The sequence below is a fragment of the Setaria viridis genome, chromosome 5, assembly GCF_005286985.2.
Source record: "Setaria viridis chromosome 5, Setaria_viridis_v4.0, whole genome shotgun sequence".
Classification (NCBI taxonomy): domain Eukaryota; kingdom Viridiplantae; phylum Streptophyta; class Magnoliopsida; order Poales; family Poaceae; genus Setaria; species Setaria viridis.
Window position 1 is genome coordinate 22,723,391 of NC_048267.2, and position 60,660 is coordinate 22,784,050.

At 45.0% G+C, this 60,660-nt stretch overlaps 5 protein-coding genes and 2 pseudogenes across 7 annotated transcripts; 4 read left to right on the plus strand and 3 right to left on the minus strand.

Moving 5' to 3' along the window:
• Nucleotides 1–13,097: 13,097 nt before the first annotated feature.
• LOC140222692 (small polypeptide DEVIL 4-like) lies at nucleotides 13,098–13,773 on the plus strand. The gene has a single exon (XM_072293523.1). The coding sequence runs from the start codon at nucleotides 13,308–13,310 to the stop codon at nucleotides 13,425–13,427; it is 120 nt and encodes a 39-aa protein (XP_072149624.1). The 5' UTR covers nucleotides 13,098–13,307; the 3' UTR covers nucleotides 13,428–13,773.
• A 1,220-nt stretch (nucleotides 13,774–14,993) lies between these two features.
• LOC140222693 (small polypeptide DEVIL 4-like) lies at nucleotides 14,994–15,827 on the plus strand. The gene has a single exon (XM_072293524.1). It carries the CDS (start codon nucleotides 15,558–15,560, stop codon nucleotides 15,669–15,671), a length of 114 nt encoding a protein of 37 aa, XP_072149625.1. The 5' UTR covers nucleotides 14,994–15,557; the 3' UTR covers nucleotides 15,672–15,827.
• Nucleotides 15,828–18,479: 2,652 nt separating this feature from the next.
• LOC140222965 (small polypeptide DEVIL 4-like) lies at nucleotides 18,480–19,445 on the plus strand. The gene is made up of 2 exons (XM_072294185.1): nucleotides 18,480–18,764; nucleotides 18,847–19,445. The coding sequence occupies exon 2, from the start codon at nucleotides 18,953–18,955 to the stop codon at nucleotides 19,073–19,075; it is 123 nt and encodes a 40-aa protein (XP_072150286.1). The 5' UTR covers nucleotides 18,480–18,764; nucleotides 18,847–18,952; the 3' UTR covers nucleotides 19,076–19,445.
• A 6,008-nt stretch (nucleotides 19,446–25,453) lies between these two features.
• Nucleotides 25,454–26,889, minus strand: LOC140222979 (uncharacterized; annotated as a pseudogene).
• Nucleotides 26,890–29,961: 3,072 nt separating this feature from the next.
• LOC117858536 (protein FLUORESCENT IN BLUE LIGHT, chloroplastic) lies at nucleotides 29,962–34,280 on the minus strand. Of its 2 annotated transcripts, XM_034741617.1 has the most exons (5): nucleotides 34,123–34,280; nucleotides 32,650–32,828; nucleotides 31,984–32,143; nucleotides 30,741–31,061; nucleotides 29,962–30,363 (listed from the first exon to the last, which is right to left on the minus strand). In XM_034741617.1, exons 1-5 carry the CDS (start codon nucleotides 34,220–34,222, stop codon nucleotides 30,161–30,163), a joined length of 963 nt encoding a protein of 320 aa, XP_034597508.1. In that variant the 5' UTR covers nucleotides 34,223–34,280; the 3' UTR covers nucleotides 29,962–30,160. The 2 variants fall into 2 exon arrangements, with proteins under 2 accessions (XP_034597508.1, XP_072149627.1); XM_072293526.1 differs by lacking the exon at nucleotides 34,123–34,280 and having other exon boundaries at nucleotides 32,642–32,782.
• A 1,045-nt stretch (nucleotides 34,281–35,325) lies between these two features.
• LOC117858126 (transcription initiation factor TFIID subunit 6) lies at nucleotides 35,326–43,542 on the minus strand. 2 transcript variants are annotated; one of them, XM_034741130.2, is made up of 12 exons: nucleotides 43,298–43,542; nucleotides 42,255–42,341; nucleotides 38,555–38,656; nucleotides 38,347–38,455; nucleotides 38,086–38,192; nucleotides 37,841–37,978; nucleotides 37,664–37,759; nucleotides 37,424–37,548; nucleotides 36,437–36,569; nucleotides 36,240–36,365; nucleotides 36,031–36,142; nucleotides 35,326–35,896 (listed from the first exon to the last, which is right to left on the minus strand). In XM_034741130.2, the coding sequence occupies exons 1-12, from the start codon at nucleotides 43,421–43,423 to the stop codon at nucleotides 35,535–35,537; spliced, it is 1,623 nt and encodes a 540-aa protein (XP_034597021.1). In that variant the 5' UTR covers nucleotides 43,424–43,542; the 3' UTR covers nucleotides 35,326–35,534. The 2 variants fall into 2 exon arrangements, with proteins under 2 accessions (XP_034597021.1, XP_072149628.1); XM_072293527.1 differs by lacking the exon at nucleotides 43,298–43,542 and adding an exon at nucleotides 43,161–43,183.
• A 2,219-nt stretch (nucleotides 43,543–45,761) lies between these two features.
• LOC140222833 (uncharacterized) lies at nucleotides 45,762–48,350 on the plus strand (annotated as a pseudogene).
• Nucleotides 48,351–60,660: the final 12,310 nt, after the last annotated feature.

Below are 60,660 nucleotides of genomic sequence, written 5' to 3' on the forward strand. Positions count from 1 at the left end.
CAGTATCGGTGTCGGGAGCGGTGGGACAATGTGGGCGTGAATAGTCTTTCTGGATGAGTAATCGTTCTTATTTTTGCAAATTCGGCGTGGACAACAAATGAAACCAAATAGCGACTTGTTGGAATCTGCCAGATCGAGAAAACCACACAAGCCATTAATATACTACATGGAGCATTTGTCCGCGATGTACATCTATTGCCGATCTATCTACAAAGTATTATCGAACCAAAGATATTCTGATCATCCATAGAATTATACATGAAACATAACAAATATGATACAAATACCATTAAACTCAAATGTTGCTGAAAGTTTAGATAGAAATACGCAAATTTAAATTTTAGACCCAAACAACATGATCACTACAACAAACTCAAATGTTGCTGAAAGTTTAGATAGAAATACACAAATTTAAATTTCAGACCCAAACAACATGATACACTACGACAAACCATCCACTGAGTACTATCTAGGAGAACTTTAAGCATCCTTGAGCAGTGAAGACGAAGGTTTTGCTGACCCAGCCTCATCCTGTGGTTTATTTATGCATTCTGTGACGGTAGTACTCAGTGGACCTGAAACTCCCGGGACTGGTGGTGGAGCATAACGACCACCAAGAGGAGGTTCCTGACTCGCCGCAACAGCATCTTCATGGTATCTTTGCAAATAACGAAGCATTACTCTCTCCCACGTACTCATTTTCTTCTGCTTATCATGAGAGCCAACTATGGTTTTTCCCTTGCCGCGAGAGGAACAACGATCGCCCCCACCATCACCACTACCTCTAGCAGCAGTAGCCATCTCTATGTACCACAATTTATTTAGCTCATATTTGCAAATGACTAAACTAGGAACAAATTATATTTTTCCCCACAATTTATTTAGCTCAAACATAACATATAAATGAAAATTTTCTCCATTGTAGCTTATTCTAAAAATAAATAATTGCATACCTTTATTTCATCTTATTATCTCTATGTGCCACAATTTATCTCGCTCATATTTGCAAATGACTAAAATATGAACAAATTATATTTTTTCCCATAATTTATTTAGCTCATATTTGTAAAGGACTAAACTATGAAATTATTCCTCTAACCTCATGTCAATTTCTTTGACTAACACGAAACATAGCATCCAAAAAATATTAGTTTATTCTAAAAATCACAAATATGAGCTCTAAATAACACATGCATATAAATGAAAATTTTCTCCATTGTACCTTATTCTAAAAATCACAAATTACTCTAGCTCTAAAGCATAAAACTTAGTATTCTAACCATGTATCAAGGGAGGATGAAGTTTCTAACCTTTAGAACACTTGAATGAGTGAAATCCCCATAAAATGGTCAAAAATCCGGTAGCACCTCCCCTATTTCACCATGAATGGATGAAGCCCGAGTTGGAGGAAATGGGTCGGGCAGGAGGAAGAAGACGTCTGATTTATAGGAGGGAAGTTAGTACCGGTTGGGGGCTCCACCCGGTACTAAAGGCTCTCAGGCACATTAATACCGGGTGGAGCCCCCAACCGGTACTAATGGGTGGCCTTTAGTACCGGTTGGAGCCCCCAACCGGTACTAAAGGGGATCACAGGAGGTTCCTGGGGAACTAGCCGTTAGACCGAGCATACCGGGTCAAAAAACCAACCGGTACTAAGGGTTAGGACCAATGCTCAGTTTTTCAGTAGTGGTATAAAACTAGATCCTGGGATATATCTATATATATATATATATATGTATCTAGACATAGTATATATGTAAATGCATAGCAAAAGCTATGAACTTAGAAATGCTAAAATAATCTATAATTTGGAACAAAAGGAGTAGTTTGGTAACATGCACCTCTAGGGTTCAAAGGCAGACAAACAAGTGTGGCCATAGATTGGCCATTGCTTCCCCGATCTCTAGAGTACCTTTGCTCCGACATGAACGATAATAACGATGTAGCAAATGTTGTACTCTTTGTTTTGCACATCGCCACATCGAACGTATGACACTTTAATTTGTCACACAATTCACACGCACGGGCCGAAAACTTTGTGAGAATTTTCGGGAGGCTGCAGCCGATGTCGCGACATATCTGTGCTGATCTCCCCAAACTTTGCTTTACATTGCAAAAAGATAGCTTTGATGAAAGTGAACACTGGACAGTTGATGACACAAACTGACAAACGTATAGCCTCGTACAAGTAGCTTTTTCTAGGAGGTTGAGCGAGGTCGATGGAGTGAGCAAGTGGCCATGCATGCTTTGTTGTGGCCAGTGCAGCATGCATGCGGTTCAATGAGCGGAACGTACCACGAAACCGCAACGCTGTCAGCAGGTCCAACATACCTACGGGTACTACGTTATGCACACACTAGATTATATTAAAAACTGCACTGGATCGGATGGGGAATATATAAAGCGTGTCGTAAATAATTATCCCATGCAGAACGTGTATGTACGTAAGAAATTTCGCCAGGTCTACGGTCTTGCTGCCATCTCTGATCAACAACTGTCGGCAGCTCAGATCGATCGGTGCTACTCCTAGCTAGAATTATTGTTTTCTTTGGTTCACACACCCCAATATTGACCTATGGAGTGCATGAGGAGAGGGGGCAAATTAAACTTGAATGATCAGGCCGTAGAGGCCCTATATATTATTGCTTGCTGTTGATGATAGGCCGGCCTGTTATTTTCCCCCCTTTGAATGGTTTTGCATTCATAGGTTTTATCACCAGACACTTGTCCTATGATTCGAATAATGTCGTAGTACACGGGTAAATCGTGTAGTAGCCGTTCCACTTTGTTATGCACTTATATATACCATATGCCTTAGAAACAACCTATAATTTGGTATATAATATAAGTCTTTTTTTCATATTTTTTGAAAAGCTTTTTGTACATATTTAGGATCACTCATTTTACATGGGCGACTATTACCCATATATAAATAGAAAAGCTAGCTGTAATTAGTTCTACTTAAGAGTGTACATAGACTTTTATTTTACAAATAAAAAATCGTGTTTTAATAAAAGAATTCTTTTTGAGTTTTGACCTAAGGAAATAATAAGACTTCACTTGCCATTGTATATACACATATATGCTTATCCTAAAAGTCCGTAATGAACGAAATTAATTACTTAAGAGTATATAATGGCTAATGACTGCTTCTCGTGGTGGCTCCGCTGCCCATGTGACTCTACCATCTTCAATTCCTCTGGAATCTAGATGACTTCTTTTAGGCTCTCTCCCGATGTTGCTTGCTTAATACTGTCACCCTTAGCTTGACGCGAAAAAGGGCCGGTCACAAGTGTGTGCTGTTTGGCTAGCCCTAAATTTTGTTCTAGCTAGCTAGGTCCTCTGACAGAACATTATCGGTCTCCAAATTAATGGTCCAGATTAAATTTAGCCCCTAACTAGAACCAAATACGGCGATGCAAAATGAGAAAATATACGGATCCTCACCAAATTCAAATTGATTTTGTCCAAGACGATCGATCGACATATATGATAAGTCATGTATCAATCATGCATGGAAGCATGTGCAGCAGTTGCTACTAGGTGCCAACGTACGCGTGCTCCTACTGATGAACACCGGCCGCACGTGCGCGTGCGCGCGCACGTACCGGCTGATACGTTGCCCGCGCACTGTAGCCCTGTCCGATCCCTCGCGCGTACCACGAACGAACACGCAAGCAATAATTGCATGGTGGCATCCACGCGCGCGCGCAGGGCGTGCGCATGCGTGCCTGCCCCTGCCCCTCGGCTAGCTCGTAGGCTACTGTGCGCGCGTAGCATGCGTCTCATCATCGACGCGTCAGGCTCATGGAAAGATCGCACGCCGTCGATGGCGCGCGCCGTCCCATCGAGATCTCATGTTATGTTCTGGGTGTGCACGCCTCGTCAACTCACGTCGTCGCTGTGCCTGTGCATGCACGTACCCGCGCTTGTTGATGCATGCTTGGCAGTTGGCACGCACCAAGAGTTTAAAAGAGCACGTACAGCAGAGAAAGAAATAAAGTTATAAAGTTATCTGGCGGCAAGCAGTGAAGTTTACTTTTACACATGCCTCGTCGTATCCTTCAGTCAGAAGTTTCATGTGCCGACCGTACGTGTGACACGGACACGGTCGCCAGTATTGCCGAGGTTTGCAGTTGTTTGCTGCAAGGTTGGACCGGTGGAGGCGGCCTCTCGCAGGGTAACGAGGCTGCAAAAAAAATAACCTGTAGCATGTAGATGCTCGTCGCGGGTACCATCTCCCACCGCCGTCCACTCTTGCATCGAGATTCACGTCCGACATACAATATCCGCACAATATTTTAGTTTCACGCACCTGGATGTATATTCCACGTTTAGAATCAAAATAGACTTCGCTGAACATGTACATCCAAGATACTGCGTATCGTAGGATCGGTACGGTGGAGATAGAGTGGGAGCGAGAGCATACGACGAAGATAGATTCGGTGGGATGGCGACGGTGGTGTCGAACCTGGCATTGGGGATGGCAGAGCTGGGCTTGGTGAAAGGAGAATGCGAGGTGGGAGAGTGAGATTATGGAACAGGGAGGGAGAGAGATCTAACGTTGAACGGAGGTAGAACAACGCACAAGAGAGCATATGTGGTTTGAGGATGGACAAGACCCATGTGCATGTGTGGGTAAAACAGGCCAACATGAGTTTTCATTCTTTGGTACAATTAATTGGCACAATTGGTTTTATGAGCTTGCTGTTTATGTGCCAATATATTTTCTATTAAGACTCTTACTTCATCGGTTTCAGAAAATAACTAGTTTTATATTAGGTTTGTCAGGTCAAACAATTGTATTTGATAAAAATAATTTATTTTAAATAAAAATATTATATATTACAATAATTGGTTTCACGGTGAATCTACTCAATATTTAAGGATTTTTTTTTGCTATTCACGGTCAGAATTAAAAAGGTTTGATTAGAACAACTTAAAAGGTTATGACCATCTGCGGACTGTGCAAAATAAAATAGTCTAGTCGTATAAATAGAGTAGTACAAATGATCGAGATAACAGAGAGTGGACGTATAATCCTGTAAGGGCGTTTAGTTTCTTGGAATGGGATGGAGAAACCTGTTTGGTCGAAGAGATCGATGGTGGATCGGATCAGTGACGATGGATGAGCCGTCGCTGCCTCAGCTAATAATCTGAGCTGATGTTGTAACCAGACGCTACTACTTCCGGCGCACCTAGACCAGAACACGAAGAATCTCCCGACTACTACTACCACCAGTCCACCACACCACCACCGAGACTCTGAATAATGGCGTCGATGCATGCCTGCCTGCCTTTTCTTGGCACCTAGCTATGGCTAGCTTCACAAGTCACAACATCGATCGATCGACCCGTCTATCTTTCCGTGCCCGATATGATTGCCAGTCACATAAAGACCGGCCGGCCCGGCCGGCTAGCCCCGCGCGCGCACAGTAACACATTCAAATCGGATCAAAGATACGCGTTCGTGTGGGTGATGCAGATACATGTGACTGGCTGAGTGCACGAGTGAGCGAGCAGCTGCTGGACTGGATGGGTCACGGATCATTGCGCGAAGCACTAGATCCGTGCGTGCACCCGACCCGTCTAAGCACACAATCGCCATGATTACGAGCAGTTTATGGCGCGTTGCGTGGTGGTGGGGGTCCGGCTCGGCGGGGCTGGTTGGCGCGAACCGACGAGAGGTGACGTGAGAGGAGGTCGGGTCCGAGGCAGAGGGAATCCGATCCGTCCAAAGCTGAAAGCTAGTAGTACTCCAGCGCGGTTGGTGGGCCCCGCAGGTGCACGTGTGGGTGGTGGGCCCGAGCGCACGTTCCGACGCCCCTCTCTCTCTCTCTCCTTCCATCGAGTCTCTCGTTCTCGTCCCGCGTGCACACATGACACCCTGGCTGGGGCGAGCTCACTCATCTCAGCTGGCTTGCCATGGACATATGCCTGGGCAGTAGCTACCTCTATATAAGTGGAGACCGAGCTTCATTTCCATAGGAAGCTAGCCAAGCCTACTGCCTCTCTCAGCCTCTATCTCTCCACCTCTTTTTTCATCACTCTCTCTATCTTGGTTCAGAGTCAGAGAGATAAGAGATCTAGATGATGAAGAAGCAGAAGGGATCAGGAGGAGGGCTCAGCAAGGTGGTGAGGGAGCACAAGGCCAGGCTCTACATCATCCGCAGATGCGTCGTCATGCTCCTCTGCTGGCACGACTAACAAACTTCTAGTCTGCAAGTAGCTCATCTGATCCATCCGCCTCAAATGGTCTCGATCGACACAGCCGTCGATCAGAGGATTACTGCAAGATGATGAAGAGAGAATTCATTGCAAGCCCGTCATACATGCCGGCATTGCAATTCTCAGCATGCATCTCTGATGAGACTACTTCTTTGAGTTTCCCTTTATTTCTTTGACTAGCAAAGCTAGACCTGTAGCTATACTTTTGTATATATCTGTGTATTTGATTGCTAACTGCTGATGGTACTTTATAAACCGCCTAGCTACGACCTAACCAACGGACTCCCTTTCTACTCCTAATCTTTGGGTGACCTGTTTAACAATCAAGGAGTCTGTGAATTTGATCCGCTCTCTTCTCTTTACCTTCGTTGCAAGAGATTAATTGTTCACGCCTGATTAATTTCTTCTAGGCTCGCATATCATTTTGTTCAGATGAATTTCTTGATTGAAATTATTAGGTCACATTGCACTATCTAGTATCTAGGTCGTTGCAACTTACATTATTGATTTCGATGGATCTAGAGATAGATCCATGCTAATAAACTGAACCAATCATGCATCCTTTTCGAAAGAAAAAAAAAGAACTGAACCAATCAAATTCTAGAACACGGCTCGTAATCCCGTAAACAGAATGTCAGATTAGGAGTATATCAGCGATGCAGTAGCTACTGCATTGCTAGCTCTTGATCCATAGCACCAAGCCCTTGTTCACTTCCTACAAAACTCCCAACTTTGGCACTATGCAAAAAGAAGATTCCCCATCACATCAAACTTGCGGTACATGCATGGAGTACTAAATGTAGACGAAATCAAAAACTAATTGCACAGTTTTATTGTACTTTGCGAGACGAATCTTTTGAGCCTAATTAGTCAATATTTGGACAATAATTCACAAATACAAACGAAACGCTACAGTGTTGCTACAGTAATTTGGCACCTCCCAAATTCGCAAAGTAAACAAGGGCCAAGTGGCCTAATACCTAACATCTAGATTCTTTCCAAAGCTGAGTGATCAAAGGACTTCTTCGCAAAAAAACAAGAGTGACCAAACGTCTAAATGTATATATTATGTACTGGATTTGTACATTTCCTTGGTTACTAAGTTTTAAGCACGCTTCAGTTGCAAATAATTAAGGTGTGTGGCTGAGAGGAGTGAGCTGACAGCTGAGGGAGAGTGGAGTGGAAGGGATGGAGAGAGCCGCCTGTACATTTTCGAGTTCTTCATAGGTATCCACCGTGCTAAGTATACCATCCTTATTAAGGCCTAAGGGAACATCTTCCATGCTAACATTCATCACAAAATGGTGCGCTTAGTCTTGAAACTTGTTGGAAAAACCGACAGATATGATATATGATGTGGACAATTTTTCGGATTTGTTACATCACCGTTTCAATAAAATTTTAAGTCTTGGTAATATGGCACCACTAGCAAGAACTTCATAAGATGTGTGTTCCACTAGGTTCTTTTTGAAGAATGGAATTAGGCTCAGAATTACCAAGATGGGCTAGGCCTAGAATTATGGACCCCATATATGGTAATGCATCAATTAGCTGGGCCTAGCTATCTGCCATCTGCATCTTTTGATCTTGATGGGCTTGAAGGAGGCCTATAGACGGTCCACTTAAATTTAGCCCAAGAGCTGCATACTTCATTAGTAAATTAAGACTTGTAAAGAAAAACCTCTGTACATGGCGATTTTTGTATACAAAACATGCAAAGACTCCTTGTATATGCATGAGTCACATGCAACTGTTTCATGGGACAGCCAAGTACACATCAGTTTAATTGGTTCATACTTCCAATTTGTGAAGTGGCATTATCAGTTTTGCAGTAAATTAAAAGGCCTTTTTATTTTTGAAGTAACCGTGTATGAACACATGCTTTTTCAGCTTTTGCTGACTGTATATTAGTGGGTATGCCCTAGTTTTTTCTGTCTTACAAAAACAACCATCCAAGGCAACTTTAAGTAATGCAGTTTAGTTGAGAAGGTGATGCCTTATGATGGACCAAATAACCTGTACCTGTTTGATGTCCAGTGTGTCAGATAATTTGCAAGATGGCCCTTGTACCATTGAGTTATGACAAAATTACATGTTACAAGGCATGTTACTACATGATTATTATTGTTAAGAATGATCATCAAGTGGCCGATGATGATCTAGTATTTTTATCCAGTATCGTTAGTCAATCATGATCCATTGGTGATTGCGTTGGGAAATCATCTTCGCTCTCTTGGGAAATTGTTCTATGACACTAAAACCATTGGGCACTAAGCCCACTTCAATCTGGGTCGATCGGTGATTAAGTTTTGGGATTAAGATGAATCAGAAGCATTTGTTTAGGGTCACGAGATTATGAATTTCTGGCTGGCAATTGTCTGCTGGTATAAGCACAGAAACTTGCATGCTACATGAGGTCTCATATTAATTGTAGTATACCATTCTCCAAGGATACACTATCACCTATTTTGTAGATCTGTACTGATGTGGTGGCGCTGATTAAGCAAATCATTGGAACAAAAACCTGGCTCCTGCAAGCCTCTGTCCTGGTGACATGATTTCGCCATGGTGACCAAATTCGGGATCCTACATTTTCGTTGTTATCTTCCATTTCCTTTCGTATAAAAAATGGCCCATTGTTGTGTGTTACCAATGTTTTCCTAGCCAATCTTTAAATCTGATACAATTTGCAGAGACATGTCAGTAGTCAACTTGAGCGGTTGAGTTCAGACCAATTTGCAAGAGCTAGCACCGGACTCGGTGTCCTGTCGGCCACCCCGATCGTATCAGAAGAATAAACAGATGCCGCCCTCACACCCAGCATAAACCGCCTCGCAAATCGAAAGTGTCTGATACCAAGCTCGACACACAAGTGGGCACCTTGCTGCTTCATCGATCTGGCAAATTACAGTATGCATATACGTGGTTACGGGGATCCTACATAAGAATTCAAGTGGCGTCCCTTGTCTCCCAGAGCAATGGCACATAAACGCATCATGTTTCAGTTCAGACATGCAAGTTGCGATACATGTTCTCCTCCTTGGTTATATATAGGATACCTTGACACCTACTACCTTGGTCCGATCGATTCCCGGAGATTAGGAAGTTAAATACATAGAGATGGAGGGCACCAATGAAGCTCTGGAAGAGGTAGCGAGCTTGCCTAGCCACTCCATGCAGAATGGTCTCCGTTACCAGGTGTGTGATGCTGTCGAATTGCAATTGCTGTCAGATTTCTGCTTTTCCTGTCAAACTATTCTGTGAGTCACCCAAATCTTTGTATTTTGTCTAAAGTTGTCTATGTGCTTTCTCACTAGGATTTAGTTTATTTACTTATTATTTTTTTTGTCAAACGATTTTGTGAGTCACCCAAACCTTTGTATTTTGTCTGAAGTTGTCAATGTGCTCGCTCTAGGATTTAGTTTATTTACTTATTATTTTTTCATTTCTATCTGTATTGTTTGTCCTAACTCCTATCATGTGTCTGATGATTAAATGAAAAGTGAAATTCTGCCCTTTCGTCGTTTCGTCATGGTATTCGATCTGTTAGCACTTAGCACACCTGGATACCTGATCATAATTGAGTCTGAAAGGGAGGATATGCACCTCATGATTGAACCAAAAGATATGGCCATCATTGTGTAGACTAGGTCTGATATATTACTCTCAGTTTGCATAGGCCAATCTAATAGTACTTTCAAAGTTATCGGAACAATTAGGTATGGGATTATTTTAGCTTATCACCAGAATAATGTCAATGTCCCACCCAAAGTCAATTAGTTTCTGTAGCCCTATGCATGTCTAGTAAAGATCCTGATATTGAAATGTTCGTTAGACAATAATTTAAGGACGCACAACAAATGATTCCTTCTAATGTTCTCCGATATGCATTCTTGTACAAATTATACCTTTACTAGGTAGTCATAAATAATCAATCATATCATGCTTACCTGATAAAAAAAGAATAATCCATGGCGTCCTTTAGAGCACAGATATAACTGTATTCATGTTGGAAAATATCTCTCCTGTGCTTACCCGATTAGAACTTCTAATAGAGATCAATTTCAAAGGTTCCAACTTCCCTTTGGACAAGAACATATGGAATTTTTGTAAAACCGAACGGGTGGCTAGCTTCATATAGCAACACAACCCAAAGCAATCTTCTCCTAGTTATTACAGGATGTAGGTGTGTGGTAGAGCATATAGTAGCTACGTTATTCTTTAATACCAAAGGTCCAAAAGACCCATAAGGCTTGAGAGGGTTATGTTTTCTTGCATGCTTGACCAAATCGTTTTTGCGTGTCATAATTGCTTCTATTGTCGCTATATTAGTTCTCTCTACTAGAGTCATGTACATAAACTTTGATGCTGTACACACTCGTTATCTCATAATCTCTCATCCAAATTTTGAGGCTGCTGTGCAGAGGAAGGGGTAAGTAAATGTGTACTAAAAGCAGTAGAGAGACTGCTATTTCGATCTGACCTGTGATAACGTCGATAGAGTTCCAGTATGCATGGATCATATCATATCGACTCAAGTATTGAAATCCAATAATGACAGGAATGAGAAATTTGCTATTCTCGTTCAACAAAGTTTAGTCGGTGTTCTTAAACAGGGCAAATCTGTGAGTCGTGCCATGCAGTATATAGGAGGTGATGGAGGAGAAAATTGTTCGTGTAGCTTGTCAATGTCTCTCTCTCTCTCTCTCTGCTATCCAAGTTCCCCTCGATCCGAGACTCAATTGTAAAAGAAGGGTGCTATAAAAAAATTGCGAAAGAAAGGTAACCATGAAAAATCACACTAGTACTATTGTCAAAAATATCCAAACTCAACACACATGAAATAATTTTTAACCAACGGTTTGTTGGAAAATTAGACAACCATAAGAGTAAATTTCAAATCATGACAAGAACAAAACCTAGCGTGTAAACCTCTAACGTACTAACATGCTAGGCAACATCAAGCACACCAACATAATCTCAAAAAGCATGCTGAAATAGCATATCAGATCACGGTGTACGTACTCAGCTGTGATGACAAGTGGTGCTGACGGAACGACGATGGTGTTGCGGACGGAGCGCAGCAGACGACGTCGTAGACAATGGCACGTCACAACGCCGGACTTAGACGGAAGATGAGCCGTGGTGAAGATCCTTAGCAGTCGCGCTTCAAAAATCTTATTTGCCCTCTCCCGGTGCAGGATCACAAGAACGAGATGTTCCGGAGACCGGCGAACGGGACTTGAAGGCCAAGTAACAAAAAATAAAACGGCAAAAGGAAACCACGCCACCGCAAGGCTAGAGTCCAAATTATGATGGACCATTCACGCAAGTGTCGCAGCACATCCACGGCCTTTGCCCCGCCCCGCCCTGCTAGGCGTGGCAAGTTTGCAAGCGTGTGTGGAGCTTTCATTCTCTCCCCACATACATAGCTTGGAGGAGTGGAGACAACCTCCATATTTACGTTGGCCATCCTTCTCCTCCACTAGCAATGTGGGACTAAAGGTTTGCACCACTCCAACCACTTGCTCATATCCACTGCTCTTTTGAGATTTATTTGGAATTTCTGAAATTGTAATGGACCAAGCCCATTATTTCATCACGGTTGATATGGTTTGACTTTAACTAGGTAACCCAAAACGTCATTTACTCGTGACTTCTGAGATTACTGAACACACAGCTCGTCGTAATGACTGAAATTGCTGAGAAAAAAAGGGGTCACCAGTCACCACCACTCACGTGCGCTGTCCCGTGGGCCTTGACCGGATCGCTGGACGCGCTAGAACAACCAAGCAGCCGATCAATACAATGAGAACAAAGCCAAAGAGGCAATCAGCACGGTCACCACACCCCCAAGTCAGATCACCCACCCATGGCCGACACGCGCACATGCCCTCCCAAGTTGGTTAGCTTGTTAGCGTCCTCATCCAGTGCCTAGCTCACACACCGGAGTCCGATAGGGACAAAGCGGTGGCGAGTCGTTAGCACGGGGCGGCATCCTTGGTGCCCCCTCTTTACTCAGCTGTTCCTCTTCCCCGACTCTCATGCATGCCCCCCGAACCAGCTCCATGGAATTAAATCCCATTTCCATGATGACAAATATTATTGACATGCGTGCAAAACATGTTTTTGAAAAAAAGTTATTTGAAATAGATCACGCGAATTAATTTTGGACTATTGTGTCAGTTCTTAAATGCATCATGTTAGGACAAGCAAATTTATCTACTTTTTACAAATTATTCTTGTTCTAAATATCATCCATTTAAGGATGGAGCTAGTATTTATTTGATAACTCGCTGTTTTTCCTTCGCAAACTAGCCTTTCCTGATTTTTTTTCTTTGGATGGGCAGTGGGGACTGGGGACGAAAGCCTGCCGAACGCCGAGAAGAAAAGGACTTTTGTGGGGGTGACTCTGGTCTAGCCATGACTCAGCAACCACCATTCAAAGCTTGCACGAAGCAACTCATTGGAGTATCAGTGCAGAAGAATCAATCGGGCGGCGCGCGCGCACGCACGCACGCACGGGCGCCCCACGGCGGCAACCGGCAGGCAGTCAGGCGCACGGGCGTTCGTGGCAGCGACGCCGCACCGCACGAGAGGCCGGGGGGACACATTTTCCATGGCCAGACAGTGGCGGAGCCCACGCCCCGACACCGCTGGGCTCGCCGCGCACGACGGCCGAACCACCCCCACCCCACCCCCCCGGCCGGCGTGCGCTGCGCTGCGCGCGGTCCCCGGCGAGCCCGGGGGGACAGGCGGAATCTCGCCGCGCTGGCCGTCTCACTGGCGCCCAACCCCGCCTGCCTGCCGCTGCCCGCCACCATGTGGCCCGCCCGCCCGTCTCCCCCCTCTTGCGTTATTGCTTCTTGCTACCTGCTAGCGCTAGTAGTCTTCTTCTTCCTCCTCATCCTCTGCTATCTAGACATCCAGCCCCTTCGGTTCCTTGCTATATATACGGCTGCCATTGGAGCGCTGCTTCAACACACCATCCACTGCCACTTGAGCCAACCAACAAGACACTCGCCTGTTATTCAAAGATCTACCCGTGCTCCAGCCAAACACTCGCAGCGAGCGGCAAGATGAAGCTTGTTGGAGGCCAGAGGAGGCAGAGGGGGTTCGGCAAGGCCCTCAAGGAGCAGAGGGCCAGGCTCTACATCATCCAGCGCTGCGTCGTCATGCTCCTGCGCTGGCACGACTGATCCCACCAGATCCATTGGAGAAGCTTCGTCTATCCGAGTCCGACGACATGGATCGATCGGTGGGATCGTCTTTGCCCTGCCCCTGATGCTTCATCGGGTGCCAAAGTTTTGGGGGGTGTTCTGGGTTTGTCTCTGTGCTGGTGCCAGAATGGTCGCCGGCTGCTGTACATAGAGGGACAGGGACAATATAGCGTAGTAGTACAAATTAGAGGTGGTAGCAGTAGGATTCACTGTGGTGTTCGTCAGTGTCTCTCCCCCCCTGATAACTAGTGTGACAATGTACAATCACATCAGTGTGGAATGCCAAATCAATGAACAGAGAACAAGCAACGGATCGATCACAATACATGCCTGCCTCTTCATCTTTTTCAGTTTAATTTCTAGCATTGTGGGTGCAGAACTGCAGGTGCATAGATTCTGGCAGTTTCGCTTTGAGCTGTTTCTTTTCCTCTTCTTTGCCAGAGCAGGAGCACATCTGATGAATCTCGGGTACGGTGTATTTGGCTGCTCCTACCAATCCCAGAAAAGAACTAATTTCATTGTCTTGCAGATTCAAAACTTCAGGCTACAGAGTGCGTGTACTCCTCTGATTCTGAGGTCTTATCATGGACTTCCCATTACCTGCATCCGAAGAAATGAACATCAAGACTTCAAACGAAACAACACAACTCATTTTTACATCTTATCGGCCTTCCATCAACTGGATGCTTGCAGCTCGTCGGACTCTTGACTTCTGAACGCCCGGTCATTCTCATGGGCTCATGGCAAACCAATGCAATCATATGGCAAAATTACCTATATTCATAAACGCAACATATGGTCACCATGTACATTTATCTTTTATTTTATCCCCTATTTATTTATTTTCACCTTTGTTCCAAAGATATCTGATTAGTTCATCTCTGTTGATTGACTCATGACTTGAAATCTCAACATGTACTAATAATGGTATATCATTTTTGTGGTCATATTTTTTGTTTTCAAATATTTATTTATGTTGACTTCATGTTCAAACAAACGAAAAAGGAACCTTTGTGTGATATCTTCTTCAATAAATACTTGAAAGTAAAACCTTGTTGGAATTTATACAATAAAGGTACCTTGAAGACTAGTATCATTTAGCTTTTTCATCAGGCAAAGCCTACTCTTAATAAAGCATGTACGAGGTTCCCTTCACTAATTAATTTATTGCTCTTTCGCAAATAATAAATAATTTGTTGCTCGCCAGGATTTCCTATTTTAGCATTCATAGGAAAGCAAAAGAAAAAAAATCAATTGGAACTGCCATAAAAATACTTATATTTTATTAAACTCCTGAACTGGCAGATCATTGTATTTTTTTTTGTTAAATTAAACTTCACTAGTGAACACAGGCAATGAAGAAAACACAACCTAAAACCACGACTGGAATGTTGGCCATTCCTTTACTTTATGTCCAATTATGAGGAAACAAACATGGCATAACCTATGGGCTTTTCAGTTATGCCTCTCTTAAGCTCGAACTGCCATCAGCTTGTCACTACTATTTTATCACCGGGGACAGAGATATACATAGCTGTTCGTCATGTTCTTGAGCAGACACCAGAGGCTAGATCCAGGAAAATACTTAGCTGTCGTTAGATCTCAGCACATGCGTTCCATGTAAATCCTCCTCAGCGTGCGCGGGTGAGACCGATCAGGTTGTCAATCCGTCAGGCGCACACGGGAGAGCCATCTTGGGTTGTCGGGCACGCCGCAATCTCCTCAGGGATCAAAATTGACATTGCCAATAAACTGATGCCCGGAGGCCAAGGATGGGTTATTGTAAGATGAGATGAACCAGGCTCACTTGATCAGATGGACGCTGGGCTTTTAGTTTTTCACCTTGTTGTCGGATGGTCCAAGTACATGCAGTGTGGGTTGCCAGTCTTGCCATGATGCAGGTGTGTGTAGTATATGTTTCAATCTCTTAACTATCATCCCCGCCTGTGCCTGACCCTTCCTATATAAACTTATAGCAGTGTGCCCACTGAGGGTCAGCCACACCAGGAGCAAAAATCATACAGTAGTTGCGTTCTCAGCCACACCAGACACCAGCACTGCATACACCTTCTGAGTTCTGTCCAAGGTGTGACCATTCAGGTTGTGAGGATGAAGCTTAGGAGCCAACGGAGAGGAGGAATCACCAAGTCTCTGAAGGAGCAGAGATCAAGGCTTTATATCATCTCGCGATGCGTAGTTATGCTGATCCGTTGGCATGATTGACCAAAAGCAATTTTGGCTTCTGATTTTTTTTCTTTTTTCTTCCAGTTCTTCTGTCGTTTCATCAGCTACCAGAATGATAGCTGAAATTGTGTATATAGATAGATACGTACCCTTTTAGCATAGTTGTGATATGAATCAATATTCAGATTTTGTTCCTCCCTTGTTATTTATACTTGCAAAATTGCTTTTGCACAAGAATGTCAGGTATTCTAACAGAATAAAAGAGAAGGTTATTTATATTTTTGTTTCATGCATGTTTCATCAGCGAAACAAATTAATCAGAAAATTTGTGTTCATTAAACTCTGATCTCAACTCAATCCTATTCTAGTGGCAGTATCTTTTGAAAAAACTGTTTATACTTATTTCCTTACAGAATACACAAAAATGAACTTATGCACAACATATTGTCTGATGAATACTTGAAATGATGAAACCTAGCTGGAATTTATCCAATAAAAGTATTGTATCCACTCAAATTTGAAGTATTCACACAATTCAAGAGGAAAATTGGCAACCTCGTCAAGGATAGGGTCCTGCAAAAATGTTATTTACTGGAACTCTAGAACTTTTTGATAGATTTAATTTTTCAAATTCAATGAACTGCTGAAACAGATCAGATAAGAAGACACGACCAAAATAGTAGACGTTGGCCATGCCAGTCGTGATTTGTGAGGAACCACATATAGCATAATCTATTCATTATTCTGTTCAGCTATGCTACTTAAACTCAAAATTCCATCAGAAGCAAAGCTCATCTCAGTTTGTCTATGGGATCTATCAAACTATGTGCTACTACCCTGGCTACCTGGAACAAAGATACGTAGTTGTTCATGTTCTTGAGCAGGCAACAAAGGCTAGATCCAGGCAAATCCTAGCTGTAGTCAGATCTCAACACATGCAATCCGTCTCAGCATGCGTGCGAGATCGGTCAGGTTGTCCGTCAGGCGCAATGGAGGGTCATACAGGGTTGTCGGGCACGCCGCAATTTCCTCAGAGATCAAGATTGACTTTGCCATTAACCTGGTGCCAAACGCCAAAGTTGAGTCTGGAGAAGATTATTGTAAGATGAGGGACAGGCTCACATGAACAGATGGACACTGGGGGATACTTGTTTTTCACTCCCTTGTCTGATGGTCCAAGTACATACAGTGTGGGTTGCCAGTCTTGCCATGATGAAGGTGGATGGGTGCATATTCTAGTCTCCTCTTCTTAATGATCTCCATAGCCACCTGCCTGTGACACTTCTTATATAAACTCCTAGCATAGTGCAAATTGAGTCAGCCATACCAAGTGCAAGTGCCAAGATCACTGAGCTGTTGTGTTTCCAGGCAGCCACACCAACATCAAGGAGTGTGAGCATTTGTCAGGATGAAACTTGGGAGCCAAAGAAGGAGAGCAGGGTTTAGCAAAACCATCAAGGAGCAGAGATCAAGGCTTTATATCATCTCCAGATGTATCGTTATGCTGATCCGGTGGCATGACTGACGAAGAACAGTTTTGGCTCTTGATTTCTTTATTTTTCCAGCTCTGCTGTTGTTATTTTTTCTTTTCCGGCTACCAGAATGGTAGAGAAAATGTACATACAGATAGAATCAGATCCTTGTAGCAGCTGCAGTATCAATCAATATTCAGTTTTGTCCCTCTCATTGTTTGTCTCTTCCGTGCCGCTTTGCACAAGAATGAAAAGCTTTCCAATGTCATTGTTTCTGGGATGTGACTCCTTTCTACAGGCAGAAATTGTTAATGGTCAGATTTCTGACTGTTTCACCTGGACGATACACATTTGATAACTTGATCAGCCAGCACAAGACATTTGAAGTCTATTAGATCAGACGATGAACCATGCCAGACATAAATAGAGAAGCAGATTTAAAATACGGCTTCATGGATGTCTAATCGACAGAGTGAACTAATCAGATAGTCCTAGTGTTTTCTCTGCTATCTGTATATTGCTGCAAGTCAATAATGTTTGTTCTTTAATGGTATATTCAACTGACAATACAAGAAAGCAAGCCTTCTTTTCATTCGCTGTCGCATGGCGTCACCAGATAATTCAGCACTTCACCCTTCCAATGTATGTCTTCATATCGGAATTCAGGGACAGGCTTGACAGCTTGAATCTTGACCACTCAGTGTCACGCAATAATTAGTTGAACGACATGCTTCCAATTAAACAGCAGATGCCTATAAGCTGAATGTTCAGAACACAGGCATCATCTTACGAGCTCCATCTTACTCAACCACAGAATCAGGACTGGTGCTCTGAAAGACTGAAACACTAACAAATACACAAATCGTGATGAAGCAAAGCAGAAAGCTATAGGATGATAAAAATTCTGGTATGTCTTCCGACTCAACTATGTCGACAATTACGATAATGCTCCTAAGATATGTATAGAAAGGCCCCAAATTTTCTGAGGTTCTTTCTTGTGAACTCAATGCTGTTCCAGTTAGAGCAAGCTGAGAGCAGACATGATGACTCACTCAGCACCCATCATCAGTACAACCAAACTTCTCTATCCCTTTTAATCTGTACAAACAAATAAGGCACAGCTGCACACGGAGCTTGCTTCCATGTAGTACGCCAAAAAAACCGCTAGCTGTGCTCCAAGAGGAGGCTCCGCTCGCTTGGTGCAGCAGCAAGCTCACACACGGTGAGCTCTGAGCTGGTGCCCGTCGCCGTTCAGATCTCGACGCCGGTGGTCCCCGTCCTGCGCGCACGCCGTCGCACGCACGCGCAGGGAAGGGACTGCCATTTATGCCCACGCCGCACGCACGGCGCGCCAGGGCGCACGCACGGCTTCCTGAGCTGTATATATCTCAGGTCCCAAAACACTGAGCACAAGTATAAACTAGTCTACTAGTACAAGTCTACAACAAGCATGAAAGGCCAAGGCTTTAATCAAACCGAGCAGGTCAGGGGCGATGCCGGACATGATCGTGGCCATGGGGGACAGGACGAGGAAAGCGAGGCCACAAGGATCCAAGGAGCCAGTGGTTCTCGAGGCCGCTGTCCCCGGCCAGAGCTCCAACCAGTCGTGGATCGCCAGTATTATACAACATACACTAGCGAGCTAGCCGTGCGTGTGCAGGTATGATATTAGTCTCTGGCCTCTGAAACGCATCTCATCTTCGCCTATATAATCTGCCTACCTCCTGAGGTTCTCTTCACAGTTCACACACCACAACCAACGATACGACCACAGAAGCAAGTCTTCTCCTATTAACAAGATTGTTCAAGGGATCAATAAGGAGCAAATCTAGCTAGCTAGTAACAAGGATGAAGCTTGTTGGGAGCGGCAGCAAGAGGAGAGGAGGGCTGGGCAGGGCTCTCAAGGAGCACAAGGCCAGGCTCTACATCATCCGCCGATGCGTCGTCATGCTCCTCCGCTGGGATGACTAGCTAGCTAGTCGCATCTCGCATGGCCAGATGCCCAGATGGTTGCCTTTTGATCGTCCTGTCAATTTTGGCTCTTGGTATACCGATTTCCCCCCCATCATGGATTGGTGATGGGTGATGGATTGGTCATGGATTGACCCTTTTTTGATAGATCTCCTGATCTATTATTATGTGTAGTGTACAATATAGATGTTGAGGATTGAGGTAGATCGTACTGTAGGTGTTTAGGTAGTAGAGGTGATTAAGGAGGGAACTGGAATCATGTCCTAAGGACATGTTTTGCCTTGTATATGTTCAGTGGAATCGCAAGGAAAAATATGACATTGATATCGAATTGCAGAAAAGGGGGGAAATCCCATGAATTTCGGATCAAGTTCTTGTGTTTATCTGAAGTTCTGAACCGTCTCTTTCTTCAAGTGCATTTTCTACCTCGCATGGCCAGCTTAAGCCTAATTTGATGCTAGGGCCGTACGGCCCGTACCTTTAATTTACAGTGCTCCATATGCTACTGCCGTGTACTAGTTGGATGTGCTGTCTCCGTTGTCTCGTTGAATCTGATGTAACTTGTCAATCCAGTTGTGCTCCAATCTTAAGAATGACAACAGTGCCTGATGATGAATCAAAGAACATGAGAAAGGGTTATAAAAGAAAAGGCAATGAAAGTTTGCTAAACTTTGAGCTATACTACCAAAATAACTACACAGCATGGTACTAATCTGAGGAAGAAAGTTATCATTAATTGCAGGAAATATTGACCGTAGGCCCAATAGCTTTCCTTCAAAAATTTAATATTTTATATACTAGGTTCGTGCTCGTGCATTGCTATGGTAGCAAAATATTTATAGCGCAACGCACCAACAAGACAATAATAATAGTGTGAAAGCAAGCATGAGCGTATCAAAGGAAAATAGTTAATTCAAGTAGTTGTTATTGAATTAAAGAAAGCTAGGTAAACCACAGTATCAGCCAACTCTATTTTTTATTTGCATGTGATGCGGCTAAGATAATGTCTTACTTTGCGGGAATTAGTTTTTGATATTACATTCACTCAGAATTTTACAGTAGTAAATTATAATAAAAAACACAACCTTTGCTCATAGTTTATGGGACCCCTTAAATAGATTTAAATCATCCACCACAAACTGATACAAACACTATTAATCATGTCACAGGACCTTTTCTGATATATTAAGAAAAAATATTTTTCAGAAAGAAATAATTACAAACAAAACATGTCCGATGTCCAATATACTCTGCAATACCTTTCTATGCCCAAACAAATATCCCGCGTGTAGTTCTCGTGTACAACATCTCCATAGCCAGGCGAAGAAAAGCCCATCGATGCAGTGGCCTGCGGTAGCGGCTCCTCCAAGGATGGCGACACCGGTCAAGATAGGCATGGATCATATACATCTTCTGAAATTACAAAAGCTCGCAACCAAGAGAAGACAAAAGTGAGAGGAGTCGCTGCTGCGATAAGAAAGAGACTGCATGATTGCGAGTCAAGCTCTTGTTTCAGTCATACTCTTCCCGAGTAGTTAGCCTGTTACGCTTAGGCTCTCAGTCTCTGGGTAGCCGTTGCCGCTGCGTGTGTGAGATCGTTGTCTCGTATACGCGTATGGGCTTAGGCGTGACAGATGTGCTTGAGGCTTTCACGAGTTAAGGCGTGTTCTGCTCGAGAAGAGTAGTGACCTTAAGAGAAGACAAAAGGGAATATTCGCTGTTGCGATAAAAAAAGAGCACGGTAGCACGAAAGAGTTTGCTGCCCTCCGGCGAATAGAGCGCGCGTTGCACGCAAGAGTTTCCGCCGAGTAGAGCGCGTGTTGCGCGTAAACGGAAAATAAGCCGGAAAATAATTTAGAAAAGTGACTTAGCTTGATTCGTGGATGATTGTTGACGAAGCCGTGACAGTCGTTGATGAAGCCATAACGGTTGTTGACGAAGTCGACTAGTCGGAGGCGATTCTGACTAGTTGTCGGTGATGCAAAGTTTGCCCCGACTAATTTTTAGTCGAGACGAGTTGAAGTCATCGACGAGCTGCCCGTAGCTGACGGAGTGGTCGGCAAGCTGATCGTGGTTGTCTTGACATGGGCGAGGAATAGTTCATTCCGTCTCGCCCGACCCAAGGTCCCGGGGTCGGACATGACTGGCCCTTTGAGGATGGAGCTCTGCCTCGCCCGACCCTTGGTCCCGAGGTCGGATGCGCCCGACCCTTTGATGGTGGAACTCCGCCTCACCCGACCCTTGGTCCTAGGGTCGGATGCGCCCGACCCCTTGCCGCAAGGCTTCGAATCGCCCGACCCCCGGCTTAGAGGGTCGGACTTATCCAAGACCCCGAGACAAGGGTGCGTTTTGAGCGTATACCATGCTTGGCTGAAGTAGTCGGCGTGCCTACAACATAGTCGATGAAATCATCGGCGAGCCGCCCGTAGTCGTCGGCGAGCTTGCGATGTAGTCAGACTTTCGAGTTGTAGTCAAACTCAGAGTCGCTGTCGGACTTTGAGTCGTAGTTGGACCTAGAGTCGCCGTCGGACTCCAAGTTGTAGTCGGACCCGGAATCGCCGTCGGAGTTCAAGTTCGAATCGCGGTGGAACCCGAGGTCGCCGTCGGAGTTGACGATCTGGTGCCGGAACGATCCGGCGCCGTCGGCGATGCAGAGCCAGGATCCAAAAACGAAGGTTGCGCCCGCTTCGATAGCGAAGATGGGTTTGATGATGACTGTGCCATTGAGTTTGCGCTGAGAAACTCGATGAGTACCCCTACCTGGCGCGCCAGCTGTCGGTGTTTTAGATCGGCAACCCGCCTAGGGGGTACCCTAGGTGGTCTTTTATGCGGTAAGGTCGTCGAGAATCAAGGAATCAATGGTGACGCAAGGAACACGATTTAGACAGGTTCGGGCCGCTAGATCGCGTAATACCCTACGTCCTGTGTATTGGTTTGTATTGAGGTATGTTGGATGTGTTTGTCCTCGTGTGTCCTGGGCTTGGGTGTTGAGGTATGACCTGCCGAGCTAGGTACCCCTGCCCTCCTTTATATACTCCAGGGGGCAGAGTACTAGTCGGATTACAAGGAGGAGTCCTAGTAGGAGTACACGGGACTAGTCCTAGTCGGATTACAGGGGAATCCTAGTAGGAGTCCGAGTTCTTCCTTCCTTGAGGGTATTGGGGATGTATCCCCGACACCGACCACCACAGATGCGACCTGACCACAACCTGCTGCGGCCGCCCTCTGGGAAGGGGCCATCAGGTTCGTGGGATAACGCCAGCAGGGTACCCGGGCCACACCCACACTTTCTCTACAACAACGACACATCGCCCGGGCATCCATCGACGCGCCCCGCCGAGGAGGTGTGTTTCCTCTCACGCGGTGGGGAGATGGATGCAGAGGAGGGAAGACTCCGGCTTGCCTTGCTCGCGGCGGCACCTGGTGGACCGTCGGATGTACCGCTGGAAGCCATGCGTCGCACCATCTCAGAGCTCCTGGAGGCGGGTGCAGATAACTTCACCATTAGGTGCTTCTCGCCAGAGAGTTTCCTAGTCATCTTTTCCTCGCAGCGTGCCATGGATGCGGCCATGCATGCTGGGAGCATCCCCGTCGGCGACATCAGGCTATTCTTCAGACCATGGACTCATCTAGTCCGGGCTGAAACTGGGACCTTGTTGTTCCAGGTATCCCTAGAGATCGAAGGTGTTCCTGCACATGCATGAAGCTGGTGCACCGCAAGGAAGATGCTCTCATCCTCATGCTGGATCGAGCATCTTGAACCAGCCACCGAAGACCCCTCCGACATGACCAAGATGAGGTTCACGGCATGGACGGATGACCCTGGCCGAATCCTAAGGAGGAAGACACTTCTCATCGCCGAACATGAGCAGCGGATCACCTACGATGACCCTGATATGCAGCTCATCTTCGGCAGCCTCCCCCTATATCTTCATCAAAAGAAGGTGCTCTCCTACAAGGCGCTCATCCACCTACGGAGAGTGGCGGACTTTCGGCCACGCTCACCATCTCCGTTGCTAGGCCCATCACTGCCTTCAAGTGATGGTGACTCCAGCCATGATAGAAACCCGGACCGGGGCTATGGGAAGTCCTGGGGTGTCGGCCCACGACTTCACGGGTTCTTCACAAAGGACGGAGTGGAGGATAGGAGCGGCGGGACGCTGGCCAGAGGTGCGAGCTCTGGAGTCCACTTGCTGTGCGCCATGTCTGAGCCACCGCCGGTCAAGCCAACACTGGCACCACAGGCTAGCATGATGCCCACCGGCTGTGCAGCTTCCACTCCGGCAACTGAGCCACCCTCTACGGCGTCCCTCTCCGGCGACCATCTCCGGCGACCGAGGTGGCGGCGGCGCCACCTGAAGCTCCAGCAATGGTGGACGGGAACGGGTCAAACCTCACTGCCACAAAAGCAAAAAGTGGCAAGGAGTTGCTGCCCGTGACCGGCCTGTTACGGCCTGTTCTTGTCGTAGCGATGGCAGACCAAAGCAACTTTCCTGAAAAAGGAAATGCAAGCCGACAAGGCAAGACAGGCGGATCACATGCCACGGGGGGAGGGGGGAGGAAAGCATGCGAGAGATGCCTTTTGAGGAGCTGCTGCCAACACGATGCTGCCATGCGGACCAAGCTATAGATCCGATGCTGATGGAGTCAAGGCTTCCACCAAATTCAAAATCAGGTCCTCATCATCTCAGCGGGTCACCGGTCCTAGCACAGGCAAACAATGCCTACCCAGCTCATCTTTAGCCATGGGGATGACCGTGAAGCCACGGCTCTAACCGAGCCGGCATGGACACCAGTCTCCAGGTGGGGCTCTACCACTGTAGCTGGGCCTAGCGCATCAAGGCTCACTACTGGATGTGTGAGCCCTGGTGGAGGGGCCACCAAAGCCCAGAAGGCCATGAACAAGAAGCTCAGCACGCCGGCAGCAACAACAACTGTTGCGCCCTCAACCTCTCCCATGTCAAGTTCGAGCTTGGCCACGGCCATGGCCAAGACCATTGCATTCCTCAGCAGTGTGCGGCTTGCGCTACTGCCGGGACGGCACCGACGCCACGATGCAGTGGAAGATTGGCCAACCAAACCTTGAACACGACAGTCAAATCGTCGAAGAAGGGAGAGGTTCTTGCCATGCGAAAGCTAGGAATCATCACTCACGATGAGGAAGCAGGACGAGTGACTGGCAAGGAATTTGACAGGTTCCTAGTTACAACCATGCAACCACGACACTTTGCGGCCCTTCGAGACATCTTCCTAGCTGGTAAAGAACTCACTGATGATGAACTCCTAATGATGCGTAACGCCATCACCAACGGTTATCTAACACCATGGAGTAGTGCAACCACAACATCGTTGTGTGGAACACTCGTGGTTTGAACGCGAGGTGCCGTAGGGACTCGCTTCGTGCGGTCGTGAGTGATGCGAATGCATCAATTGTGTGTATCCAAGAAACAAAATTTGATGTAATCTTACCAAATCTTATCTGTGAAATGCTCTGAACTAGATTCACGAGCTTTGCTTACTTACCATCTATCGGAGCTAGTCTGGGGATCTTGGTGGCCTGCAGGGGGCCTGAAGTTGCTTGTTCGACAGTGTATGTTGGACAATTTTCCGTCTCGGTCTCCATCACGATGGGTGCAACCTCTGAACCATGGTGTCTCATATCAGTCTATGGACCGCAACTGGATGCTGACAAAGTCAAGTTCCTTGAGGAGCTCCGTTTGATCCAAAGCCAAATCGCCTGCCCCCTAGATGATCGCTGGGGATTTCAATCTCATCCTGGACACCACTGACAAGAACAACAACATCAACAACCGTAGGAATTTGGGCAGGTTTCGGAGGTTCATGGATGAACTGCAATTATCCTTCATGGTCGTCGCTACACCTGAAGCAGTGAGAGGGCCAATCCAACACTGGAGAATTGGACAGGATTCTTGTAAATGTTGATTGGGAAATGTGTTTCCCATACTGCTTCTTACAGGCCCTATCGTCAGACATGTCTGATCTGTCCTCTACACCTAGCTACAAATGCAGCTTTCCATGTCAAGCGGCATTTTCACTTTGAGAATCAGTGGCTCAAGATACTGGGATACATTGAGGCCGTTAAAAGGGGATGGACATGTCCTGACTCGATTTCGGATCCCTTCACCTAGGTTGACGCAATGCTCAAGAACACAGCCAGGGAGCTGCAAAGTTGGAGCCAACGCAGCATTGGGTAGATAAAGACCCAACTGCTTGTAGCCAAAACAATAGTATTATGGCTGGATAGGGCACAAGAGGCAAGACAGTTAACTCAGGAGGAAGCTCAATTGAGAAGAGAACTCTATTGGCTTCGCCCAGGAACACTAGGAACGCTTGCTCTCTCTCTATATCACAACAGCAACGCAAGGAAGAAGATGAACAGTAGATTTTCCGGTGACGAATGTCGTGGAGCCTATCGCTCCTGTATCTTGGCCCTGGACTTCGCTCGGCTCGAACAGAATGAACTGGTGATACATGGTGATTTTATAGCCGCAGCCCCAAGCAACTAACTCCTGCGATCACCCGTGCGCATGTACGCACAAGCTACTGGCGATCCGGTCTTCACATACATGAACCACTCCCTCAACTGCAAGACCCGGACGCCCTCCGAACTGATCGTGAGCCCATGCCTAGACACTCTACAACTAACTCCACGCAACACAGGCACACGCACGCGCACGATGCAACTATCTTGCAGGCACACACACATGCACGACACGGCACCTCGCCCGGAACAGATTCTAGGGTGTGTTTATTCCTAACAATCTCCCCCTAAACACGACATGGCAGACTGGATCTTCACAGCAGAGTCGCCTCCTCATCGACATCGCAGAGCAGCGCACGCTCCTTCTTCTTCTTCGGGCAGTCCCACGCCATGTGCCCGCGCTCCCCGCAGTTGAAGCATTTCCCTCGGTAGCGGCTCCTGCCACGCCCCAAGCTCGTGCTGCTGCCACCACCATCATCATCACAATCGCTTCCATGGCCGCCGTTGTTCTCACCTCTACCACGCCATGCACCACCGCCGTACGCCTGCTCCTTGCCGCTGCGCTGACGCCGCCTTGCTTCCCACTGCGCCTCCGTGAGAAGCAGTTGCCTAGCATGGCTCTCAATAGTCGCCGCTTGGTCTTCAACATCCGTGTCCTCCGCCACCTGCAGCCGGCCGATGAGCTCCTCGACGGTCATGGTGTTGATGTCGGCAACAATCTTGATTGCCACCGCGACCTGCTTCAGCTTCTTGGGGATGACGCGCAGCACCTTCTTCACGACGCGGCTGTCCTCCATCTCCTCACCGAGCTCGTGTAGGCTAGTGATGAGCCCGTTGATGCGCATGGCGAAGTCGCCGATGGTCTCCCTGTCGTGGAAGGCCATGTTCTTGAACTCCTTCACGAGGCGCTACACACTCGCGGACTTCATGCGGTCGTCGCCGGCCCGCATCTTCGTCACTGCGTCCCACGCCTCCTTCGCCGATTTCTTCACGGCAAGCCTAGCCTTCATCTCCGACGGCACCGCACGCAAGATGGCGGCCAACGCCCACCGATCCTTAGCGCGATCCTTGGTGACCGCCTCCACTGCGTCCCACAGCTCCAGCGCCTCCAAACTCACCTGCATAACCAAGGCCCACTGATAGTAATTGGCCCTGGTTAGCAGCGGCAGCTCCACGACACCGGAATTGGGCATGACACGCTCCACAACGGCACCTGAGCTCGAACTGTCTCTGTCCTCAACCTTCGAGGAGTCGCCGATCTTCATCCTAGCTCTAGTACCAAATGTTGGCTTCACCCAAGAACACTAGGAACGCTTGCTCTCTCTCTCAATCACGATATCAACGGAAGGAAGAAGATCAACTGTAGATTTTCTGGCGACGAACGCCGTGGAGCCTATCGCTCCTGTATCTTGGCACTAGATTTCGCTCGGCTCGAACAGAACGAACTGGTGATACATGGTGATTTTATAGCCGCAGCCCCAGGCAACTAACTCTTGCGATCACCCGTGCGCACGTAGGCACAAGCTATTGGCGATCCGGTCTTCACGTACATGAGCCACTCCCTCAACCGCAAGATCCGGACGCCCTCCGAACTGATCGTGAGCCCATGCCTGGACCCTCTGCAACTAACTCCACGCAACACAGGCACACGCACGCGCACGACGCAGCTATCCCGCAGGCACACACACATGCACGACACGGCACCTTGCCCAGAACAGATTCCAGGGCGTGTTTATTCCTAACAAACTCAAGTGTAAAGTTCTGGAATTATCATCGCTGGAGAGAACTATGGCACGGTTGCGCTCGCGCATCACTTATTTGCGAGACGGCGACGCCAACACTAGGCTGTTCCACATCCAGTCAAGTTACCGCACAAAGAAGAAACACATTGCAAAGCTGGAAAACGAGGAGCGCACGGCCTTCACACAGGAGGAGAAAGAAGAGGTTCTCTACAACCATTTTGCAAATATTCTGGGCACGGCCACACACCAAAGTGAAGCTATTGATCTTCAGGCACTGGACTTTCAGCCGGCCAATTTTGAGCACCTCGAGTCACCTTTCTCTGAAGAAGAAGTGTGGAGCACAGTCAAATCACTCCCTAGCGACAAATCTCCAGGACCGGACGGGTTCACTGCTGAATTCTATAGGTCAGCGTAGTGGGTGATCAAGAGGGACATCATGGCAGCCTTCAATGCATTCTACTGGAACAGTTGTGGATAGCTACACTTGTTGAACGCCCCGCTCATCACGCTACTGCCGAAAGGACCAGAGCCCAAGCAGTCGGGTGACTACAGACCGATTAGTTTGATCCACAGTTTCACCAAACTTGTTGCAAAGCTGTTAGCCAACCACCTTGCTCCTGAACTGGATCGTCTGATCGACATCAACCAGAGTGCCTTCATCAAAAAGCGTTCAATACATGACAACTTCAAATTTGTGGAGCAAGTTGCAAAATCTCTACACCGCAAGAAAAAGGCGTTGCTGCTACTGAAACTTGATATCTCCAAGGCCTTCGACACGGTTAGCTGGTCCTTTTTGCTTCAGGTGCTGCAAGCATGGGCTTTGGAGGTAGATGGCGTGACTGGATAGCCTCCTTGATATCCTCGGCATCAACTAGAGTGCTATTGAATGGAGACCCAGGGTGGCTGATACACAATGCAAGGGGCTTAAGACAGGGAGACCCATTATCTCCGATGCTGTTCATATTTCTCATGGAAAGTCCGCATCGCCTGATCAGAAAAGCGGCCCAAGATGGAATGCTCACACCACCGGCTGACCCAGCAATACATCACTAGTGCTCCATTTATGCAGACGATGTCATGCTTTTTGCTGCTCCAAATGTGCAAGACATGATAACCATCAGGGAGGTGTTGGCGTTCTTTGGGAATGCCTCAGGGCTTCACACAAATTTACAGAAGAGCCTGATCGCACCGATTGCCTGCACAGAACAGCAAGTTAACCGGATCAGGAATATCATGCCGGCGCGGGTAGCTGAGTTTCCCATACAGTACCTGGGGCTACCGTTGACGGTCGGACACCTAAGGAAAGCGCATCTGCGGCCATTGGTCGACAAAGTTGCCACCAGCATGCCAACTTGGAAAGCACCGCTGATGAACAAAGCTGGCAGACTGACAACGGTGAAGGTGGTCATGAGCTCGATCTGCATCCACGATCTGCATCCACACTTTAATCTCTCTAAAAATCCTTGACTGGGTCTTCCAGGAAATAGATAAGCGGCGTCGAGGTTTCCTTTGGGCAGGAAAGGATAGAGCTCATGGTGGACAGTGCCTTGTTGCCTGGAATGCAGCATGCAGGCCAACTGAATTTGGAGGTTTGGGCATTACTGACCTACGAATCGCTTCATTCGCTCTAAGAATGAGATGGTTATGGCTGCAACGGACTGATGCAAATAGACCCTGGAAGCACTTGCAAATTGAATTTGGAAATGACTCAGTACTCCAGCAAATGTTTCAGCTATCCATTGATGTACAGCTAGGAGATAGGAACCTGGCGCTATTCTGGACAGATGGAATGGACAGCTATCTCCATGTACCATTGCTCCTGATCTTTGCAAGCTAATCAGGAAGAGAACAGTTGCTGAAGCGTTGCAGGAAAAGCAATGGATATGTGATATTGTCGGACAAGTAACAGTAACAACCATATCGCAGTACATTCAGCTTTGGCACGCAGTGGACGGGATTCATCTGAACTCAGGAATAGAGGACATCGTCTCTTGGAGATGGGATCCCTCGGGCATCTATTCTGCCAAGTCAGCTTACAGAATGTTCTTCGAAGGAGCTACAAAATTCGCTGCCGCAAAGCCTATCTGGAAAGCTTGGGCGCCATTGAAGGTAAAGTTCTTCATGTGGCTTGCTGTCAAGGATCGCCTATGGACAGCGGACAGGAGACATCGGCGTGGGTTGCAAGACCACACGGCCTGCGCTCTCTGTGACCAAGAACTAGAGACTGCAGACCATATCTTTGCCAAATGTCCATACACACAGCAGGTTTGGCAAGGCATTAGCATGCTCCTGAACATGCAAAACCAAGCACCGAGTCATGAGTGGCATTGATCGACTGGTGGCTTCAGAAGAGAAGGGGGATGAACAACCTGAAGAGAAAAGGATTGGGCTCTGCATTCATGCTAATCTCTTAGAAAATCTTGAAAGAGCGAAACGACAGTGTTCAGCAGACACCCCGCGAAACTAGCTGCACGGTTGGTCCAGGAGATCTTAGAAGAAGCCCAACTTTGGACCAGTGCCGGCGCCAAGCACCTGACTACTTTGGGATGGCCGGCAGTAGGAGCGCTAGGTCCTAGTTAGTTTCTAGTTGCTTTCTTTTCCTGTTTTTCGGTTGTTTTCGTTCTTGTATAAACGCTATCAAGTGTCAAACCGTGTGGGCGTGCCCAGATGGCCCGCGATGTAATGCTAAACATTTCTCTCTTCTTAATACAAAGATACGCAGCTCTCGTGCGTATTCTCGAAAAAAATAATCTACAGTACATTACATGACAAGCAAAAAAGGTAGAAACTGAATCAGCTTTGTCTGTGCTCTCACAGATTTTCCGATCAATGCTGTTGTTTTCAGTCATTCTCCAATCTTGAGATGTACTTGTCGTAGAACTTGCCAGCCTTCTCGAGCTCACCAAGCTCGGTGTAGCAGTCTGCTATTGCTCCATATGCTTCAGTGACACCTGCATCCTCTCCGGTCATCTTAGAGATGTTTAGCACCATGGAGTGATACTTTATGGCTTCCTTGTACTTGCCTTGTCTCTGCAACGATGCTCCTGGAGAATGCAAAGCGACTTTGTTATTTGGATTTTGCAAACACATCAGACTTTTTCCAGTTTACATTATTAATGTAAGGTGTCACAAAAAAAGTCCCCGTTTTGAAGGTGACATCCTGACATCATTCTATTGTCTTTATATGACCAATTTTGAACTTAGTATTGAGCATGCCTGAGAATACTTTCCTCCATTATCATTTTTGAACTAGTATTCTTCCATGCACGTAGCATTTATACCAAATTCAGGAAAGAAAATTAGGGGAGGTCGGAATTGTGTGAATCTTCAAGTTATGAAGGACACATGGTGTAGCATCGTCAGTTTTAAGTATATGTGAAAATAAACCATGAACTATAATTTTGCAAAAGAATGAACAAACCTAATCCTCGTGCTGCCTTCTTCTCTTCAACATGGTCACCTAAAGATTGTGCAAGATCAAGAGCTGCCTTGAACTCAGGAAACGCCTTGTCAGGAGCTTGGTTTCTCAGGTAGTTCTTCCCAGTCCTCAGATATGCAATCAGACGCTCTTTCTGAGGATCAACAATAACTTCCGATTCTGGTATCTTGCTACCAACTGGGGCATAGCTCAAAGCAGGAGCGTAAGATTCAATCTTGGCTTGTCTTCTCAGTGCAGCATTTATCTGTCGTAACTGATCATTCAGCCGTGCAAGCTCCCCTCTCCTCTGTCTTGCAAGGAGCCCTACAGGATTTCTGAATTGCTCAGCATAATGCAGAAACTTTCAGATAGATCCCATAACAGAGGGAAATATGCATATTAGAGAACATCTAATCTGAACACGGAAATATCGACTAACCTACTTATTGTCAAAAAGGACAGGAATGGAGCAAGTATTCATTAAAGAGATTAATTGGCATAAATAGTTGTGAAACAAATGCAAACGGCCCCATCACCTAAATAACTTGAAATAATTCAGTTCTGTCAGAATAGATACGTACAAAAAATAACTAAAGTAGCAGCCAGTTGGATGACAGGCATGATAACTAGAATGCTCCAAAATGCAATTTTCCTTAAAATTCATTCTATGTTACATCCCAATTTATGTAGTACTGAACTATCGATAACTTGCAGAGAGGCAAAGAACCTGTATATGTTTAAATTTAACCAAATGCCACAGCTAAGTAAGGAGTATTTTGTTTTCTTAGGACAAGACTTAGAACTTCAATTACTCCATTAATATATCGTTCCCTTAAATATATTGTTTTATGATACAAAATCATAATCATAAGTTTTTAGTACAAATCTACCAACATTAATGTTGTGTCATAAAATTATGTATTAAAGGAGTACTTGTCAGTCAAAGCCTGACCCTAATGAAACGAAATATGCCCAAACAGAGCAAGTAGCACAAGGGTGCAGAGAAAACTCATGTACTTTCCTGGTATTGGAAGCAATTCCATGCGCATCATAAACAATTGAAAGTTCAGAGTTTGGAAACAATTTTAATCACATAGTATGTTGATGACATATTAGAAAACGTAAACACATAGATAGGGAAAAAGTCCATTATGCATTGTCACAATGACATTAATAGCCAGTTTCCAAGCCACAAACTACCATTCCATGTCTCAACTTTCTTTAATTTACAGTGTGATGAGCTTACCTCCAACAGTAGCACCGACCATGGCTATTGCAAATAGCAAAGGCATGTTAGGGAGGGAGTACTCTTGCTCACATGGTTCTGCTAAACAAGCAGGTGGCAGAATATATATGATACAACTACTGACAAGACATGCTTTCCCAAAATAGGAACATACAACTTCCTGCAAAAAGTACGAGAAATAATGCTGCATAACATTATAGATGAAGTTTGCAAAATAAAATTTGCAAGGGTAAAAATTTAAGCTGTATTAGTAACTCCTCTATTAAAATAATACAAGGCGCATTTCATTTTAAAAAATCCAGCATTGCATACTCTGACCAATAATTAGTCAAACTGTAAGTATGTTTGGTCTTTGGTGTATAAAAATTATACAAACTAGATTCATATTTCAAAATGCTCTCACACTATATTAGTTTTGTGAAAGCATCTGTTGAAATCTAAGTTTGAAGACTGGACCAAAATAATTACATGCCTTGTGTTCTTGATTTGAGGGAGTAAGACAATATTGTTATTAAAAAAATGTGACAACTGAACACAAGGTTATTTTTAGTTATTTGAAAATTTTAAGTCTTGTTACAAATCAAAGGTTCTCTTCAGTCATTACATGACAAATGCTAGAGACAGATAACAAATGCTAAAAATAGAGCAAGGGACTCACCATCATACCTGAAGATCAGATATGGACCTCTTGAGATCATGCCCATGTTCATTAGCTGCATGGATGCCATCACTCCTAGAATCGGTGCTATCAGTCAGTGACTGGACAAGCCGAGATGCAGAACGCTTCGCAGATAAGGAAAATCTTGCAACCCGGTCAACTGGTAATGGCACAGGAAACATTTGCTCTGCATGACAAGTGTCACCACAATCAGCAACAATATGATATCATTTTTCATGCTGAATTAGTTCTGTAAAGCAAAATTTTCCATTCCTTTGCCTAACTATTATAATTTATAATCAGATTTTCTCAAAAAGATGAACTCTGAAAGTGGTTGATCTTGAAACATTCTATGTATAATGGCATCACATACTAGGAAAACAAATTAACACACAATTTATGCATCTGTCAAAAGCTTGAAGTAATCTGAGCAGCATTGTAACTGCGTAAACCAAACAGGATATAAAGTCAAATTACAAATAGGCGAACAATTCTATTAACTAAACATCTGAAAATCAAATGGACAAAAAATACTGGCATAGTGAAAAAAAAAAGTGGGCTTTTCTTCTCAGATTTCCATGCAGAAACCTCACAGCCAAAAGGGAAAGAAAACCCCACTAGTATCAAACTGCAATCTTGTTCTATGCAGTCCATTTAAAAGGCAATAGAGCTCCAAACTTGTTCCATCCAACAAGGAATAGTCCCTCCTTTCTCTAGTATAAAGCTCACATTGCAAGGAGACCGAGAAATGGTGTCACATCGAAAGGAATTGAGAGTTTGGAACCAGACACACTAGAATAGGAATAGAGGCATTGTCCAGCAAGGCTTGGCACTTGTATCGACTTTCTTTTCTAAGGGAGTGCAAGAGAGGCTCTTACAGTATTGAAACACCTACATAAGCATGACATGAGCACCAGCATTACCAAAATCATACAGCACGTCTTAGCACAATACCGGACCACCCTCCCTTACACTCAAAAAAAAAGACAATAAAAAGCAAAATAACGCCTCTTAGCTCGGCTACCTGCCCTCCCTCTCTATTAGTGAATAGTCTCCCAGGATCTCCACCACAGCAAGTTAGCATCATTGGCACGACGGGCAGCTCACAAGGGAACATGGCCATGGTGACAAACAATATGGAGCTAGCGTGTGAAGGAAAGCGGCAAAAATGCAACCTTAGAGCCAACAAACAAGCGCTGCTACTCTCCACCACGACTAACACCGGAAAGGAGAAGAACTGGGGGCAAATCAGCGGCGCGAGAGCAAACAGAGTCATTTCGTCGATCGGCTCCCGCACACGCCAGTTTGGAGGCCGCAGCGAGAAGGACCCACGCCGGAGGGAGTTCGCTAGAACTATAGTTGCTCAGATAAGAGTTGGAAACCATGAAGCTACGGCCGCAAGAAATTGAGACGTGATATGTACTAGGTAATGCAGCCATGCAGGAAAGGAAACGGGAGAGGAGGAGCTCGAGAACACTCACTGGAGGCCGTTGGCAGGAGGGATGAGCACGGCGAGGATCTCACGCCGGAGCATCGCCAAGGCGGCGGCGCCGGAGCGGCGGGGCGCAAAGGAAGCGCCATTAAGGAGAGGATAACTGGATAGGAGGGAATGAAGAAGAGCCCTGCCTGATATCCTAGCCATCCGCTTTAGCTGGATATTTTTCATATGAGCCCCTGCAAATAGTGTGGCATTACATTTAAGACCCGGTTCTGCGCCTTTCTTCATGTAAAGCGTAAAGCATGAATCCGCTTCCGATCTATCTTGTGATACATTTTCAATCCCTATAATGGCGAATTTTTCATGAACACTCCAATAGTCGGTCGCAACATGGAGTATGACATCCGCAACATACAAATCAACGTATGCAACATAAAAAAAAATATGTAAAAAAATATGTAAAAGTAGCTCGCAACATGTCTACATGCAATTGATTCAAGAAAAACTCACCGCAACGGCTCGTTGTATTTCGCTCAACATCCATCAATAAACTTGATCGAGTAGAGTCCCGTAGCACTCAACAATCATAACTGCCACATCTTCACGCAACGGTTCCGACAACCAAAAATCTAATCAAGAAAATGTATCCCTCTCCATCTCAATGTAACAAACCAAACCCAAAAAAGAGTAGGCAATATCCCAAATCGACCATTGCATTAAACCCAAAATCAATTACTCCCTTCATCCTAAATTATAGGTTATTTTAACTTTTCTATATCCATATGTGTTTATGCATTTAAATATAATGAACACCTATGAACTTAGAAAAATCAAAATGACCTATGATTTAAAATGGAGAGGGTATTACAAACATTGTGAAAAAAAACTATTGAATCACCAATTGTGATTTGTGAAACATCTCGAATCAACGACCGCAACACCCCCATTAACTATTTCAACATTACACATCACCTTTTTCGGTGGTGACCGGGCTTCACACCCACAAGCTACTAGGTCGCGATGGCTCGACAACAGAAGCACCACATGTAGATGTAGCCATGGTCCAATTATGGCACAGCGAGCAGCAAGCTTCAATAGTAACCGGTGATCATCATGTAAGAATCGAGAGTGGGAGGGAGAGAAGCAGGCAGACTTGGAGAGAGATGGTAAGGGAGAGGAGTTAGAACAGGGTGGTTCCGAGTAGACCAATTTATAAGACTTAAAATAGTGCATGTCACCCAGCTGGTACGGAGAAGAGCCTAAATTATTAGAACTAGTAAGATATTCACTAGATCAGCTGATGAAAAAATGGATTACATTACAACACATGCACCCACTCAGAAATCCCTACCGTTACATAGATTGATATTTCCTGACACGATTCCAAGAATCCAGCAAATTCCTAGTTGTACAACAGCACAGATGAAAACATCTCTAAGCCTACGAGTTCTCTTTCTACACAAACAAAGACATCTCTGGTGGTTGGACAAACGAGAAGATGGCTTCACCAAAGACCTCGTACAGTGACCCCAAGAGATGACCGGCGTCCTGATCCTCTTTCCAAGCTTGCCTCAGCACCGTGGACACTTTCTGCGCAAGATCGCTGCCCTGATCCCTCCGGATCACAGCTGATGGGATGCTCTCTACCATCTGTCCAGAGGATGAGGCCTGCATCATGCTGGGGTTGCCCAACTGAGTGGAAAAGCCATCCATGGCTCCTTGCATGTTTCCTGCCATGGAGTTGACTGTTGCGTCCGTTGCCATCTTCTTCAGAGGTGGCTGGGATGCAGAGAGATCTGTGCTGGATTTCCGCTTATCTGAAATTCACAGAGCAGCATACCCTTACTCCCAAATTTTAACCGTTTAAATTGTAAATAGTTAGGAACATTTGGCAACTATCTGCCAGTCAAGGTGTTTCTAGTCTTTAGTGTTACATGTATTCAACACTTACTTGGGTTATTGGTTAAGACCCTTTTATCGCTCCTCAAAAGAGGGCGTGTCGATGGAGAAAGCAAAACAGGAAATAATTTGAGCCGATCATACAAGCATTTGCCTGCAGCACACTGAAAAACGCATCCCACTGGTAAGAAACTTAACTTGGCTTAAAATGCTCAACCAAAATACAGTAAAAAATGAATTGACTGAGAGCTCTGAACTGACCAGCAAGGCACCGTAAACACGCCAAGCTTCCTTCCTTTTCATCTCATTTTTCTGCTTCTCAAGCTGCAGTTCCGGCTCCAGAAGTTGCATATATGTCACAAGGTTGGGCAAAAGCAGCAACCTAATCTGGTAGGCAGCAAATACAATTAGCCAATGGATGACTAATACAAAAGATGAGTTGATTCAGTAGGCTTTACCGCACTGGGCCCCAATGCAGATATCCCTTGTACAGCACCATAATGTTGGGTCAATGATTTTGCAGGATCAAGAAACGCATGGATCAATGTTTTTGTTAACCGGGTTTGAAGGTTGTGATAGACATGACCAAACCTGCAAAACATCATGTTCAGTCGATCAAAATTGCCATGAGAAAAAAAAAACAATTACTGCAAATAGAAAAACCAATTAGCACTGAGAGCCAAAAATCGTAATTCAGCAAAAGTCTGCTAACAGTCAATGAGCAGAGTATGCAAAAAGCTATGGATCCATAAATTCAGAAAGAAAATTGAATTATGGAAACACATGAGACACAAAGAAAATGTCACCTAACCAACAAATGCATGAATGTAAACCTGAAATAACCTTCTATCTACACACAAAATAGCTACAAAAAACAAACATACCAGTTGGTCACAAAGGAAGAAAAAAGACACGCGTCGTATTTTCAGTAGCAGAACTATGCAATGGTTTATTGGTATGTTGGCCATTAAAGAACAAATAAGCTACCACGAAACTGATCATATTGCACATGGACTTCCATTTTACAGGAGTATTTAAGATGATCCCAAGAAATAACAATGTCTCCTATACAGTGTTTCAAAGGTGTCGCCTAGGCGACGCCTAGGCATCCAGGCAGACCCAGCTCGCCTTGGGGAACCGGTCCACCTTGTCACCTAGGCGATAAGGCGCGCAAGGCCCAAGGTCGCTTGTCGCCTTTGGAACACTGCTTATACATCGGAGGTCAAAATTCTATTTAATTGATCTTCATCCTATAGTTCACAAAAAGATAGCATAACTGAACTTTGTAAGATTTAGAAGTTTTATGGGAAGCAGAGCAATAGTACATTTTGTCTGAACAATAATAAAGATCATAGTATATGGGAATGTTGACGGCAACGGGGAGTTGCTAAACATAGATGTATTATTATAGAAAATTTCTACTGACACAATTAGCATACACTCACCTCCGGCATACCAAAGCAACCAAATTGGCAGAGAAGTCTCTAAGTTCCCAGTGGTTATCTGAGAGCCTATGCCCTAGCCTCTTTGCGACAATGCAAGTGATCATCGATGGCATCAACTGGTGCAACTGGCAACCAAGACAAATATTGCTAATTTAGAACTAATACGATGAAAAGAATACAGGTAATGGTTAAAAAAAAGGCAGGCATGTCACTATCAAAACTTTATGGTCTGCCACTTACATAAGGTTCAATATGAATGTGTGGATTATGAAGAAGACTTCGGACTACTCGCATGAGAGCAAATAAAACAGGAAGATCACCCAAACTCCGGGTAACCTGAAATTCAGATGGATGCACACTTTAAGATAATACCATCTCACATAAGCAACACTGAAAGCAAGATCACTAGTGTACAACCTCATCTGCGACAAAGTAGGAAAAGTAAGGAACCAATGGATGAAGGCCTGAATCTTTTGCCAAGCTCACTAAAGCTTCTTTAAAAAGGGATGTGTCAGATCTACTCAAAGTAAGCTCAGCTATTTTATCAAAGTACATCTGAAAAGTCAATCATTAAAGAGGAGTATAAGTTTCTTGGAAATATGTATGAGTTACAATGCACTATGTCATATGAGTTATAATGGATTATATCATAATCAAAGTACCTGTAGTTCTCTAGATAATACATGCTTAACAGGAAGCTTGACATCAACTGGAAGCCCGTCATCCTTCCCATGCTCAGACCTTTTATTTTCAGCTGGTGGTACAATTGCTGAAGCAAAATGCTAGTTGTCAGAACAACTGTTTTTATTTCCATACTAGGTAAGAATGTCACTAAATCTTGTCAAGTTTTAAAGTAAGGACTTTTAGTTCAAAAGAAGAAGAAGTAAGGACTATAGACATATAATTACAAACAAAGAGCTAACCATCAATAGGAGGATTCTCTGGAATTGCAGGCTGCACCCCCTCAATCGCTAACCAATGGGCTACAACTGCTGTGTCGAGAGGGGCCTTAGGCAGAGGAGCTTCAATAATCTGCATGACACCAACAAAGAAGAGACATTTCAAGTGAAAGATTCTGAAATAAGTAGTACAAACTTTTAGACATTGTTAATAACTTAATATTGCCCTTACCTCTTTGAAGTCTACCTCCCGGTCATCAAGATAGAAGAGATCCTTATGTCCAACAGCTCTCTTAAACCGCAATGGATCACCAGATGCAAATCCATATACAGGCTGATTGAGAACCCCAAGTAATCAAAAAAATGGAGTCAGCTTGAAAAAAATAATGTGTAACAGAGGAATTTAGACCATCTGCAATACAGAAGAACCATGAAAATGTGCGCACACAACTAGATTACAGCATCAATAGAAGAAAGGTATTTTCACACAAAAGAAGCTATTTGGACATATTTAGATACTTCAAAACCTACATCGTTCAAGGCAAGACATGACACTGGCCTAAAGTAAAATAATATAGAAAATTCGAGAAAATGCCATTGCATTAGTAGTGGAAAGGGAACATCAGGTGTTAGTTACCACTACCAGTAAATATACTCATCTAAAGTTCTAAACCAATCAGGCAAACTCAAACTTATCAGCAGATCACATCTATGAAATCTACACCTAACATTAAAGAGCGGTTGTTTCTTCCAACCGTCGCTTCTTTCAACCATCATGGTCATTTTGCAAAAAAAGCCTCTCAACTTTTTCATAATCAACCCGCAGTCCAAATGCTGAAGAGAGGAGGGGCTTGGGTGGAAAAAGGAGGGAAGGGAGGGGGTTAAGGGGGAAAAAGCTTCTCTTTCTTCGGAACAGAGAGGCGAAAGAGAGAGATTGGGCACGGGCAGCCGGCAGCGTTGATGGTGCGGCGACCGGCATCCTGCCGGCCACGGCCATGGAGAAGGGGAGGAGGGTGAGGCCGCGAGGCTTGAGCGAGGGGAGCGCGCCACCGCCGCTGGTGAGGCCGGAGCGCCTCGGCGTCCGCTCCGGGGGCCACGTCATGCGCGCCGCCGTCCTCCGCGATGCGGGGCCAGAGGCGGGGTCGAAGGAGGTGTTCGTGCCGACGCGGCGGCGCTTCAGGAGGGAGGGCGGGAGAGGCTACCACGACGGCCGCGCCGGTTCCGCTCCCTCATGCAACGAGGAGTAGGAGGAAGTGGTGGTGGCAAAGGGCGCGTGGTGGCGGCGGGTAGCAGCGTCGCACGTGCCGATCGGGCCGCCCTTGCCGGCGACGGCGTCGGGGGGGGGGGGGCGGTGGACGGAGAGGCTCATGATGGTGGGGTTGGTGCCTTCTCTGCGGGGAGGCCATGGCTCATTCGTTTCCTCTTCGTGTCCATCACCATGGCAAGCTGGAGCCCTGGGTGCGGCCGTGCCGGCTTGGGGGAGAAGAATGAGCGGCCGCCTGGAGATGAGGGCCGAGGCGCTGCCCATCCCTACCACGCGCAGGTGTGCTTGCGAGGTATGCTCCAGTCGATCTATTCTCCACCATCTCATCTCATCTCATCTCTTTCTATCTCTCTTGCAATTAGTTTGTGACGAGGATGGTTAGCAACAGCTCAGAGTGGAATTGGAGGAATGCAGCAAGGAACAAGGATATGTAGGGAGAATTGGGAGGTGGGTGAGTGATTAGCTAAGAACAGAGTTCAATGTTTCGTGGGGGCGGCGGTGGATGGAGAGGCTCATGATGGTGGGGCTGGTGGCTTCTCTGCGGGGAGGCCACGGCTCGTTCGTTTCCTCTTTGTGTCCATCACCATGGTGAGTTGGAGCCATGGGTGCGGCCGCGCCTGCTTGGGGGAGGAGAATGAGCGGCCGCCCGGAGATGAGGGCCGAGGCACTGCCCATCCCCACCACGCGCAGGTGCGCTTGCGAGGTACGCTCCAGTCGATCTATTCTCCACCATCTCATCTCATCTCATCTCTTTCTATCTCTCTTGCAATTAGTTTGTGACGAGGATGGTTAGCAACAGCTCGGAGTGGAATTGGAGGAATGCAGCAAGGATCAAGGATAGGTAGGGAGAATTGGGAGGTGGGTGAGTGATTAGCTAAGAACAGAGTTCAATGTTTACAATCTGGTGTTGTGTCCTCTCCTCTCTGAACCCCTCCTTTTAACCAGAGTTCACCACGAAGCTCGGCAAACACCAGACACGCTCTCACGAAGGGTTCTCCGTTGCTAGCGACGGCGCGCGGCTACTGCGCACATACCTGTAGAACGACAAGAGGTTCTACATGGAGATACATTGGGGATTCGTATTGCCCGTTGGCACCCCAGGGAGGTGAGCAACGATGATGTTTTCTGAGGAGGGGAAAGGAAGGATTGTTGTTCTTTGGGCTAGGATCTCAGAAGCAAATTTGAGTGGTTTGCTCGCTACATTGGTGTGGGCCATGCATCTAGCAAGAAATTCTAACAATTCGACTGTGCATTGCAAGTGGATCTTTTCTGAAATCCTGGACTGCTGCATATATTTACTGATAATTGACAAATATAGTTGACGTCATATGACCACTTTGGTGGAGTTTGCTCGATTATTTTGGCAGGAATCGGCTAGAATCGGAAACATACACCCCCAAGGGCAGTGGATCGAGCAAGCGCTACAGCCGCTAGACCCACATCTTCCACCCGTCGCTGCTGGTGGGTCCTTCGGTAATGTTCAGCCGGTGCGGTGAGCGTGTCGGCTCAACGGCACATGCACAGGCCACCGTGGGGCAGCGAGGCTCGCTTGACATGGGGCATGGCCATGCACCATGCGGGGAGAAAAAAAATTATATTCAATAATTTAGTAATTCAATTTGGCAAAGACCTAATTGAAAATTGACAAACAACATCATCAATTTAAAACCCAAGTTTTGTGCCATGTGTATTAGGGTGTGCGATGCTTTTTTCCTCCCGTGCATATTTCCTAGTGAGGAACAAATATTACAACTCTTGTTGGAAAAATGTAAAAGTGACCCAGTACAAGAGAACTAGTCATGTTACCCCTCCAGGCTGCTGAAATGAAATTTTGAGCTAACAAATATGGAATAGAAGTTGTAGGCTGGAAACTACTTATTCTACTCTTAACATTTAATTTCTTTTTAGCTACCATAAATACAATTCTCAATTTCTACAACATCTTAATTGTAGTCACACTTTTCAGATTTACTGAATCTGAATCAGAAAAACAGTAGGAAAAAAGATACTCCCTCCGTCCCAGAATATAGCTACGTTTAGGGTTCAAAATTTGTCCCAAATATAACTACGTTTTCAGTTCCCAACCCACATTTTACATGCAACTGGACCAAAATACCCTCACAGTTTTATCTCCCTACTCACTGCACGCAGCGCACATGGTGCTCAATTTGTGGCCTTAACTGTAGCTCTGCGGTAAAAATTGGCATGATCTTGGTGCCGTAAATTCATTTTCCTACACTGTATGTGCTGCCAGTTGATTTGTGCGGCTTGTCTCATTCCAGTAAAGGCACATAAATTGTGGCGGCAACAATTTAGCCTAGCACACGATCTTTCAAAAAAAAAAGATTTTTCTAGCACATCAAACTAATCTTGCAGCAAGGTGATTAGCCTATGGCCGGTCAGATGCGATTACCATGAAAGGCAGGGCATGGAGAGCGGGACAAGCGGCTGAATTAGTTACAGTGCTGTCAATTAGGGGCTAGGGGCAAATGTGACATTTTATCTATTTCCTTAATCTGTCTGAAAAACTCTAAATGTAGCTATATTTTGGGACAGAGGGAGTACTAATTCATTTGCTACTAAGTCAGCAGTATATGGCATAGAATAAATAGTTGACTTAACCAACATTACTATTATCCTGAAATTTTATCAAAGGAAGATAATTCACCTCAACATTCCTGAGGCTGAGAGCACTATCAACATCATCTGCAGTCAGAACTGTCCGTTTCGCATGCCGCATACATTTAATGGACTCCTGCAGCAGCACAACACAATATGAGATCGTCAAAATGACAACAAGAAAATGGCAAAGATATTCTTTGAGTGCTTCTATGATAAAGAGAGGAAAGGTTCCACAGATTTGTGTAATTAAACAATTAGCATAAGTGACAGAAAGGGCACAGACAGCATCAACAAAGTAGTGAATTGTGAAAACCAGTAGCTAATGAAATATCTGGCCAATGGATACTCTTATGTCATCCCCCCACTAGTACTTCGACAAAATCCTGATAGCCAACTAAGCTGTAGATCCCTTAAGGGAAAGAATGCTATGGACTCTACTATAGATGCAGCATAGTTTGAATTATCACATGAAAGAAAATAAAATAACTTTTCTATAGCAGCAAGATAAACATATCCATGGTACATAATCCAAGGAAAATGAGAAAGTGCAAAGACTGAGCAAAGGAAGGATAAATTGGAGCAGTATGCACCGGTTGTACCAATCAGAAAAAAAAAGGGACAGTGTCTCACTTAGCAGCTTTCTCCCATCATGCAGCCCGCAAAAATTCCAGACCAAATCATAAATGGTGTGTACTTAGCAGGAAAATCAGTAGCAATCAGTCAATTACAGGCAATTTAGAGAACTGACAGCAAACCACATGCTTCTTTTTCCCTACACCATGGCACATGTTGAGAAATTGTGGATAAGTCGGAGCATTTCCACCCCACAAGATTATAAGTACGCATCCTAAAAAACTAAAGGACGCACACTGCATTCGTTAGGCCAAAGCGCACGACCTGCAGTTAGCTCAACGGTAACAACTAAGAAAACAAAGAGACACAAAATGCTTACTGGGCTCCCCAGATTCAGCGCTCTGCTAACAAATCCAAGCACATTCCTAGGGAGAGGGAGAGGGAATCAACCCTCCCAGTTCATAAGAAGCAGAGCCGGAATCAAACCAAACCCTAGACAAGCGCACGGGACCTGACCTGCATGATCTCGCGGAGGCGGTACTCGACGTCGGGGGCGAGCGCGGCGGCGACATCGGGGCCGAGGCTGGGGATGCCGACGCTCTGGGCGATGACCTCGATCGTCTCCTTGGGCACGATGCTCATCGCGCTCCTCCCGGGCACGAATCCCCTGAACCCTAGTTTCTCTCTCTAGAGCTTCTTCCCCCAAATTCTTCCGAGCGGGGGATCGGTGGGGGCAGAGAGAGAGAGAGAGATGGGGATGGCTCGTTTGGGCTTAGACGCGCCAGACAACCAACGGGCTTATCGGCCCAGCAAAGCCATGGGCTGCAGAGAGCCGCGTCTGCGTCCAACCGAGCGAGCTGCTTGTTTTAGGAGCTCTTCCAATATAAACATGTACAATATTTTATTAATATCCATCAATATTTATCGACATTCATCAACATTTTTTTTAAAAAAATCTGACTTAATTGTTATCAATATTTCCTGATATTGATCAACATTTTTTCATATACCAACATTTTTGTTTAACTTTTTTCATTCACCAACATTATTGCTCAACAATTTTTTACGTGCACCAACTTTTTTCACTTGCCAACAATTTATTTGCCTCGTCAATACTTTTTATCAACATTTTTTTTAAATTCATCAACTTTTTCATGTAAAAAATGTTAAGATAGTTTATCTAATGTTGAGATAGTTTGTTAGGCCATTGTAGGCCAGTTATTAGGCTACTGCTAGGTTATAGATATTTAGTTATCTATCGTCTATCATTCGGAAGGTGGATAGGATTTCCCGCTTGCCGTCTTGGTAGGGATAGAAGGTGGTATTTTCTAATTTAGCCCTTTTAGAAAAGTATTTTTACAAACAAACCCTTAAAGAAACTTATTCCAAAATGGAACCATAGCTTAGCGTGCACCAGCCACATGGTGAGGTCTTTGCATCGGTGTGTCGTCAAACAACGCCAAAGGACTGCCACGCCATTGCCACGCGGCGCTCGATTTGGAAACGGAGAACGGGACAAGCGAGGAGGATGGAAGATTTGCTGCTCGGCGTGAAGGTATGCAACCCCCAATGTCCTTTACCAAAGACCACGCTAGTGCTGACGTGGTAACATCTTGGCGCGTGTAGAGATAATGCCAATCAAAAGATCTTGGTGCGCACACCCGTGCATGCCGAGCTTTTGGGTCCATTATTGGAATAAGTTTCGCTAGGGTTCTATTTATGAAAAAAGATTTCTGAAAGGGCTAAATTAGAAAAAAAAACACGGGATAGCGCACGAGCAATGTCACAAAACTTTCCGGGTCGATAAATTGAAACGTGATACGCTATCTTACAAAGATTTAATATGGCAGGAGTTACAATGTTCTCGTACCCAGGCCTTACCACGATACTGAACATATCAAGCCAAACATATTTTACCTTCGAATCACATCCTGCTGCCAGAGGCATCCTGTCGTCTTGACAGTTACCATTCAGTTCCACATGTATAGATACGTTTATAACCTTCTGATCTAGATTATTATAACTTGATTCCACAAGCATTTTTCTAAATTGACAAAATCACCACAAACATTTTATCGTATTGACTACCATTAAAAAATAGCGTGTTTTAACAGTATATCGATATATATGGAGAAATACGAGCACTCATGTTGAAGGGAGGACCCAAAGCAAGTTTGCAGGTTCCGTCACATGAAATGTGTTCGCTTTTCTCTATTCATTTTGTGAGAGTTTTTTTTTATATAATGCAAAACTCGCGTCTACACCGCAAAATTAGTACCGACACAGGTAGGTCATGTGTGCCACCGTGTCACCTCGTAATGACTACGCGAATAGGCAGCACCGATACGATATGGTGGCATGCAGAACTCAGGACTATCCATGTCAGCCCCTTTCTTTTCCAAGTATTGCAAATGGTGGTGTATAACATTGAAGATGTTGTCATGTGTTTGCATTGGTCGTTGTGGCGTGATAGTTGTCATATCATTTGTTTCTTTTCTCCTTTTGTTTTCGGATATGTTTGTTAGTGCTCTGCTCCTCCAATTCATTCAGTTGAGTATTTGTGATTTTTGTCCTGAAAAGTGCAAGTTGTTTCTTTTGTCGAAGAGGCAAAAGGAAGGGGTAAACATAATCACAAATATCTTTTTTTTTTGTTTCTGGGAAAAGGGTAGATGCAAAATTAAGGTGCAACCAGACCAAGGAAAAGAAAGTGAAGACGATCATATTTACACCCATCCCTTTACAGTAACTTGTTAGAGTTGATCTCCAACGATCGAGTCAGACTCTGATCCCGCATCCTGATCGGAGGTGCACAACCAACCCATGGTTGCGGGCCCTCATTGCGCAGCGCTATAAACAGAGAGGTGGGGCTGGGGGCACGCACGCCAAGGTTCACTGTGCCCACCAAATCCACCTGACAAAACCCTAGACCGATCTACCCACCTGACAAAATCCTAGACCGATCTACTAGAAGCTATAAGCGATGGGAAACACCACCGCCACCGCCACCGCCATGGCGAGCTCGTCCTCCAAGTCCGATGGTCGGTGACCCTACTATCTATGTCTCTCTCTCACTCTCTCGGTTAGCCATGAGACACCTTGTTGATTTTAGTCTAAGATAAGTTAATCACCCGCTAGATTCACACCTAGAGAACCAAGTAATCCTATCAATGGTATCAGTAGCCTAACACTAGCGTGTAGATCTAGTCGAGGAAGTTTTCATCGAATCAATTAGAAGGAGGGGATTTCGATCTCGAGTAAAAAACGAAAGAAAAATTTCAGAATTTTTTCTAAGACGGCAGCCGCCGGATCCACCCGACGATCACCAGCGGCGCTCCACCGCAAGACCTAAAGACGACGGTCGTGGGATTTTGAACCGACAGCCGCCGGTAGCTAACCCTAATCCTAAAGTAGAAAGGGGAAAGGGTTGAGGGGGTAACTCACCGGATCAGCTCCAGGAAGACCGCCTTGGCTCGCCGGCACTACGGGTGAATGTGCGCGTCGGCGAGGGGGGCTGCGGGGGAGCCAGGAGCCTGTGGGGGGAGCCACTAGGGAGCCGCGCGCGTCGTTGACCTTCGGTTCGCTGCGCCGCCACCTCGCTCGCTCTGCTCAGCGCCGCCACTCGTCGGTGCTCGGCTCGTCGCGCACTCACACGCTCGCGGCTGCAGCAGAGGAAGAAATGAAGCGTGTTATGGTTCGCACATGGGGAACGACTGCGAGCAGGGTTTTGTTTGCCTGATCCACGCGCTCTGCCGTTGATCTTCGATGGACGACCGAGATACGTCAGGCCAGCTTTCGGCCTAAGCAGGAGGGCGAATTGCCAGCCCAGGCCCAGGTTACGGCTTGGGGAGGACTTCGCGCGTGCTAGCGCTGCCAGGCTAGGCCGTTTCCTCGCGCGGGCTGGCAAAACAGTAACCTTAGGCCCAGGCGTGCGTGGGGGAAGACTGGACCGCGGTTTCGCTGCCACACACTGGGCCTGACAGGCCATTAGCTGGGCCGCTTCCTCGCGTGGACCGGAAGAACATTGCACATTGAGCCCTTTTCTTTTTCCTTATTTCCAGCGAATTTCGTATTTTTTCTGAAAATTGAATTAAGGCTCAAATAGAATTAGTTTTGAGGAGTTTTTCCTGTGGGTAAAATTCACAAATCAAGTTTAAGGCTCAGCATGCTTCCGCTGTGTTAAGTTTAAGATAAGTTGAATTTTTGGCATTATTTTGCCAATTTATGCATTAAGTTAAGAATTTTGATCTATTTTTCTAATTAAATTGGAACCAACAGGAAAATTTAATTATAAAATAAGTAATTTTTCTAAGTATAATAATTTTATCTGCTGACCAATGTCTTTGATAAGATTATTATAGTAGCAAGTTTATTTTATCATTAATGATTCTATTTGTGCCCAACAGTGATATAGAATTAATATTGAGAAGTTTCATGTTTTAATTTGACCAACGTTGAATTAACTCAAATTTTTTTTTGAATTTTTATTTTTAAGCAATCCTTTGAGTTATATCTCATCCATAGAGCCCCTCAATGGAGGGAATTACAGCTCGTGGCGAGAGACGATTGAGATAGCGCTTACGCTGTCGGATATTGATCTAGCACTGACTGCTCCCTGTCCTATTGCTCCTAAGGACCCTGAGGGGTGAGAATGAGAGCTAAAAAGATTTTCACGCTCGAGTGCGTGATCATGCACCAATTAGAATGGAGTACGATCTTGATCATGCACAGTGTGATCAGTCAAACCGCAAGTACTTGATGGTGATTAAGAGCTCCATTGTGAAGGTTATAAGGGGAGCAATCCCAGAGTGTACCACCGCTAGAGAGTACCTTAGGAAGGTGGAGAGTTAGTTCACTGGCTCTTCAAAGGCTTATGCAAGCACTCTCATTAAGAGGCTAGTTACTAAGAAGTACACGGGTGGTGGGGTAAAGGAGCACATATTGAGGATGAGCAACATGGCATCTAAGCTTAAGCCTATGGACATAGGGCTCAGTGATGAGTTTCTAGACCATTTGATCTTTGCCTCCCTACCTAAGGAATTTGAGGGTTTTGTTGTTAATATCAACTCACAGCCTGATAAGTGGGGCATTGAGAAGCTTATTGTCATGTGTGTGTAAGAAGAGGAGAGAATTAAGGGCTCACGTTGGTGATTCTATCAACTACGTGAGGCAAAATAAGAAGAGGAGTTATTATAACAAGAATTCTAAGCCACAAGAGATACCTTAGTGGGACAATACCTCCTCTTCTAAGGCACATGGAAAGACTCCATAAAATGATCACCATCAGAGTTCAAAACCATGAAGTGGTGGACAAGGACACTTGCAAGTGGTGCAAGAAGAAGGAACACTATTAGAAGAATTGTGTGGATTTCCTGAAGCATCTATATAAGAAAGGTGAAGACCTTATTATATTTGTAGATGAGTCCTTGTATTTAAGTTATGCAAAATCTACTTGGTGGATTGATTCAGGTGCAACTATTCATGTTGCAAATTCATTACAGGAATTTCACATGAGGAGGACCTTGCAAAGAGGAGAAAGAACCATTCAAGTAGCAAATGGCGCAGAAGCTAAAGTCGAAGCCATAGGAGAACAGCCATTAGAATTAATTGATGGTTTTGTACTTTATGTACGAGATGTTCTCTATGTACCCTCTTTATATAGAAATTTAATAAGTGTCTCGCGCTTAGACAGCGATGGATTTGCTTGTTAATGAGAATGTGAATGCCTCCTCGTCTATGAATGTAAGAAATAAGAGGAAAACAATTTATGATGTATCTTCGAAATTATGGCACTATAGTTTAGGCCATATTTTGAGGGGGAGAATTGAACAATTAATTAAGGAATCAATTCTTCCATCCTTAGAATTTTAGATTTAGAGCAATGCATTGATTGCATTAAGGGAAAGTATATTAAGAAAATTAAGAAAGATGTCAAATGAAGCGTAGGAATTTTAGAAATAATTTACACAGACATCTGTGGTCCGTTTCCTATGACATCTGTGGATGGTTATGATTCATTTATAATATTCACAGATGATTATTCACGTTATGGCTATATTTATCCAATTAAGGATTATCCAATTAAGGAACGATCAGAAGCGTTGGATAAATTTAAGATATTTGAGGCTGAAGTAGAAAATCAGCATAATTTAAAGATTAAGATAGTAAGATTCGACCATGGGGGGAGGGAGAGAGTACTACGGTCGACATATCCCATATGGCCAAGTTCCTAGACCTTTTGCAAGGTTTCTACAGGAAAATGGTATAGTTACCCGGTACTCTACACCGGGTGAGCCTCAGCAGAATGGAGTAGCTGAAAGACTTAACCGTATCTTATTGGATATGGTGAGAAGTATGATAAGTTACTCCACTTTACCAATTAATTTGTGGATGGAGGTATTAAAAACCGCCATTCACATTCTTAATCGGGTTCCAATTAAGTCGGTGTATAAAACACCATATGAGTTGTGGACTGGACAAGAGCCCTTACTAAATTATTTGTGTGGGGGGGCTGTCCAGCTGAAGCTAAAGTATTTAACCCAAATATTGAAAAACTAGATCCTAAGACAGTCAGTTTCCATTTCATTGGCTATCCAGATAAGTCAAAAGGCTATTGTTTCTACTGTCCTGATAGACGTACTAAGTTTGTAGAAACAAAACACGCTGTCTTTTTGGAGGATGAGATGACCAGGGAGAGCATGATAGCTCGAGAAATTGGCCTTGAGGAGAAGCGGGTATACGTACTCACTCTGATGATTCAGGAACTATTTTTCTCGATACCCGTTGCTGCTGCTCCGACAGCGCAAGACACTATGGTAACAACACCTGTTGTTAGTTCTCCCGTGGCAACAACAAATGAAGATGAGGAACCTGTCCTTCAGGATCCTATAGAACCGGTTCTCACACATGAGGAAGAGCTGCAATAGCCCCATATGGAAGATGTGCCAAATGTTGAGGCTCCCAGAAGGTCTCAAAGAGTTTGAAAACCAGCTATCCCTGATGACTACGAAGTCTATGTTAGTGAAGAAGTTCAAATGGAGGGAGATTCCACCTCGTTTGAAGAAGCCATGAGAAGCGCTGACTCATGAAAATAGCTTGAAGCTATGGAAGATGAAATGAGATCTATGAGTAGCAATAAAGTGTGGGATTTAGAAGAAATTTCTAAAGGAGCCAAGACAATAGGTTGTAAATGGGTCTACAAAATAAAATGTGACTCCAAAGGGAATGTGAAAAGATATAAAGCGCGACTTGTGGCAAAAGGCTTCACACAGAGAGAAGGAATAGATTATAATCATATATTTTCTTCAGTCTCATATAAGGATTCTTTTAGAATCATAATGGCTTTAGTGGCGCACTATGATTTGGAATTACATCATATGGGTGTAAAGATAGCATTTCTCAATGGAGATTTATGTGAAGATGTTTACATGGCACAACCCAAAGGTTTTGTCATGTAAGGAAAAGAACATATAGGATGTTGCCTAAAGAAATCCATTTACGGATTAAAACAAGCCTCCAGACAGTGGTATTTGAAGTTTGATGAAATAGTAAGAAAATTTGGGTTTAATGAGAATAAGGAGAACAATTGTGTTTATGCAAAGTTCAAGAATGAAAAATTCATTTTTCTCATCCTGTATGTAGATGACATCTTACTCACTAGTAGTGATGTTAATCTGCTATCGGAGATAAAGAAGTTTTTGTCCTCGAATTTTGATATGAAAGATCTCGATGAAGCTTCATTCGTTTTAGGAATTGAAATTCACCGAGATATAAGAAAAGGAGTTTTAGGATTATCGCAAAAGGCATACTTGGAAAAGATTTTAAAGAAATATAGTATGCATGCGAGTAAACCTACACCTGCTCCCATAGTCAAGGGCGATAGATTTAGAAAATTTCAGTATCCCAGGAACTAATACGAGATCAATTAAATGAAAGCGGTTCCACATGCTTCAGCTGTCGGAACCTTAATGTATGCTCAAGTATGTACACGCCCTGACTTAGCTTTTATGACCGGGATACTTGGCAGATATCAAGATAATCCAGGAATAGATCATTGGAGAATGGTAAAGAAGGCATTGCGTTATACACAAGTTACGAAAGGCCTCATGTTAACGTACAGAAAAACTGATTCCCTAGAAATAGAGGGTACTCAGATTCAGATTTTGCGGGAGATGTAGACGATAGAAAATCCACATTAGGTTATATATTCACTCTCGCAGGTGGAGCCATATCATGGAAAAGCTCCGAGCAAACCGTCATTGCATCATCCATGATGTATGCCGAGTTTGTAGCATGTTATGAGGCCACAGGACAGGCAAAATGGCTAAAGAAATTTGTATCCGGGTTGAAAGTGGTAGACAACATTCAAAAGCCACTCAAGATGTACTGCGACAATGAAACAACAGTGTTTTATGCTCACAACAATAAGTCAAGTGGTGCTACCAAACATATTGACATCAAGTTTTATATTGTGAAAAAGAAAATCTAGGATCATACCATTAGTCTAGAGCATATAAGAATAAAGGAAATGCTCACGGATCCACGCATGAAAGGCTTACCACCCAATGTGTTCAGAGAACACTTAGCCGGCATGAGTTTACAGGAAAGCCTATGATCTGTGGATACTAGGCTCATGATAAGTTAAGAATCTATTTCAAAATAGAAAGGTGTATTGTAGCTGTTGAATCCGACAACAGGTAACTGACTATCATGACGAGGCATACTCTATACACTAATATGTAATGAAATGGGAGCCAAGTTAAGTGTTAAAGTTGAAGTTTAAGTTTAAACATAAGGTGAGATCAAGTTAAGTGTTAAAGTTTAAGTTTAAGTTTAAACATATGGTGAGATCAAGGGGGAGAATGTTAGAGTTGATCTCCACTGACTCGGTCCAACGACCGAGTCGGACCCTGATCCCGCGCCTTGATCGGGGGCGCACAACCAACCCATGGTTGCGGACCCCCGTCGCGTAGCGCTAGAAAGAGAGATGTGGGGCTGAGGGCACGCATGCCAAGGTTCATCATGCCCACCAAACCCACCTGACAAAACCCTAGACCTATCTACTAGGCACTGTAAGCGACGGGAAGCACTGCCGCCATCTCTGCCCTTGCCACCGCCGCCGCCGTCACCGCCATGGCGAGCTCGCCATCCAAGCTCGATGGTAGGTGACCCTACTCTCTTTGTCTCTCTCTCACTCTCTCGGTTAGCCATGAGACACCTTGTTGATTTTAGTCTAAGTTAGGTTAATCATCCGCTAGATTCACACCTGCCTAGAGATCCAAGTAATCGTATCGTAACTAAACCACTCCAATCCTGACCACACTCATTTAGGCATCAGCGTCAAGATTGGAAAGGCCAGCGGTCGACTCCTACAGCAAGGTGCTCGGCGTCGACCGCGGTGCTGGGGACGATGACTTCACCATCAGTAGGAGATGGAGGTCAAGTTCAAGTAGATCTCTGAGGCACACCGGGCTCGTGGGAGAGGCTAGGACGGCGGTGACGCGCAGGTTTCGGGGCTGTAGAGCGCGGAATCCGGAGATGACGCGGCGTCAGCGTCGGAGGCCGACGAGGTGCGCAGTGTCGGGGCCAGGGGCAAAAACGGGATAGCATGTTTCGATCGAGTGAGTCTACATTCTGCTCTGAAGTGCGCTGCCAAATATTGACGAACAGAGGGAGTGCATGATAGTAGCACAAGATGAGATGTCTCGCATTCCAAACACCGATCGAACAATGAGCGAAACCAAAATGAAACAAGAATCACGCGTAAGCAAGCAGCCATGCAGGCCTACAGGCATGCAAATATGCAATCACGCGCTATTATTCTGTAAGCTACAACGACGACACACTGGCCTGCACATGCATGTGTCCATGCATGCTCGATCGATGAGCTGAGCTCATCAGGACTCCTGGCTTGGTAGCGGGCAGCAGCATGTGTACATCAACCGCTCCCGGCAGAACGCCTCCGTTTCATCCCAGCGGCGTGACCATTTCCCTGGTGTCTTGCAGGCTTTGATGGCACGACGGGTGCAATACTCGGTGGCAGCACCGCAATTCTTGACGCAAGCCGGGGGCTCGGCTGCCACGGCGGCCGGACCCATGGACGGCGACGATGACAGGAGGAGGAGGAGCGTGAGGAAGACGGCGACGACGGCCATCATCCTTCTTAGCGTGGAGGCACCCGAGGAAGCCATTGACGATTGGCTCGTATCAAGAGAATATTGGTGAAGCTGGCTTCTAGCTGGATGCTTGCTCCCGTATGCTTGGGCAGCTGGTGCTATTTGAAGGCAGCAAACGGTGTGGGACACTGGGACGCCAGCTAGTTGACCAGGAAATTTGTATATGTGTAGCCTGCACCTTGTTTCTAGTTGACAATCGATATATACAAATGAGCTCGTGCTCCATTTTATTTCCTCGATCATGCAATGCACTGATTGTCCACGTGGATGGCCGTCTCTTATTTATGTAAGTGTACAGTGTGCTGACACAACAATAGGGACTATATGTACAATATGAAGCACTCGTGATCCATCCCTAGTGTAAAAAACTATATATCATTCTATGCATGCTGAGCACGGTCGGTCATCATCATTGTAAGAGCACCTCCAAAAGTGCCTAAAAATAGAGGTTCAAAAATATGATTTTAGTATCTTGCCAAAAGGATGACGTTAAGCCGCAATCCATCGCGCAAAAGCGCGAGGGCGCGACCCTCTCATGTTTTCACTACGCTTTGAAGGACTCTTCTATTCCTATTTTGATCGTGCCTGGTTGGACACAGCTTGGCGTTTTTGGAATTCAAAAATGTGTGCATAGATGTCTGGAGCACCCGCGTGGGAAGAAATATATGGTTGGTGTATATACTATTGCGTTCTCTGTGAGCTTAAAACACCATTACTCTCACATACATTGTCTGTTTTCAATTCCAATCGCACCATTAATTTTCTTAGAACGAGGTTTAGAACACAAGACCCACATTACATATATATTGATGTCATTTTGTGTGTAGTGTCAACTTATGCGTTGTGATACTATCAACTTATATACAAGTTATGTATCAATTTATGTAAAATATCTTTATAGCAACTCACATTTTATTATGATTTGCTATGACTTTGATCTTAATCTGTAGAAATTTTTGTGTGAATACCTAGGAGTAACCACAGAATGTATACCGTTAACTTGTGTAGAAATATCTAGCAGCAGCTTATAATAACCTTAGTGATTGTTTAGTAGCAAATAATGTAAAACATTAAGTGAATGCCTGGTGACAACGTCAGTGAACCTCAGAAAACGCAAGTAAATGTCCCATAGCAACTTCAGTGAATTTCTCGCGTCAACTTCTATATAGCATACAGTAATTTATGTGTACGTCTTATATCAACTTATGTAGATACTGTAGCTACTTATGTGAATTGCAATATTGTTCTCATTTTTTTAAAGATCTACTGAATACAATGTGAAATTGGAATTTGAAGCGGACAAAATACGAAATAATTATAGCCATCCAAGAGAAAAAAAAAATTGTATTGAATAACGCAACTTGCTCGGCCCAAAAAAAGCAGGGGGCTTCGCCCCAAAAACTGCTCGGCCTGTGCTTCGTGCTCGACCCAAATTGCACGACAGCCGTGAAAAAAACACAATCTGCACGGTCAGCGCTGGTCGGCCAGCGTCGCGTGATAAGTGGGAAGCGCCACCAGTCGCTTTATAACTTTTTCCTTGCCAAAAACTATTGGGAGTAAAAAAACTGCCTAGCTCCAACAGTTCCCAAAAATTTAACGGCACGGCTAGCGCCCGAACCTCTGATAGAAATTTCCCCATCGAACGCTCCTTTGCAACATCAAAATAAAACATATGCAACATTAAATATTTATGGTTGCAATATTGAAAAATATGCGAAAAAAATGACTACATTGTTCACTCAAGGATAGAACATTCCCGACGCAACATAAACACTATGTTTCATGCAATATTCACTGTGAAACATGCAGAAACAATAGTTGCACCATCGGATATTTAACTATTGCAGCATATGTCGAGTTGTCCAATTTTTTTTATTCTGGACGTCAATTCTGTAGCATTACCGAAAATTTAATTTCAGAATAGATCTAATTACTACCCCATCATCCAATGTGCGCCCTCCATACCAGCCCTCCCTCCTCTGTCCCCTTCCTTTGCCTACTCGAGCACATTTCGTTATTTTTCTTCGTGACCGATCTGACCATTCAAGCTGCTTCTAATGTGTCCTTGATGCCAGATTCACATTGGATACGCAACTACACAAGAGCCTGACGCATTTGAGAAACAACTCTCCGCTGCTTGCTCCTGGCCACATATAGTTTATGTTTGTCCCTCCCGATTCGTTCAATTCAACAATCATCTTTACTGCCGGATTCAGAAGGCATCTGCATTGAAAGTTATGATCGGAAGTTGTTATCATGAGTTCAGCTATGGATTTCTCATTCATCATCGACTTCCATTGACCTCTCATGGCTGGGAGATGCGACGGCAGGTTGGGCGATGGGATTGGATCGGAGCAGTGACAGGACCAGAGTCAGGGGTGACATCCAAGGTCTCTTCCAGACTGCCAAGGAGCAACACGATGACACCTACTGGGGAGATGCAGGGCACCACACCGTGGCTGCCTGCACGAGCAGCGCAGATGCATGGGGCGCCGGCATCGCTGCGGAGATTAGGAGAGGCTGGCGGGTTGAACTGCTGAAGGTAAAACAATGCGTAGGAGGTGAAATCACGTGGGAGGAAGAAAAAAAAGTTGAAAGCCATCGGGGATTGGGAGTGCAATCCAGCGGCGGAAATTTGCACTAATGGGTCTGATGGCCTTTAGTACCGGGTGGAGGCTCCACCCGGTACTAAAGGGTTTTCTCCGCCTCCCTTCATTTGCAGCTCCCCCGTGCAAGGACTTTAATTTCCTCTGCCTCCCTCCCTCCTCTCTCCATCCGCTAGCCTTATCCTCTCTCCATCTCTCTCACCCTCCCTCCGCCTTCCTCTAGCTCCACCGCACCGGCCCCCTCCCTCCCTCCCCGGCCTCCCCTCTCCTCCCCCCTCTGCTCGACCCTCACCTCATTCCTGAGGCGAGGTGCGGTGGCGGTGGCCATTGGGGCACAGATGGAGCGGCTGGCGGGATGCGGCGGATGGAGCGGCTGGCAGGATGCAGTGGATGGAGCAGCGGCGGCGGGATGCGGGATCGGGGATGGCGGGATGCGGGCCGGGGATGGCGGGATAAGGGGTTGGGGGAGGGCGGCAGCGGGGGGAGGCCAGCGGTTGGCGGGAGGATGGGGCTGGAGGCGGGAGGGGGGAGGCCGTCGACCGGCGGGGGCCGGCCAAGTGGGGGGGGAGGAGGGGCGGGCAGAGGTCGGGATTTCTTTTTTTAATTTTTTAATACCTTTTAGTATCGATTATTTCAACTGGTACTAAAGGGCCCCCTTTAGTACTGAACTAGTAGTACTGGTGGCACAACTAGTACTAAAGGGGGTTAGGAACTGGTACTGAAGGTCCTTTCCCTAGTAGTGTTGGCTCGAGTGGCCGCTGGTATTGGGCGCACGAAAAGATTAGGTACCGGCTTGGGCTACTGTTGGAGAGATGTTTTTGTTGTTTGCTCCCAAAATTAATTTTTGGAAGTGAATTTTGGGCACTCTTGGAAATGCTCTAAGGTGATGCCACGGTGACCTGGGTGGCCAGCGGGCACAATAAAAAGCCATCGACCGACTCATAGCTGCACACCGCTGCGCGCATATGTTGGGACTTAATTTGAATGGCTGGTGCATATGTTGGAGACAGGTAACTGCTATTTATTCTCGATTTGGCTTCTAATAGTGTCATGAACCAATTTTTTTAAAACCTTTTATCCATTACTATCTTTGCTCATACTTTAAATTACAAAAAAGAGAATGAATTGGACCTTTTCCTGTAACTTTTCACTCGTATTTTTTCACCCACAGGATGATTTCACTCGTATTTTTTCACCCACAGGATGATCCGAGGTTTTATCCTCTAAGTGTATTTTTCACCACTTCTTATTTTTTGGCATAACTTTTTTACTCCATATATTGATTTTGATGACCTTGACCCTATGTATAACTTGTGATGAGCTCTATAAGATTGTATATAAACTTATCTCATTTTATTATATTAATTTTAGAAAAATCTAATTCATTCATCTCCTTTTCTAGTTTTTTCAAAAGACATCTCTTAATTACAAAGAGAAAAGGAATTGGTCTTTCCCATAACTTTTCACGCTAGGCTCCAATTTTGGTAATCTTTGACTTTGTGGAAAGACTACGAATAGTTGTGCTTTAGTTGCATGCGTTCGTATTTGAATTCGAATGAAAGAATTAAATTTAAGTACTTGCTTTGTTAAAGCAACTCGGATTTTCACTATGGGACATATGTTTTTTATAATAAGTAAATTGCACCCACCATATAACAACTTGTTAGATGGGCATAGATTAGTCCAATAACTAATAAAATGCTTAATCTAGTACACACAAGATAAATCACTGAAATACAAGATAGGAAGCAAAGTCTAAACTACAACTCAAGTCAATATAACATGGAAAGATAAAGTGCGGAAAGTAATGCTGACTCGAAAGTTGTTGAAGAGAACTTATATTGATAAAGTCAAAGGCAAAGATACAAGAGCTATACTAGAATCCCAAAGATGACTCCGGAATTCAAAGACAAGCTCGACTCGACTCTAAATCCCAACTACTACTACCTAACTCTAGAAAGTGGAAGAATGTAGAGCTCCTCTTGGTGTGTGTTTAACAAGTGAGGCATTCACCCCTATTTATAGTCTAGGAGTGAGAGGCAAGACGGTGCAGTGGTTAGGTGTTTGGCGCCGAGGTGGGGCCAATTGGCTTAGGTTGGTGGGTAGCCTTTGGGTCCTCTATCCTTGCTCATGTGTGGCTTGGATTCCTTCTAGATGGTGGTTACCCAATTACCCGGACGTGGTCTGAAGCCGGAGGGTGCAAGTGTAGGCCTACCGATCTAGGTGGGGCCATCTGGCCTGGCACTCGAGCCTCTAGCCATCTGATGCATCGCCTCATCTCTTGTACACCTCTAACTGTTCACCCACATGTGAAGTTGGTGTTAGTTGCAAGCGTTTACCCCAAGGGAGAGGTGTTGACGGCAGTTAGCACGCTAATTTGTGAACCGCAAGTGCACGGATCATCATAGTTTTTCCCTTAGAGTATTCCATCCAAGGTTTATCAATCTGTGGATCGGCAGCAAACTGACTAGGGTTTTCCATATAATCTAACAAATCTAATCCTAACATGAAGCATGGATTGTGAAGGGTAACCTTGATGTAACCTTGATATAAAGATTGACATCATGAATAAGAGTAGATCACATCCACAGATATATATAATATAACACCACCAAGTATAGCAAGAGCCTATCATCTTCTCATTGTAGTTCCAGCCAAAGCGGTAACCAACCTTTGTAGCACCTTGATAAAGAGTCATCTCTCAGAACGGCGGCTCGCAAGCGGCCTACTTTCTCATGGTTGCCACTGCGAGGTGCGTGTTGACACCTCCATTTTCCCAAAGTTTTACTTCAAATGACTCCCACAATACTCACCATCATTCTACTCAACATTATGCAATCGTTCGGCCTTTTCCCTCCCACATGTTGTCACCACGCAAGGGTAATCACACCGACTTTCTACACACTACTAAGATGTATCCACAAGATATAAGCTAATCACCATGATTACATCTATTCCTACTAAGAACATATGCTAGCTAGACATATGAGAATAAGCAATGCATCATAGTAGATCAAAGCAAAAGATTAGATTGATATCACTATCATGTGCACATAGGCCCTGATGAATACAATGCTTGGCTCCTAAACTCCACCATGGCTTCGCCGCACAGGGACGATCACGGTGGCTAGGGTTTGGCCTAAGCCATCTCCTAGACAACTTCGAAGACTTGCGGCGGCCCAAAGCTCCCTCTAGTGAATGCCCTTAGTTTCATCGAGTTTTGGTAGATAGATTCTATGTACTGATGAAAATTGGGCATATTTATAATCCAAAGGTGCCGTGGGTGAAGGGCACGTCGATCGGGGCTAGAAACGGGCCAGGCCGATGGGACTAGGCAATTTTGCCACGTTCCCGACCTCAAACACCAAAACTTTGTATATGGAAGTTGTATATATTTTCGAGCCATGCAATTTAGACACCAAATTAGTCCCAATCGGAGTCCGTACAAGGAAGGTATGCTTCATGCAAGATCTGCTGCTTCTGCGGGTCTTCTGACCTTCCAATCTTGTGTTTCCCTTAGCTTGACCAGGAGATTGACTTGCCAAATCACCACATACTTTGCCTCTAAGTCATTTGGAATGATGTTTCATCGAATGATGATGTATTTGGATGGTGAATTGGTCCAGGACGATCAACCTATGGGTCCTAGGCCGATTGGCCTACCCTCTTTTGGTTTCTGCTAGTCCTCATCTTTCTCATGTAGACTTGTTGTGAAAGTCCAGGTCCAAATCCAACGTGTAGAAAAACTCTTCATTTATGTTGTATTTCCTATAGTTTTGCAATATGGTCCAAAACAAAACACATACGAATGTGAGATTATTTCAGGTGCCAAGTGGCGGGTTAGTATAAGAATATGCATGAAAATACTATTCAAATGGCACTAAAAATGTGTAACTAACGAGTGTCAACAAGAGACCTTTCAATCCATATGATGGAACCAAACATAGATCCTCGGTCTGGAACTTAAGTGTGTTCTTCGCACCTAGATCATTAACATGGCAGGTGGGAGAGGTGGCTAGGCCAGCCAGCCCCACCCTGGCTGCCGCCTTTCCTGCCATGTTTACCTGCATGCCCAACTTCACCAAAAACTCATGGAACTTTATTAGTTAAATCAAACTATGCATGGAACATAATGTGAAATTCTAATTTATTACCGGGAAGTTGATAGTCAAAGCGGGATTTGGTGGCTCTCAACACACCACCAAGCTTAGATCTTTGCTCATCCTCGAGCAAAGTTGAGACTTAGGGTTGGTGGATTAGGAGTTGCATCAATGCCCATACCTTGCTAATACCTCATGTACAACCAACCTCTAATCCATGGGTATCTTCAATAAGTTGTCACTTTATGATTTCTTATATGTCGAACTCGTACCTATGGGGCATGTTTGCCTTTATCTTCATATTTGTCTTTCTGTTAACGTTCACTTCTCAGAGTTTTTCAAAAGTTTTCAAGAGAAATTCATAAGTTTCTAGTGGTACTCTCGAGTCACTCAATGTGTATATCCCTCACCATGGTCTTGAGTGTTGACCATCCTTTTTCCTACTTCTAAGGTTGGTATGTGGAATTCATGGGTAGGATAAGTAAGGCATACCTGAGTCACTTATGTTACTATTGACAGTCCTTAATTACCAAATCTGACCAGCAAATCCTTCATAAAAGATGAGGAACAAACATAGGGGTAGGGCTTATTACTAACTATTTCCACAAGTGTCGGTGAATATTTGTATGTAGATGATTAATTATTAGAATTAAAGGAAAACACACTTAATTATGGAAGAAGCACACTCCCAACCTTTTAGAAGGAAGCACACAGATCCATGGGCCCACTTCTAGGGTACAAACTGATGCCAACCATTGCCTACATGCACCAGTGCCTATGGGACAACGTCTCAGCCAAAAGGGGAGGCCAAAAGGTGGTGGACAAGGGTTGGCCGAACCACCCGTGCCGCCTTTCGCAACTACCTTCCATGTGTTGCCTCCCTACGCCTTTCCAATAACGGTTGTGACCCCTTTCCACGCAGTTGCCACCTTAGAACCGCCCTAAAGACCCTATAAAAAAAGGGGGTAGGCTCCACCTACAACACACACACAAGATTCAAG

Excerpts from the sequence above, each read along its gene's own strand:
- LOC140222692 (XM_072293523.1), top strand. The coding sequence starts at position 13,308 with ATGAAGCTTGTTGGAGGCCAGAGGAGGCAGAGGGGGTTCGGCAAGGCC.
- LOC140222693 (XM_072293524.1), top strand. The coding sequence starts at position 15,558 with ATGAAGCTTAGGAGCCAACGGAGAGGAGGAATCACCAAGTCTCTGAAG.
- LOC140222965 (XM_072294185.1), top strand. The coding sequence starts at position 18,953 with ATGAAGCTTGTTGGGAGCGGCAGCAAGAGGAGAGGAGGGCTGGGCAGG.
- LOC117858536 (XM_034741617.1), bottom strand. The coding sequence starts at position 34,222 with ATGGCGCTTCCTTTGCGCCCCGCCGCTCCGGCGCCGCCGCCTTGGCGA. Across the intron at positions 31,062-31,983 it reads GGTCGGTGCTACTGTTGGAG|GGCTCCTTGCAAGACAGAGG; the intron begins GTAAGCTCATCA and ends GAAATCCTGTAG. Across the intron at positions 30,364-30,740 it reads GAAGGCAGCACGAGGATTAG|GAGCATCGTTGCAGAGACAA; the intron begins GTTTGTTCATTC and ends TGCATTCTCCAG.
- LOC117858126 (XM_034741130.2), bottom strand. The coding sequence starts at position 43,423 with ATGAGCATCGTGCCCAAGGAGACGATCGAGGTCATCGCCCAGAGCGTC. Across the intron at positions 42,342-43,297 it reads GCCTCCGCGAGATCATGCAG|GAGTCCATTAAATGTATGCG; the intron begins GTCAGGTCCCGT and ends GTGCTGCTGCAG. Across the intron at positions 38,193-38,346 it reads AGAGAATCCTCCTATTGATG|CAATTGTACCACCAGCTGAA; the intron begins GTTAGCTCTTTG and ends ATTTTGCTTCAG.